This window comes from Neophocaena asiaeorientalis, unplaced genomic scaffold (assembly GCF_003031525.2).
Source record: "Neophocaena asiaeorientalis asiaeorientalis breed wild unplaced genomic scaffold, Neophocaena_asiaeorientalis_V1.1 scaffold317, whole genome shotgun sequence".
NCBI classification, from domain to species: Eukaryota; Metazoa; Chordata; class Mammalia; order Artiodactyla; family Phocoenidae; genus Neophocaena; species Neophocaena asiaeorientalis.
Window position 1 is genome coordinate 2,628,830 of NW_020173114.1, and position 67,383 is coordinate 2,696,212.

General features: G+C 38.0%; 1 protein-coding gene and 1 pseudogene across 4 annotated transcripts; one reads left to right on the top strand and one right to left on the bottom strand.

Moving 5' to 3' along the window:
* Window positions 1-19,128: 19,128 nt before the first annotated feature.
* LOC112398847 (THO complex subunit 5 homolog pseudogene) lies at window positions 19,129-24,354 on the bottom strand (annotated as a pseudogene).
* On the top strand, window positions 23,955-59,521 carry ZNF326 (zinc finger protein 326). Of its 4 annotated transcripts, none has more exons than XM_024743608.1 (12): window positions 23,955-24,368; window positions 26,297-26,341; window positions 33,730-33,765; window positions 33,861-33,972; window positions 36,116-36,521; window positions 38,874-39,072; window positions 44,987-45,098; window positions 47,279-47,426; window positions 48,560-48,659; window positions 52,491-52,621; window positions 53,961-54,056; window positions 58,322-59,521. In XM_024743608.1, exons 1-12 carry the CDS (start codon window positions 24,353-24,355, stop codon window positions 58,679-58,681), a joined length of 1,761 nt encoding a protein of 586 aa, XP_024599376.1. In that variant the 5' UTR covers window positions 23,955-24,352; the 3' UTR covers window positions 58,682-59,521. The 4 variants fall into 4 exon arrangements, with proteins under 4 accessions (XP_024599376.1, XP_024599378.1, XP_024599381.1 ...); XM_024743609.1 differs by lacking the exon at window positions 23,955-24,368 and having other exon boundaries at window positions 26,298-26,341; window positions 36,116-36,276; window positions 36,405-36,521; window positions 58,322-59,398; XM_024743610.1 differs by lacking the exon at window positions 36,116-36,521 and having other exon boundaries at window positions 24,216-24,368; window positions 58,322-59,399.
* The last annotated feature ends 7,862 nt before the right edge of the window (window positions 59,522-67,383 follow it).

The window sequence follows — 67,383 nt, forward strand, 5'->3', positions numbered from 1 at the left end:
GGGTCAGAAAGGTCACATATCTTAACTAAGGTAATCATTCGTTCAACAAGTGTTTACTGAACATCCAAACCCATACCTATGTATCAGGCAGAATAAAAGGTACTGGAGATATGTCAGTGAACCAAACTGACTCATGCCCTGCTCTCATAGGGCTAATAGTTTCGTGGGGAAAACAAATTTTAAACAGATAACCACACAAATAACTATATAAATTATAAATATGATAACTTATGAAGGAGCATAACATATTTATAGGAGAGCCAGATCAGTTTAATTCCATTCACTAAAATTTTACTGAGCACTTGTTATATGCCAGACATTGTGCTAAGTGCTTGGGAAATATCAGTAAATATGACGGATATGGACTTTATCCTCTTAGCACTTCCATGTCTAGTGGGAAAAGAAGGCATCAAAAAAGCCTTACAAATGAGAGAGAAAGATATTATGAGAGAAAACTTCAAGGTTACCTGGGAGCATTTAGCAAAAGCATAAGATTTAATATAAGAAATTAGGGTAAGCCTCTGGAGGAATTGCTATACTCACTGAGGCTTGAAGAATCAGGTAGCTGTCACCTGAGCAGAGGTATGCAAAGCTCTCTTCAGTCAGGCCATCTCCAGTTCAGATAATGCCTTCCTCCCTGTAAATTCTTTCTCTGAAGGCATATTTTCTCTGGTCATAAACAAATTGTTCAACTAGAACACTGGGCACTAACTGAAGAGCCATTTCCACACTGTCTTGTCTAGAATGGGACATTTACATCTGAGGGGACAAGCCTGGAAGCTTCCCATCTCAGTGGGTGACTTTAGGGCACTTCCTCTCCCCTGCTACTCTGTCTGTGGCAGACACTGGGAGTTGGCTTACCAAATGCCTTTTTCCTTACTGCCCTCTACTATACAAGCCAGAAAACCATGAAATGTATTTACCCAGACTCCCTTGCAGGAATGGTTTGTTGTGTGGCCGAGTTCTCGCCAATAAGCAGACAATACTGGGTGGGCTTCTGGAAGAACGTTTTTAAAGGGATAGATTATTTTATCCCCTTTCCCCACGCCTGACTTCTTCCTCCTTCTTGCCTTGAATCAAAACTAATGAACTGTAAGCACAGCAGCAATCTTGTGAGCACGGGGAGGAAAGCCACTTGTTAGGGATGCAGAATTGTAAAGAAAGGGCCTGTTCGTCTCACAGCTCATGTCAATCTGCCGTGTTGGCCCTGCTTGTGCCCTGACTTAACTGTTCTGAGAGGCTAGGGAATCTCTCACGTGAAGGTGTTTTAAGTGTTCCCTCCACCCCGTTATATTTATTTGCTGCTAACCACATGCCTGTGATGTGTTTAAGTTGTGATTCAAGCTGAATCATACTTGTTTAGACTATGGTACTCGGGGTTGCAGAGCCAGCTGCCTTTTTAAGTGCCTTGATTTAAACAGCTGGGGCTCTCGTGTTCTAGTGCTTCAGGTTAAAACAGGTAAAAAATATTCAGGGAGTGGCTCCGCCCCAAAGTCTGAACACAAGTAAATGATACAGATTAACTTTAAAAAAATTATAGCTGAAGGAAAAACAAACAAAAAACTAAAGAGGAAAAAAAGGCAAGAGTACAAAAATAAGTTTTAGGTAGTGTGTCAGATTATACTCCCTTTTGTAAAATCTTGATGAGTGGGAAACATATCCTCCTGAGGAAAGTCTTTCCTTAAGATAGAAAGTCCCTCCAGATATCTCCCTTTGTCCAAACATTATGTATTTTAGTTACAGGGAGGTATCTACAAAACAGATTCTCTAAGGTGATCACATTTCTCTGCAGTATAATTTCAAAAGTATTTTCTTACTGAAAAAATCTGCCCTTCTATTTGCCCCCTGGAACGCAATCCCAGAGTCTGTGAATCAAAGCTACATATTGACCTTATAGATTACTTTCTCTGATTTAGAAATGTTGATCTTTGTAAAGTTGATCTTCAAAGAACCATACTAGTCTGCATTCAGTGATGTGTTGTGCATGTTGTCTGCTTCACCAGCTGAACTGGAGAGACTGCAATGAACTGAGTTTATTGGCTTGGCCAGATCCTGGACTTGTGAGCAGAGGGGAAAGGAGATCAGCAGAAAACCCGGAAATAAGAACAGCCATCTTCTATAGTAGGATTTGAGAGACCTGCTTGCCCCGCCTCTCCTCCTTTTGGAAACATGACAGGGGCCACTGCTTTGGGATAAGTCAGCAAAGATCAGTGCAGGGTGCAAACTGGAAAGTCTCTCTTGATTTCAAGGAGCAGAGAAACACAGATGCCAACTTGGAAAGAGAGGATTTATCACGTATGTGAAACTGGGACCAGAAAGCTGATCAGGGGTCGAGGCAGTTGTAGGAACTGGCTGCTCTTTTTGTCTCTCTCATGGTCTGTACTATCCCTCTCTCATGATTTCTCTGCCTTTCTTCCAAAATATGTCTGCTCTATTTTCCTCTCTTTATTAACAGGCCAGTTCCTCAATCCAAATGCCAGAAAGAGCTAGTCCCAATGACTTTGCTCATTGACATGGCCCCTTTGGGTAGAGTTCTTTGCCAAAGGCATCGTCACGAGCCATTAGGCAGCTCATGGACAGGCTGCCTCAAGCCAGGTGCCTGCCTCGATCCACTCAGTGGTCACTGATGCACAGTCGCCAGCCTTATACAGCTTTCCTGATCCAGGGGGCTATGGACAGGGTAGTTTATACTAAAAGCGGTGTTAGGTTACACAGTCTCTGGGATTTGCATTTAGACTGAGTCCAATGCCATCACATTGTACTTTGCTTGACCAGCAGCACTCAGATTTCCTTATCTATCCATAGAAGGATAATAATGAAACTTATCTCACAGGGTTGTGGTGAGGCTTAACTAGGATAATGTATAGGTGAAAGGGCTTTGTAAACTGTTAAATATTATACTAATGATATTATTATGAGAAAGGGATAACCTCAAGCCATTTTGACCCATTTGCCTTCTCAGAAAGGCTAGCCGTTCATCTAAAAAGAGAACAGTGACAGGGAACAAGTAACAGGCGGGGAGTGCTGGGGGACAGGAATCTCCGGCTCCCCTGAGTGAAGGGGTGTCCAGTGTGGTTAGCCAGGAGTCCTACCCTCAGGATCTCCCAGGGCTCTGGGTGCTTGGTGTGTGTGTGTGTGTGTGTGTGTGTGTGTGTGTGTGTGTGTGTGTGTGTAAAGTGAGTAACAGAGAGCAGAGGAGCCCTCCTCTTCTATCTGTTCAGAGCCTCTCCTCCTCTCTACTGGTGGCCCCCTATTCACCACTAACCTCTTCACATTTCTTTAAAGACAAAGAGAAAAGTAGACAGGAAATTTTTTAAAAAGTCAGAGTTGAAAGACAGGTGGCAGTGAGTAGGCAGAAGTAATGAGTTATTGGGTATGAGTTCCGTAGAAGGGCCGGGCGGTTCAGCCCACAGAACTAAACTGCTGGGGAATTTCAGCTCGTAACTGAACATCCTGTAGCTGCGGGTAAATATCAGGCCCTTTGTGTGAAATGTGGCCCCAACCTTGGGCAGAGCTGCATGTGGGCACCCCTGGAACTCCCTGACATGCTGCAGAGGTAGCTGAATGAGGGCGGGGCACTGGGCCAAGGACTGTCGTTTGCCGTTGAGCTCACCAGGTGCCCAGGCGGAGAGAGGAAGAGTGGCTGCAGGGACACCTCTTTCCCAGGCTTTCTGTCCCAGATCAGACACGGGGGGCCCTATTTGAGTAGGCTCAGGTTGCTCACATGTAGGTTGTCAAGAAAAAATGTCCTGAAGCATACTGAAAAAATTTATAAGATATTCATAAAGTCAAAGTTTTCCAAAACACACTGCAAAGTGGAATGTCTTGATCCAGCAGAATTCTGTAGTATGTGCAAAGCCACATGGGGTAGGAAGATTATGCAGGGGAGCAGGAAAAGTAGAAGCAAAGTTTTGGTATGTTCTTTCGAGAAGAATACAAGAAGGGCAATCAAGGGGAGGTAGGGAAGAGAAGAAAGAGAGGAATCATTCTGCTCTCTGTTTGGCTACTTCTCTCATTGTCACGGGGGATGCGACCGGTGAATCGAAGTCCTGGGGTCCTGGCTTTCTTCTTCCAGGGCTTTTTGTTCTCTGTTAGTTAGGACATGGGAGAAACTGTCATGATAATTATGGTGTCTAGACTTGGGGAGCTATGGGGAGCAGTAAGAGTATCTTTAATTGCAGAGCTGAGAAGACACATGAAGACTGCAGGGTTTTGAAAGTCTCTTCTGAGAATAATGCTACACTGAGCTGTGTTTTTCGGGATTGCCCTGAAATTGTTTGTTATGTAAGTGGAATCTTGGGTGTTTTGTCTGAGCGTTTGGGGTTGTCAAAATGTTCATTTCCTCAAGAAGAGTCCAAGGATCTGAAGAGAAAGCTGTGCCGCAGTGCTCTGATCTTTATCAGTTTTACTCTCAGAGCAAGTCATCATGAAGCGTGGCAGAGGCAGTTGCTCTCAGAGTTTGGTGCCCAGACTAAAAGATACAGACTGATTCTCTTGGAGAGATAGGGCAAGTGATTAGGATGGAAACCTCCTACTTTGCCAAGTTTGGTCATCATATTTTCCCTCCCACAAATTCAGTGACATGTTTTCTTTAGCTTATTGGTGGAAGAACAGAGCAGAATGTTTTCCTTCCTAACATATAATAAACCCATGCTTATTGGTATCCAGTTAACTAGAAATCCCCATTAGGCAGCATCTCCTTACTTGGAGAGGACAAAATGATTGGTGTTCCTAAAGATGCCTGGAAGGTTCCAGACCATCTCCAAATGCCTTTTGCTTTTCCCAGTGGAAGTATCACTATTGTTTCTGCTGATTATACATGTAAAACGAGCTTACTATAAAGATTCAACATTGAAAAATGGGGAAATGGAAAATCTCTTTGTAAATGTCTCACCCCACAGTTACACCCCTACTTAAACACTCAGTAGGCTAGTGTAGATCCCTAGGAAATTTTCATGCATATAAATATACACATGTATATTGAATATATTTATGTAAATTAGATCATACTGTGCATACCATTAAGTAACCTACCTTTGCACTTTATATGTCATAAACATCCATATCAAAATATAGCATTGGGCTTCCCTAGTGGCATAGTGTTTAAGAATCTGCCTGCCAATGCAGGGGACACGGGTTCGAGCCCTGGTCCAGGAAGATCCCACATGCTGTGGAGCAGCTAAGCCCATGCGCCACAACTACTGAGCCAGCGTGCTGCAACTACTGAAGCCCACGCGCCTAGAGCCCGTGCTCCACAACAAGAGAAACCACCGCAATGAGAAGCCCGCACAACACAATGAAGAGTAGCCCCTGCTCACCGCAACTAGAGAAAGCCTGTGAGCAGCAACAAAGACCCAACACAGCCAAAAATAAATAAAATAAAATAATAAAATTTATAAAAAAAAATATAGCAATACCTCAATTTTTTTTTTTTTTTTTTTGCGGTACGTGGGCCTCTCACTGTTGTGGCCTCTCCCATTGTGGAGCACAGGCTCCGCAGCCATGGCCCACGGGCCCAGCCGCTCCGCGGCATGTGGGATCTTCCCAGGCCGGGGCATGAACCTGTGTCCCCTGCATCAGCAGGTGGACTCCCAACCACTGCGCCACCAGGGAAGCCCTACCTCAACTTTTTAAATGGTTGCACAGTGCTTTATAGTATAGTTTCATTATAACTGATTTTACTAAATGTCTGTTGATTAATGTTTAGTTTCTTCCTGTTCTTTGCGATTATAATTAATTCTGCAATGACATCTTAGCAGTTCTCTGAATATTTTTTAAAGATAAACTGTATTATTGCTTCTTTTTAAAATTAACTTTGAAATATAATTTGTATACAATAAACTGAACTCATTAAAAGTGTACAATTCAATGAATTTTGACAAAAGCATCCACCCATGTAACCAATACCACAATCAAGCTATAGAACATTTTCATCACCTCAAAAAACTTTCTCACGTTCCACCCCAACCCTGGCTACAGGCAATTGTTGTTCTGCTTTCTGTTGCTATAGATTAGGTTACATTTTATAGAACTTTATGTAAGTGGAATTATATACGATGTATTTTTTTGAGTCTGGCTTCTTTAATTTAGCATAATGTTTTTGAGAGTCATCCATGTAGTTGCCTGCATCGCGAGTTCTTTCTTTATATTGCTGAGTAGTATTTCATTGTATGGATATACCACCTTCTGCTTATCCATTCATTTGTTGATGAATAAGTGCTTCCAGTTTTTGGATGTTATGAATAAAGTTACTATGAACATTCATGTAGAAGTCCTAGTGTAGATATATGTTTTCATTTTTCTGGGGCATGAACTTTATAAGAAACTGCAAAGTGTTTTCCAAAGTCGTTATACCATTTTACATTCCTACCAGCAGTATGGTAGAGTTCCAGCTACCTATATTTTTGCCAATACTTTCTAATTTTAGCCATTCTACTGGAGGTGTAATAGGATAACATTGTGGCCTTGATTTGCATTTCCCTGGTAACTAATTGTGTTGAGTGTCTTTTCGTGGGCTTTTAGTCATTTGTAGATCTTATTTTATGATGCAACTTTTGAAATATGCTACCCATTTAAAATAATTAGGTTGTGTTCTTACTATTGCATTGTAAGAGTTATTTATATATTCTAGATACAAGTCCTTTGTCAGATGTGTACTTTGCAAATTTTTTCTCCCAGTCTGTGGTTTGCCTTTTTATTTCCTTAATGGTGTTTTCCAAAGAGCAAAAGTTTTTAACTATAAATAAAGTTCATGAATTATTTTTTTGTGTGTGGTACGCGGGCCTCTCACCGCTGTGGCCTGTCCTGTTGCGGAGCACAGGCTCTGGACGCACAGGCTCAGCAGCCATGGCTCACGGGCCCAGCCGCTCCGCGGCATGTGGGATCTTCCCGGACCGGGGCACGAACCCGTGTCCCCTGCATCGGCAGGCGGACTCTCAACCACTGCGCAACCAGGGAAGCCCATGAATTATTTTTTTTAAACATCCAAAGGAGAGAAAGAGAGAGAGAGAGAGAGAAATTAATTGGTTAGTGTAGGTTTTATACTGAGTGCATACAATATTTCAATTCCTTAGAAATTGTTAACTGTGTGTTGATTAGAGTATTGTATTAATCGAAACACCCCGTTTTCTTATTGCCTTGGATAACAGAATTTGCTATATTTATGTGCCCTTATGCAGTGACTCTGAAATTTAAATGCCATCTTAAACTCTTTTTTTTTTTTTTAAATGTGAGTTGGTAAATGCAGGGGAAAAGGAATACATCAGATCTCTGATGAACATTTATATCAGAATGATTTTTTTCCCTAAACGAGTAATCTACAAAAGTCTGTCAAGCGTAATAATAAAAACACCTACTGAGCGCTATGTCAGTCACTGTGCTAAATGGCTTATTTCATTTAACCCTCACAACCGTTACCCTGTAAATTGGTCACCACTGTTATCCCCACTTTATAAAGAAACGGTACAAATTCATTCAACTTACTGCAGAGCGCAGATCCAAACCCCAGATGATATTGCCTGTATGCTTTGACTACCACCCACACTTCACTCATTCTGTGAGTTTCCTTTGGCGCATTAAAAGAGATGTATTGTGGGCTTCCCTGGTGGCGCAGCGGTTGAGAGTCCGCCTGCCGATGCAGGGGACGCGGGTTCGTGCCCCGGTGCGGGAGGATCCCACATGCCGCGGAGCGGTTGGGCCCGTGAGCCATGGCCGTTGAGCCTGCGCGTCCGGGGCCTGTGCTTCGCAACGGGAGAGGCCACGGCGGTGAGAGGCCCGCGTACCGCAAAAAAAAAAAGAGATGTATTGTATGTCATCAATAACATTAACTTAACAGTGCATCTAAATTGTTGCACCCTAAGATTATTTACTGCCCAATCTATGTTCTGATTTCCCAACATGTCCCCCAATACTTTTTTTTTCCCCAATACTTTTAACACCAATATTTAACACATGGAACATTAATGTTCCATGCTATTTTAATAGGTCTATAATAACCAGCTATTGCTTCTCAACCATACAGTCTTTATTTTTAAATAGCTTTTATAAAACTGTCTCACTATCCTTATTTAGGTATTCATTGGTTTTGAGGGTAAACTGCTTTGAGATTTTCAAATATTTCGTTTCAGCCTCAAAAATATTTTTTTCAATGTAGAAATGTATTTTTTGAACTTACATTTGCCAATATTCTTAAGTAAAAAATTAGAAGATTCTAGTATTGAACCTTCTATCTCTCTGTCAAGGTATAGCTCAAAAGACAAAAATCTGGAAGGAAAGAGAAAAATTGACATGGGAGGTGAGGGCTGTCCCTCATAAATAAGAAATTGTGCTGAGTCACAGCTGTCCTTCATTTTCAGATAAATTAATGAGAATCAATGGAGGCATGCAGAGTGAGGTCTCAGCGCATCACAGAGCTGGCTCCTACTGAGGGGCAGTGCATTTTCAATGAGGGATTCAGAGGGATGGTGATAGCATATTAGTCCAAGTTTTTTTTTTTCTATAACTCCCTCAAATAGTGAATGATCTCTGTGGCATGCTTAGAACAGGGCCTGGCACTAAGTACTGCTCATTGTTACTGTTTGTGCTGTTATTATTGTCGCTAAAGCTGACATAGTACCACTAGACCGAGAACTGCAAACTCAAATACCTACAGGGGCCAGGTGGATCACACAGCTGAAACACTCAAATGCGGCAGTAAACTGGAGTCATTTAAAGGCAGCAACAGGTGGAGTGTGCCTGTAGGCTAAGGTTGACGAATCTGCCTGGTTTGCAAGAGGATTAAAGCATAAGAATTTGTATGTAGATTTTGATTGTTTAAGGTTGACGATGACTTTGAGTAAGTTTAAAACAGCCCAAAGTTTATTGGAGGTCCAAAGAAACCAATCTCTACAGGTAAATTAGCTTTTGAGTAGCTTGTTTGTGATTCCACTCTAGACCCTCAAACACGATCTGTCACTTAATTTTGAAATGACACTTTTATTATACAAAGAAGATCTTAGTTTTACTTTCTGCTCTCAATAACAGTGGGAGAATAGGCCCTTCATCTCTCTTGAGAAACCTCCTTTGCTTTGCTAATCTCAGCAATCCCCTCTAGCTAAATCACTCTAAAACTTTTGTCAAGATTCAGTTCTGCATTTCACTGGCCTATTCCCCATAATGTCATGGATCCAAAATAAAGTTCATTTTTCCTCAGATCTGCATCTTTTTTAAAAATTTAATTTAATTTATTTTTAATACATGAGGTTCTTATTAGTTATCTATTTTATACATATTAGTGTATACATGTCAATCCCAATCTCCCAATTCATCACACCACACCCCCACCCTGCTTTCCCCCCTTGGTGTTCATAACATTTGTTCTCTACATCTGTGTCTCAATTTCTGCCCTGCAAACCGGTTCATCTGTACCATTTTTCTAGGTTCCACATATATGCGTTAATATATGATATTTGTTTTTCTCTTTCTGACTGACTTCACTCTGTATGGCAGTCTCTAGGTCCATCCACGTCTCTACAAATGACCCAATTTCGTTCCTTTTTATGGCTAATATTCCATGGTATATATGTACCACATCTTCTTTACCCATTCATCTGTCAATGGGCATTTAGGTTGCTTCCATGACCTGGCTACTGTAAATAGTGCTGCAATGAACATTGGGGTGCATGTGTCTTTTTTGATTATGATTTTCTCTGGGTATATGCCCAGGAGTGAGATTGCTGGGTCATATGGTAATTCTATTTTCAGTTTTTTAAGGAACCTCCATACTGTTCTCCATAGTGGCTGTATGAATTTACATTCCCACCAACAGTGCAAGAGGGTTCCCTTTTCTCCACACCCTCTCCAGCATTTGTTGTTTGTAGATTTTCTGATGATGCCCATTCAAACTGGTGTGAGGTGATACTTCATTGTAGTTTTGATTTGCATTTCTCTAATAATTAGTGATGTTGAGCAGCTGTTCATGTGCTTCTTGGCCATCTGTGTATCTCCTTTGGAGAAATGTCTATTTAGGCCTTCTGCCCATTTTTTGATTGGGTTGTTTGTTTTTTTAATATTGAGCTGCATGAGCTGTTTATATATTTGGGAGATTAATCCTTTGTCCGTTGATTCATTTGCAAATATTTTCTCCCATTCTGACAGAAATGGGAGAAAGTCTTTTCATCTTGTTTATAGTTTCCTTAGGTGTGCAAAGCTTTTAAGTTTCATTAGGTCCCATTTGTTTATTTTTGTTTTTATTTCCATTGCTCTAGGAGGTGAGTCATAAAAGATCTTGGTGTGATTTATGTCAAAGAGTGTTCTTCCTGTGTTTTCCTCTAAGAGTTTTATAGTGTCTGGTCTTACATTTAGGTCTTTAATCCATTTTGAGTTTATTTTTGTGTATGGTGTTAGGGAGTGTTCTAAGTTCATTCTTTTACATGTAGCTGTCCAGTTTTCCCAACAACACTTATTGAAGAGACTGTCTTTGCTTCATTGTATATTAGGCCTCCTTTGTCATAGATTAGTTGACCATAGGTGCCTGGGTTTATCTCTGGGCTTTCTATCCTGTTTCATTGATCTATATTTCTGTTTTTGTGCCACTACCATGCTGTCTTGATTACTGTAGCTATGTAGTATAGTCTGAAGTCAGGGAGTCTGATTCCTCCAGCTCTGTTTTTTTCCCTCAAGATTGCTTTGGCTATTTGGGGTCTTTTGTGTCTCCATACAAAACTGGAGATTTTTTGTTCTTGTTCTGTAAAAAACGCCATTGGTAATTTGATAGGGATTGCACTGAATCTGTAGATTGCTTTGGCTTATATAGTCATTTTCACAATATTGATTCTTCCAATCCAAGTACATGGTATATCTCTCCATCTGTTTGTGTCATCTTTGATTTCTTTCATCAGTGTCTGATAGTTTTCTGAGATCACTGTTGTGGCCTCTCCTGTTGTGGAGCACAGGCTCCGGACGTGCAGGCTCAGTGGCCATGACTCACGGGCCCGGCCGCTCCGCAGAATGTGGGATCTTCCTGGACCGGGGCACAAACCCCTGTCCCCTGCATCGGCAGGCGGACTCTCAACCAGTGTGCCACCAGGGAAGCCCCTGTTGGAAGATTTTTAATCACAGTTTCAATTTCATTACTTGTGATTGGTCTGTTCATATTTTCTATTTCTTCCTGGTTCAGTCTTGGAAGGTTATACCTTTCTAAGAATTTGTCCATTTCTTCCAGGTTGTGCATTTTATTGGCATAGAGTTGCTTGTAGTTGTCTCTTATGATGCTTTGTATTTCTGCGGTGTCCTGTTGTAACTTCTCGTTTTTCCTTTCTAATTTTATTGATTCGAGTCCTTTCCCTCTTTTTCTTGATGAGTCTGGCTAATGGTTTATCAATTTTGTTTATCTTCTCAAAGAACCATCTTTTAGTTTTATTGATCTTTACTATTGTTTTCTTTGTTTCTATTTCATTTATTTCTGCTCTGATCTTTATGGTTTCTTTCCTCTGCTAACTTTGGGTTTTGTTTGTTTTTCTTTCTCTAGTTCCTTTAGGTGTAAGGTTAGATTGTTTATTTGAGATTTTTCTTGTTTCTTGAGGTAGGATTGTATTGCTATAAACTTCCCTCTTAGAACTGCTTTTGTTGAATCCCGTATGTTTTGGATCGTCATGTTTTCATTGTCATTTGTCTCTAGGTTTTTTTTTTTTTTTATTTCCTCTTTGATTTATTTAGTGATCTCCTGGTTATTGAGTTATGTATTGTTTAGCCTCCATGTGTTTGTGATTTTTACATTTTTTCCCCCTGTAATGTATTTCTAATCTCATAGCATTGTGATCAGAAAAGATGCTTGATATGATTTCAATTTTCTTAAATTTACTAAGGCTTGTTTTGTGACCCAAGATGTGATCTATCCTGGAGAATGTTCCGTGTGCACTTTGAGAAGAAAGTGTAATCTGCTGTTTTTGGATGGAATGTCCTATAAATATCAATTAAATATATCTGGTCTATTGTATCATTTAAAGCTTGTGTTTCCTTATTAATTTTCTTTTCGGATGATCTGTCCATTGGTGTAAGTGAGGTCTTAAAATCTCCCACTATTACTGTGTTACTGTCAATTTCTTCTTTTATAGCTGTTAGCATTTGCCTTATGTATTGAGGTGCTCCTATGTTGGGTGCATATATATTTATAATTGTTATTATCTTCTTCTTGGATTGATCCCTTAATCACTATGTAGTGTCCTTGTAACATTCTTTATTTTAAAGTCTATTTTATCTGATATGAGTATTGCTACTCCAACTTTCTTTTGATTTCCATTTGAATGGAATATCTTTTTTCTCCCCTCACTTTCGGTCTGTATGTGTCCCTAGGTCTGAAGTGAATCTCTTGTAGACAGCATATATATGGGTCGTGTTTTTATACCCCTTCAGTGAGCCTGTGTCTTTTTGTTGGAGCATTTAATCCATTTACATGCAAGGTGATTATCTTATTACCATTTTTTAACTTGTATTGGGTTTGTTTTTGTAGGTCCTTTTCTTCTCTTGTGTTTCCCACTTAGAGAAGTTCCTTTAGCATTTGTTGTAGAGCTGGTTGGGTGGTTCTGAATTCTCTTAGCTTTTGCTTGTCTGTAAAGCTTTTGATTTTTCCTCGAATCTGAATGAGATCCTTGCCAGGTAGAGTTATCTTGGTTGTAGGTTCTTCCCTTTCATCACTTTAAATATATCATGCCACTCCCTTCTGGCTTGTAGAGTTTCTGCTGAGAAATCAGCTGTTAACCTTATGGGAGTTCCCCTGTATGTTATTTTCCCTTGTTGCTTTTAATTATTTTTCTTTATCTTTAATTTTTGCCAGTTTGATTACTGTGTGTCTCAGCGTGTTTCTCCTTGGGTTTATCCTGTATGGGACTCTCTGCACTTCCTGGACTTGGGTGGCTATTTCCTTTCCCATGTTAGGGAAGTTTTCGACTATAATCTCTTCAAATGTTTTCCTGGGTCCTTTCTCTCTCTCTCTTCTCCTTCTGGGACCCCTATAATGTGAATGCTGGTGCATTTAATATTGTCTCAGAAGTCTCTTAGGCTGTCTTCATTTCTTTTCATTCTTTTTTCTTTATTCTGTTCCACTGCAATGAATTCCACCATTCTGTCTTCCAGGTCACTTATCCATTCTTCTGCCTCAGTTATTCTGCTATTGATTCCTTCTAGTGTATTTTTCATTTCAGTTATTGCATTGTTCATCTCTGTTTGTTTGTTCTTTAATTCTTCTAGGTCTTTGTTAAACTTTTCTTGCATCTTCTCGATCTTTGCCTCCATTCTTTTTCCGAGGTCCTGGATCATCTTCACTATCATTATTCTGAATTCTTTTTCCAGAAGGTTGCTTTTCTTCACGTCATTTAGTTGTTTTTCTGGGGTTTTATGTTGTTCCTTCATCTGGTGCATAGTCCTCTGCCTTTTCATTTTGTCTGTCTTTCTGTGAATGCAGTTTTCATTCCACAGACTGCAGGATTATAGTTCTTCTTGCTTCTTCTGTCTTCCCTCTGATGGATGAGGCTATCTAAGAAGCTTGTGCAAGCTTCCTGATGAGAGGGACTGGTCAGTGCCATGGCTTTTGATGGTCAAATATGACTTTGTTAATAGGGGCTCCAGTTCCATCCTCCAGATGTTTTCTAACAGTTGTCCTGAGGGAAAATGTCTGAGTAGAGTTATACAAGACAACCGTAGGACATGGAGTAAGACCGCTTTCTCATCACTTTGTGCTTTAAAAATTAAATAAACAGTCAAATGTACTATGAACATTTTTTTCTCCTCTTTAATTTCCTGAATCAAAAACAACAAAGAAATTAAAGGGTGTGAAAAAAATTCCTTTTGCCTCATATTAATTGCCAAACTAAATATCATAAAATTATGACCTTTCTTCCCTTAGTAATTCATATTGGCAAGAACATAGATGAAAAGAAAACTTTGGGGAGACTGGTGTACTATGTAAATAGGAACATCTGCTACCTCTTGTGAAAGTGATGATTAATTCCTAGGGCTAGGGCACATATTTTGTTAAAATAACTAGGGCCAGATCGTGCCATCTGTATTCTCCTTCTCCCAGGCAGTTTTGGGGTAAGGAAGGGAGTAGAGGGGGAAGGATATATCTCCAGAGTTAGTAAGTTTTGTTCACTGATCCCAGCCAGGGCAGGTAGATTTCTGGAAAAAAAGCAGGGACAGACCCCTTCCCAGCTGTAATCCTCTTCTCCTCCCACTACATCCCGCCCTTCTCTCTGTGCCCCTGTTTAGAATTCCGAAAAAGATGTGGTTGGAGGGGAGGAGATTGTAGAGAAGCACTTGGAAAACAGCTATTTAAGACTCAGGGTGAGGAGTGTGTCAGAAAGCTCCTTGGATTAGACTTACTCATTTTTTAGTCTTATTGCTTCTATTTATTAGCTGCGTGACCTTGGATAAGTACCTAAACTTCATTAGGCCTTCTTGTCCTCATCTGAAAAGTCAGGGGGTTGGGTTAGAGCTAGATGATCTCCAGTGCCTTTCAAGACTTGACAACTATGCGTCTCTTCTGTAATTCTTTGCCTCATCTAAGACAATGCATGGCAGTATGTGCTTTCTGTAGGGGTCTGCTAGAAAAGATACAGGCACCTTTCTTTTAAAATAACTCATTTTCCTACAATTATGCGTTTCTTTAAAAACAAATACAAGAGGATTGGATTGGTCATAGTAACGTGCTTCTAGAAATATCTTGTGGCAGGAAGACTACTTATTTCTCCTTAAGGACTGCATATTGGCCATACTCCACATGCTTTTCACTTCTTTGAGCCAGAACTCAGCTAGTATGCTCTTAGTAAGGACTGATGAAACTGTATGAAAAGTAAAGTAAGTTTCTCTTTTAAGACAGGAAAGTAAGCCTATAGGAACCTATTTCCCCCCATGACTCCACTGAAATAAAAGTAAACAAGTATCCCCCAAAAAGTATGTGATTGGAATGGGTAGAAGCCCATGGACTGGAGATTTCAACTAATTTCTAAAAGATAAAAAGTGAAAGGGGAGGATTAATGGTTGAATTGGCAGAAAATGCCACAGGCTAGAATACACAAGATAAAGTGACAGAATCTTGAGAAAAAACAAATTCAGAACAACAAAAGTTACAGACCACATATGAAGTAAACTGCAACTAGACATGAATATAAGCAGTTAATAGACTGTAAGAAAAAGTGATCCATTTGCCCTTGATGCTAGCAATAGCCACATTTGAGAGACGCGGGGGTTATAACATTGGGTCCATGGAAAATGTCATCCTAGCATATAACACTGAACAATGCTTATATTGATCATAATAAAATACATGCAGTATATTGGCTTGCTTCCATTGTTTATTATGTTGTAATAAACTTTATTTTTTAGAACAGTTTTAGATTTATAGAAAAATTATAAAGACGCTACAGAGTTCCCCTATTATTAACACCTTATAAGTATCATCCATTTGTTAACAATTAATGAACGAGTACTGATCCATTATCACTAACTAAAATCCATACTTTATGCAGATTTCTTTAGCTTTTATCTAATGTCTTCTTCTGTTCCAAGATCCCATCCAGGATACCACATTACATTTAGTCATCATGTCTCCTTAGGCTCCTCTTGGCTGTAATAGTTTGTTAGACTTTCCTTATTCTTGATGACCTTAATGAGTTTGAGGAGTACTAGTCAGGTATTTTATACAATGTCCCTTATTTGGGATTTGTGTGGTGTTTTTCTTATGATTAGACTGGTGTTACGGGTTTTGTAGAGAAGACCACAAAGGTCAAGTGCCGTTTTTGTCACATCAGATCAAGGGTACATACTATCAACGTGACTTATCACTCTTTCTGACCTTGATAACCTGGTTGAGGTAATGTTTGCCAGGTTTCTCCAGTGTAAATTTTCCCCTTGCTCCCACCTTTTCATACTGTCCCCTTGGGAAGGAAGTATATAGGTTATTAACTTCTAAAGTCAACCTATAGATAAAGTAGGAAAGAATTTTTCATGATAGCAGTACTGAATGTAAATATTAACAATTTTGTTAGTGGTTAAATGTTGCTGACAAAAAAAAAAGGGAAAGGAAAAGTGGAGGAACGGGAAGGGGGATCAATACCTTCATTTTATAGAGGAAATCCATAGATACACTAATAAAAAATAGAAATTTGAGTCCTTGTTCAAAAATGTAAACGTTTAGGACTTCCCCGGTGGTGCAACGGTTAAGAATCCACCTGCCAATGCAGAGGACACGGGTTCGATCTCTGGTCCGGGAAGATCCCACATGCAGCAGAGCAACTAAGCCAATGTGCCATAACTACTGAGCCTGTGCTCTAGAGCCTGCAAGCCACAACTACTGAGCCCGCGTGCCACAACTACTGAAGCCCACGCGCCTAGAGCCCATGCTCCGCAACAAGAGAAGCCACTGCAATGAGAAGCCCGCATGCTGCAATGAAGAGTAGCCCCTGCTCGCCGCAACTAGAGAAAGCCCACGTGCAGCAATGAAGACCCAACGCAGCCTAAAATAAATAAATTTATTTTAAAAAAATGTAAACGTTTAGTTCCAATGGAGGAAATAAAACACTATTACTGCTGTTAAACATTGGGAAGAGAAGAGTAGTATGAGATATTTTCTGATTTTCATACTGTGAATTGACTGACACTGAATAAAGTTGGTAATCCAAAAAGAGAGATATAGAATGCACTGGAAGTAAAGACTGAATGATCTCACTCCAGATAAAACCAGTTTTCCTCTGTAGAAGGGATTGGAGCTAACTAAGCACGGAAAAGAGGAAAGGCTCTAGCTTTTCCCTGGAAGTTCTTTTATACTACTTGATTTATTACCATGTGCACAAATCATTTGCTTTAAAGCCAAAGATGATGTGTAGGGTGGTGTCAGGACTACTACTGGACCACCCAGTATGACCCCTTTTGACTTCAGTGATCCAAGCAAACCCATCTGCCTAAACATCATTCACACCAAACCATACTACTATGTGGTGTTTTGTTGAGGCAGGAACCTCACTTCTGAGAGAATAAAGGGGTAATCTTCTTAGGTCTTTGATTTGTAGGAAAGGCATTTAAAAAAGAGAACTCTGTTTGTAGAAATAAAGATTAGAAGATTTCAGTTGCAAAAGAGAACCTGGCTGAAAGATGCATCAGCTGTCTCTGGTTGAGAAGTATTGGCAGTCAGTGAAATCCATTGTGTGTTTCCTGTGTTTAGCATTATACATGTTTCAGTTTAAAAGCCTTTACTGTCATTAGCTAATTACCTCCCAAGGATGCAGGGTAGTTAGAGGGAATATTGGAACCAAGCCAGATTTTAGAGCTGAAGGATGTATATGTGTCTGTACCAGCCCTGATTCAGGGTGTAGCTGTTATACCATTTCACACACAGGGATCGATCTGCTAATGTGTGGTTACTCAATCTATTAAGTTTTTTTTTCTAGATTCAACATCTCCTTGAGAAATACAAGTTACTGAAACAGAAGGGAACTTATTCCAATAGCATCTCTTATGAGTGTCTTGAAAATCAACATTGGTGACAGTTTTAGATTCATCATTAAATCAGAATCTCCAAAGTGAGGCCTGGATACTGGAAGTTACTAAAAGTGCCCAGTTGATTCTAGAGTAGAGACAGGCTTGAGGACCACTTACTTAAGTGGAAAATAGCTGCTCCTTTCCCTACCCCTAACAGTAACTGTATCTACTATGAAAATGAAATATAACATTTGGCTAAGGAGAAATTTTTATAAACACTAATTATTAATAAATATTACAACTTGTTTTATATAAACTATATATTTTACATTATAGAAGTGCTCAAGAAATTTGGAGACTATAGGAGAACAAATAGGTATGTCTCTGTGCATATAAAAAGTCATCACACAAAGAGTCACTGTTCATGTTTTGGGATTTTTCTTTCCATTTTATTTTCATACTTTGTCTTTTAAAAAAATTATTGACATTGCTCTTGTCAGATTCCATACACAATTTCATATCCTTCTTTTCAAATATACCATTATAATAAGCTTTTTCATCCTTTGATTCATCCTTTAAAAGTTATCTCTAAAAATGAAACCTAGTGAAATGAGGCAAACAGGGAAATTTATATCCACAATTAAACCAGAATAGAAATTCAGGTACATGTAGAGCACCAGCCCACAAGAATATTCTCTACCCTGTTTCTATTTGGAACACTCAGACCAGCAGTATCTAGAACATGTGCTCAATTTCTGCAGCCGAATTTTGACTATATTTGGTATGTGGTGCCCTCTACTGGCTTTCCCAGGATTGTGCCTTTTTTCTGTTTGTAAACTATGTGTTTTAGTAAGGACTCTAAAGAAGGGAGTTACATTGTATGTGTGCAAGTTTGAATTTTGCATGTCTGTATTTTTATTAATATGTGTAGCCTTAATGTAGAATTGAATCTATCTTAATACTGGATCTGACTGTGGGTCTGTTTCCTTCTTATTTATTCCACAAACATTTTAGAGTCTACCATGTGCCAGGGGTATTGTGCTAGGGGGCTGGAGACATAAAGATGAAATCTCCACCTTCAAGTGGCTCATTATCTATCCCAGGCAGGATAACCTACTTAACATGCCTTGGATGTTCCAACAGAAGAACCTGACTCCGTATAGATCCTTGTCCTCCTCTATCTAGGAAAATCATCGTCTTCAATGAAGCATGCCGCTTTGGGACAGACACATGTGGCAGAGCCAGGAAGAAAGAGGACACCTTTCCAGCAGGGCAAATCCACCAAATCAATTCTGGCCATCAGTGGGGTTGACAGATGTCACGGACAGCTTGCTCTCAATTTACTTAGGAAATTAAAATTTATGATGGACTATAACACATTAATAGATAAAATGAGTGGCAATAATTCAGAGGTTTAATTGAGCCCCTATAAGGGAATAAACCTCATTTTCTAGAAATGTAAACTTTATATAATATGTACCTAAGGAAGGGAGGTAATTATTACTTTTTTTATATGTATAACTGATTCATTTTGTTATAAAGCAGAAACTAACACACCATTGTAAAGCAACTATACTCCAATAAAGATGTAAAAAAAAAAAAAGAGCCACATGTGCGCCAGAGCAGAAAGCAGAGGCACAGCAGTTGGGTCTGGGGGGAAACAACAGTCCGAGTGGGAGGTCAGCGATGGCTGAAGAATCCTTGAGGATGGTTATATTTAAACGGCTTCATCCTGCTGGAGCCCCTGAAAAGCCGCAGACACATTTTTCTCCTGGGGAAATTCCTTGGGCCCCTCCACGCTGTCATCGTGGCCCTCCGTCTCCAGGTAGACGTCCAGCAGCACACACAGACGCTGCAGCTGGTTCGTCAAGAGCTGGTGGCGGGGCCGGGGGCCGCACAGCTCCTTGTAGCACACATTGACCTCACTCTCCATGGCCCGAATATTGTCGTCGTTGTTGTTGGTTTTCTCCCCTTTCCAGTTCAGACAGAGCTGGAAAATGGGTGGGATGGAGGAGTAGCCGGGGTTCAGCACCACGGCAGCCTGGAGCTTAGCTGTGCCCCTTTCCACAAGTGCCATATAGTAGAGATTGGTGTCCCCAGCCAGTCCCGCCTCCACGATGTCTTTGGTAAAATGCAGCTCCGTATAATCCTCATGGGCAATCGTCACCCACTTCACCAGGCGAGAGACAACCTTTGCAGGGAAGAGGTACTGGCAGTCATTGGTAACTGGCACAATGCCGTGTTCCAGGGAGGCAAACCACTTGTGGAGGGCCAGGCGGGACTGCACCCTGGTCTTCAGCGGTTTCATGGTTGTCTCCATGTGGCTGGTGCTCAGAGAGTGGTCAGCGATCACAGTGTGCTGGGGCTGCTCTTTGGGGAAGTGGAGGCCACCCAGCTTCTGCACCCACAAATAGGGATGCCCTAAGTCAAGTATGTAGTCCCTCAAAGTCAGGATGCCAACTTTATCAAACTGATACTGATTGGCTGGATTTGGAGTTTTCTTTCCATGATCCCCAGGATACAAACAGCTCAGGACTGAGTCAGGAGACAGCAAGTCACCTGTACCGATGGGGGTGATCAGTTCTGTGGCGGTTGTCACTTTGGCTTTTACCGTCATGAGGTTGAGGTTCATGAGGTAGTAGAAAGTCAGGTGCAGTACACTGTCATCTTTGCACCTCAGGTCCAGCATGACGGACAGCGGGTGCCTCTTCAGCATCTCCTTGCGCTTGTCTTGCCCATACGCAGTGGCCTGGACATAGAGGGGAGGAGGTAGGTGCCGGGCTGTCTCATACTGCTTGTGAGCTTGGTCGAAGGGCATAAACAGATACTCCTGCACTGGTAGGGAAGCCCGCATGATGCTGTTGAGACCCGGCTGGAGGCTACTCAGGTACTCCTTCTTTACTTCAGTCTCCTTAAGGATCTTCTCCTTGTTGGACAGGCACTCTTGGTACTTCTCCACCAGCCTTTTCCGCCGCTCCAGCTCCCAGTCCAGATGTGCAAGGGTTTGCTGGTGAGGGTCTCCCATGGTGACTTCCGCCTTGCTGATATCTGGAGGAGCCTCCTTATAAAACTCCTCTAAGCTGACCAGATCGATTTCTTCGTGATTTGACTTAAACTCCAGACATTTGGTGACCTCCTTCTGCAGGTGCATCACCTCATACAACAGGTTCTGGAGCTGCAGGTGATAGGCGTCCACTTGCTGCTCGGCCTCATGAGTCTGATCTCTTCCTTTCTTCAACCTGATGTGGGCTAATCGGTTAAGCTTTTTTTTTTTTTTTTTTTTATGGTACGCGGGCCTCTCACTGTTGTGGCCTCTCCCGTTGCGGAGCACAGGCTCCGGACGCGCAGGCTCAGCGGCCATGGCTCACGGGCCCAGCCACTCCGCAGCATGTGGGATCCTCCCAGACCGGGGCACGAACCTGTGTCCCCTGCATTGGCAGGCGGACTCTCAAACACTGCGCCACCAGGGAAGCCCTCTAAAGCCTTCTTGATCACTTCTTTTGGTATGCAGTTTCTTTTACCACATTATGTGCAATTATGCAAATGATAGCTTAGCAAACCCCTTTCCACGCCCCCTTTTTAACCTGAGGACCCTGATGATGATGCTGGGTCTACAAGGTTGAATCCATACACCAACAGACCCAAGCATGACTATATAATATTTATCCTGAATATGAAACCAGTTTATATAATATTGTACATCAACTATACCTCAAAAAAAATTTTTTTTAAATATGGAACCAGCAATTACTCGTTATGTGTTCTTGGATGAGTAACTTTCTTTTTAATTTGTCTTACACACCCTGTTCTCTTTTATTTTCCAAGGGACTCTGCCAGTCTGGCGTTTACCAACCTTCTACCTCTTGCGAAATATGTGGAGGATGAAATGATATAAGACTTTTTACAAAACATTGGCCCCTCAGGGTAAAAATCTGAGCCTAGCAAAGTACAGACCCTGGGAGGAAGGAAAGAGACAACAGTGAAGAAAAGGATGTTTGGCACATAGTTGGTGCTTATCCAATATTTGTTCCATAAGTGAATTAGGGGATGATGTGATAGTCTCTCAAGTATTATGGGGTGTCTCAGGCACTGCCACCTGCCTCTTCAAGAACACTTCCTATTTGGGAAGGAGGAAGGAAGGAGGGAAGAGACACATGTATTCTGGCTCTCCAGGCGTTTGTGCTGAGGTCAGGTTTCTTCTGGAGTTAGGAGTTCCTTGTCTGGCACTTTTCTCTTTCAGGGGAGTAAGGTAGGGGTGTGTGTGTGTATGTGTGTGTGTGTGTGTGTGTGTGTGTGTGAGCATGTACATATGCGTGTGTGCACATGATACACAAATATAAAGTGACCCAATGTTTATTTCCTTTCACTTACGCCAAGACCTGAAGACCTCAGATTATAAAATCATTCCTTTGCCTTGATAACAAGAAAAAAAGTTAAAAACCTCAGGGAGAGCTCAGTTTTAATTGTTAAACTTACGTGCTTGGCACTTAGGATACAAGAAGACTTAGGTCTAATCTCAAAAGACTTTTAACGTGGAGAGACATAAAGCCAAACAGTATCTGATGCAAGGAAGATAGTGCTGGAGCAGAGGTTGGTCCAGGGAACTCAGAGGAGGGGCTTTTAATAGAGCCCAGGGCCCAGGGCCTTGCTATTCCAAGTCTAGTTTGACTGCCAGCAGCAACATCTCTTGGAAACTTGTGAGAAATGCAGACTCTCCGACTCCAACCCAGACTGACTGAATGTGAATCATATGCTCATTAATATTTGAGAAGTACTGGTCTAGGGGGTGGGGCTGGGATGTGGGAGCGTTTTTTTAAAGGAAATAAATTCTGAACTGTGTTTTGAGGATGAGAGGGTTAACCAGGGAGTGTTCCAAACAGAGAGCAAAACCTAAGCAAAAGTTCAGTGACATGAAAAAGCATTGGGGGTTTCCCTGGTGGCGCAGTGGTTGAGAGTCCGCCTGCCGATGCAGGAGACACCGGTTCGTGCCCCGGTCCGGGAAGATCCCACATGCCGCGGAGCGGCTGGGCCCGTGAGCCATGGCCGCTGAGCCTGCGCGTCCGGAGCCTGTGCTCCGCAACGGAAAAGGTCACAACAGTGAGAGGCCCGCGTACCGCAAAAAAAAAAAAAAAAAAAAAAAAGCATTGGGGTGTTTTGGGAACTGCAAGTAGCTTAAAATTGCCAATCAAAACGGAAAGAGTAGGGGAGAGAGGAGGAGGGAGAAATGTAGGAAGATGGCAGGTCAGGCAGTGGCTAGATCCTGCTGGATGTGCTCTATGTTAAGGAGCTTTGCCTTCACCTAATCCATGATAGAGACGCATGATATGTTCAGATTTGCCTTTAGATCACCGTGGCCCTGAGGAGCCTGAGAAGGTCAAGGTGGAAAGGCAGAGAAATTACTTAGGAAGCTATGGCAATAGTTTGGGAGAGAGATAATGAGAGTCTAACTCAGGTAGTGCAGTGAGTTGGAGAGCAGGGGGCAAATTTAAGACATTTTAGGAGGTAGTAAGCAGATGAGAGAGTTCAGTACGGATTGAGGATGGGAGAAGGGGAGTAGCCTGGATGAGTCGCAGGCTTCTGGCTGGGATTAGTAGTGGGTGGTTGCTCATGACGCCACTAACACAGATGAAAGAATAAAGGAGGATGAACAGGTTTGAGGAAGGAAATCATGACTTCAGTTTTCAACATGTTCTACTCCGGTGAATAGAAAACATGTATAGGAGGAAAAAAAAAAAAGAAGAAAACAATAAAAGGGTGGAGAACTGGGTGAATCAATCAGGGTGGAGAAGGAAAGTGATGAGGAAGAAACAGTGCCCTGCCCAGATTTGGGGCTACAGTAATGCAACATAGTATACCTGTGAGTTTTTCCTTCAGTCCTGTTTCTAGGGGCTGCTTTCTCGGAACTTGGTTCCCGCAATTGCTTGGACCCCAAAGAAGGGCAAAGGGCTTGATTCATGATTTCCTATCCTGCGATCAACTCATTGTTAACACCATTTGCGCTATGAAAAAAATGTTTTCTAACCTGGAGTTCAAGCTGCTCCAGGGTTAGAATGATCTAACAGTTGTCTTCTTCCACATTGCCTTGTGGGTGAGTGAATGACTTTGCCCACTGTCCCCAACACTATTTCCAAAGTGACAATAATACAATGTTAATAAGTATGTGTGTTTGCCCGTTGTTGTTCTTCCAGTTCTGGATGACTCCTGCCACAAATCTTCCCTGTCTGTTAACTTTTACTTTTATTTTGCACCTTGAAACTCAGAACTTGATCATGGCCTGTCTTGGATCATACTCATAATTGTTTCCTATTTAGCAATCTGTTCTCCTCTGCTCACAGAGTTCTAAAAACGTCCTGGACTTCTGCGTCTCCACGACAGAAACTCCATAAGGATTTTAACATTTTCCATCAGTCACCACCAGCCAATAAAAAGCAAAATGTCGGCACGTGGTATAATATATTAGTTCGGGCTGGAGGAAGGTATTCCAACCAGATCCTTTCGCTCTTGCCAGAATCAAACATGGCGGGCCGCAGCCAGACCTTCCAGAACACCCAGCTCTCTTTCCCACGACCCCGGCCAGTCTGTGGGGCTCCTTTTTTTTCCACCTTCCTTACCCCTCGTCCGCTCCTAGAGGGTCAGCACCTGGGAGCGTGACAGCAGACCTGCTTCCCGCCCCCACTCCAGGGCCCGCCCACCAGCACGCGCCAGCCAATCGCAGGCCGCGCTGCGACGGCCGGCAGCGACGGCCGGCCCCGCCTCCCAGCCTCGCTGTGGCCTGCGGCTCCCGGGCCGGTAGCGCCGCTCTTGGTCGCGTTTACTGGCTGTGTGAAACCGCGGGTCACGGGCGCTCGCCTTCCGCCACAGCTCAGCCCAGCGCCGCCGAGGCCGTCGGCCCCGAGCCTCCGCCATGGACTTCGAGGACGGTAAGCGCGGCCTCTGGCTCGTCGCCGCGGCGGCGGGAGGCGGGGTGGCCTGCCCCGGGGGTCTGTTTACCGTCTCAAGATGGCCGTGTGGGCTTTGTTCTGTGGGCCCGGAGGCCGCCCGCTCGCCGCGGGCCCGGTGCCCGGAGTCGGCCTCTGTGGGGACCCGCGCGCCCGATCTTCCGGCCCGGCGCCCGCTGTGGCCCGCGACCCTGGAGTTCCGCGCCGGCCTCGGTGTGGGTAAGGACGCGCCTAAAGCGCCGCGGCCTCCGGACTCGGCCCCAGACTGGTCCCCGCCCCGCTGCGTGGAAATTGCCCGGACGCTTCCAACTTCCCGGTCTCGGGCTAAGCGGCAAGCGGGCCTCCCTTGCCGCGGCTCGCACTCGCGACGTGGGCAGCGACCCAGATCGTCCTTTTAGTCAATCCCCAAACCCAGGTTACTTCTCGCCAGATAGGATTTTCAGAGGCTTGTTCACGGTCGTGTGCCTGGTTGTCTTAGTTTAAGATGAGTTTAAAGGGCATCTGTAAGTGATAAGTATAAGTAGATCTCTATCCAGAATGGAAAGTAAGGTATTTCTGGTTAGCAAACTGGGATATTTATCCACCAACAAACATTGCCCGGGCCTTAATCCATAATTTGAAATATGTCTGTGAACCAAAGCATTTTTCTCTGGACGGTGTATGGATGGGACTTAAGTTAGTCAGAATTCTGGCACAGTATCACATGCCCTTCAAATTCAGACCTGTGCACAACCGCCTGTGTTGGACTTGCTGTTTAAATAAACCGTATTTTAGCAGTACCTTTCAGTCGTCTCTCAGGCCAGTTCTTTAAAGCATTTTCATAGGCTCACGAAGTAAAATTAATTTGGTTTTCAACTTGTCTTCAAATCTTGGCCAGCTTTATAGGAACGGGTGTCAAGGTAAAATGAGCACGTAATGACAGCTTTAGGGAGACATGAGAAGGGGTGTGAATAAACTGAATTTAGTCCTGAGTAGCCAGGCATTTCTAAATAAAATCAGTTCACTACCTAGTTCTAAGCCTCTAACCCAACCCCCAGAATTATCTTTGAATGTGCTGTGAGTCCGACTAAATGATCTTTTGATCTTTGATTTGATTTCATGCCACAAAGAGTTAAAGATATCAAATCTAAGTATATGAAAGGGGATTGGAATAACCTTTTTGTGGATAGTTTTAAGTTACTTTGAAACAGGAAGTTTAGGTATTAACAGTAGCACACTCTGGTGTTTTTTTTTTTGTTTTAGTTGGACTTTGACTAATCCTGTGTAGTGTAGTTGGATTCTGTTGTATCCAAATGACCACTCTGTTAAATTCTTTTCTTTCAGTATTTATTAGTAAAATTAATTAAAGGATTTAACAATTGCCGAATTCACTTTGACAGAGAAATTATCAATATGATTTTTTGGTGATGATACCACATCCTGGGTAGATATAGCACCACATATATATACATATATGTATATACATTTCTCAGATAAGATCTTGAAATCTTTAGAGAGCAAATTAAGTGCTAAAAGAGATATTAACTTGGAAAAAATTATATATTACATAGAATCAATTCTCAGATGTCCCTGCTTTTTGCATTATTTGATACATATTTGCCTTCCTTTTTGTTACTCCATATAAATCCGTACTGGATCCCCTTTTTTGGATGTTATTATATATTAGGTTTTATAAACTAATTTTTACATTACCATGATTTGGATGATAAACTTACCATTTGGGGAGATAGTGAAAAGAAAGGGATATGTATTTTCCCATATGAAATATTTATAATTATTTACACCCTATTTTGCAGATAATTGCATTAATGGCATTTTAAAAATTGTGTTTGTTTTTAGTAGATGGGTATATAATTTCAGATTTTTGCTAATATTGAACTAATTCCTTTCTGTTAAATGTGTCTTCATAGATTACACTCACTCTGCTTGCAGAAATACTTATCAGAGCTTTAATGGTGAGTATCCTCTTTCATTTGCTCTGAAATAAGTTAAGGGAATGCATTTCAGTTTTTCTTTTCATCCATATAAAGTACCAGTGTAAAAAGGGAATTGTGCCTTGTTTCAGGCATTGTTTGGTCTCTTCATGTATCAGCGTTAATGTTGTTATACTATATATATTATTTGAGTTAGATAATTTGGGATCAGAAAAACTTAGGGCTATTGAGATTAATTTGACTCTGTTTTATTTGAATTATGAATCCTTTAATTTATTCCAAAATCCTGACTGCACTGAGTGAGGACTTAACAAGCAGCTAGCTGAGTTATTTTTGTTGAATTAGAGGTTTTGGTATTGAGTAAAGTAGATTAAGTGGATTATTGGCTTTGTTTTATACTGCTTCTTTTGTAACATTTTGACCTTGTTTTTGAGGTCATTTGCTTTAATGTGTCCAAATGTGTTAGTATATAAAGAACTGTCTAGGGGAGCACATAAAGAAGCCTGATTGTTTATTGACATAAGAGTTGTGACTACAGAGCTAGGTAAAATCATAAGAGGTATGCAGCATACAATTGGGGTGGGGTTTTGATAGTTATTAGAGTTAAGGCTTTACAAGTCAGGATAATAACACAAAAAGAACATGGAACAATTCAAAGAGGTTATTAAAAAGCATTATATGAATGACACCAGGGAGTGGAATTAAATATCCTAATTGCCAGAGAAATGCAAAATTCAACTGTTGTACAGGATGTAATATATTCACTAAATAAAACTGAAGTAAATGTACTACTATGTAAAGAAGACCATGTCATTTTATGGAAATAATTAACATTCAGTTAATTTCTATTTATCGTCTCTAAGAATTTAGAGAAACTTTGAATTTGATGTTGACTAAAAAGGTTAAACATACAGGAAGTAGTCAATGTATATTGAGTGCTGAAAAATATATTTTCGAGCAGCAGAGTGATATAATAAAATTACCAGAAGAAGTTTAATTTGCATCCACATGTAGGTTAGATTGAAAACTAGAAAATTATCAAGAAGGCTGTTTCGTAAATTCAGGTGTAAGGATTTTAGACCTTGAACTTGGGAGGTGATGATAGTAATTTAAAAAATATTAAGCTATTTCTTGAGAAAATTAGCAGAACTTTCAAGCTGCCTAGTAGTGAGTAGAAAATTGAGAAGGATGAATAAAAATGAATCCAGGATTTTAAACTGGAGTCAGTAGGACTAGTACTTTCACCAAAGAGGCTTGGAATAATAGAAGGCCATGATCTCCAGTAGGATGTAAGAGAGAGTTGAATTTAATGCCTAAATATAGGGCTTTGAGATGCAGAATCATAGAGGGCCAGAAGTTTATTTTCTTAATGTACAGTGTTGCAAAAAGAGTTTCAGAAATTTGTCACTACTGTTATGACCTTCTTTTTAAAACATGCACTTTATTTTTAATTGAAGTGTAATTGACGTATAACATTATATTTCAGGTGTACAACATCATGATCCCATATTTGTATACATTGTGAAATGATCACAATAAGTCTAGTTACCATCTATCACCACACGTAGTTTTCCTGTAATGAGAACTTTTAAGATTTACTTTCTTAGCAACTGTCAAATATGCAATACACTATTACTAACTGTAGTCACTGTGCTATACATTACATCCCCATGACTTGTTTATTTTATAACTGGAAGTTTGTACCTTCTGACTCCCTTCACCCATTTCACCCACTCCTATACCTACCCCCCTTCTCTGGCAACCACCAATCTGTTATATCCACGAGCTTGGCTTTTTTGTTTGTTTTGATTTGATTTGGTTTTTTTAGATTCTACATATAAGTGAAATCATACAATATTTATCTTTCTTTGTCTGATTTATTTCACTTAGCATATGCCCTCAAGGTCTATCCATGTTGCAAATGGCAAGATTCCATTCTTTTTCATGGCTAAGTAATATTTCATGCATATACATACATATATATCACATCACATTATCTTATCCATTAATCTATAGATGGGCACTTGGGTTATTCCATATCTTAGCTATTGTAAATAATGCTGCAGTGAAAATGGGGGTGCATATATCTTTTCAAATTAGTTTTTTACTAATGTTATGACTTATTTTTCTCTTAATTTAGTTCCAACAGTGGTTCTCATTTAAGGGTGATTGTTAGACTTCCCTGTGGAGCTGTTTCAAAGTGTATCTGTTTAGGTCATACTCTAGTCCCCTTGAATCTTAATTTTTAGGGTAAATGGTCCCAACTATGTAAGTTTTAAAGAACTACTTTGAATGATTTTGGAATGCACCTTTAGGTAAACACCACTGCTTGACACCACTTTGAGGTCTGAGTTATCTACATTTTATAAATGAGGAACTTAATTTCAGGGATGTAATTTGACTTCAACAGATATTTATTGAGTGCTATGTATCAGATATTGTTCTTGGAGCTATCAGTATAGCAGTGAACAAAATGGACAAATATTCCTGCCTTTGTGAAGTGTACAGTCTAGTGGGGTGAAATAGACAGTAAACAAGAAGTAATATATATTGTACTATTGCAATTGTTAGGAGAATAATAACACAGGGCAGGGTGTGTGTGTGTGTGTGTGTGTGTGTGTGTGTGTGTGTGTGCGCCCGCGCGCACGCACGCCCATGTGTTACAATTTTAAAGAGATTAGCTAGGGAAAGCCTCACTAAAAGGGTAACTTTTGAGCATAGATTTGAGGGAGATGAGGATGCGAGCCATGAAGCTGCCTAGGGGAAGAATGCTGTAGACTTCAGGAAATAAAAGGTGTGTAGTAGTTACCAGTTGAAGCCAACAATGCATTGATTGTTAGTGTTGTATTTTCCAGCGACTGAAATGAAGTAGAAGACACTGGAAACATGTCAAGCTACAAATTTCTTGGAAGGAAGTTGTATTTCCAGTGTCTTCATATTTCCTTCTTGCTTTAAAATAATTCTTCTTATATAAATAGCAGACAAAAAAAGGGAAAGCATTTTGGGTAGAGGGAAAGCAGGAACAAAGGTAGGGCTGAGTACACTGTGCTTCAGAGAGACTTAAGAAGATGAGCTTGACTACAGCAGATGATTTTTGCTGAGTAATCTTAAAACAAGGTAAGAATAGTGAGGTGTAGCCAGAAGGCATTGAAAGTCAAAGACAATTTGCTTATATCTAGGAAGCAATAGAAAGTGAAGACCTGAAAGAGTTGAGGGTGTGAGCAACACAGATACAGAAGAAGAGCATTCCAGGCAGAGGGAATAGCAGGTGCAAAAATGGATATATGCCTGTTGTAGTCTAGGAACAGCAAGGGACCTAGTATAGCTAGAGTGGCGTAAGGGGAGACCATAGATGATGAAATTAAGAGGCAATGGGGTAGATAAAGTTAAGAGGTAATGGGCAGGATTTCTCAACTTTGGCACTGTTGACATTTTGGACTAGATAATTTTTCGTTGTTGGGGGAATGTGCTGTGCATTGTGGAATGTTTTAGCAGCATCCTTGGCCTGTGTCATTTGATGCAGGTAGCACCCACTACCCATTTAGGTAACAGCCAAAAATGTTTTCAGACATTACCAAATGTCCTCTGGGGGGCAAAATTGCCCGTGAGTAAGGGCCACTGGTGTAGGGCCTTATAGATTATCTTAAGGCTTTAGCTTTTACTTGGAGTAAGATGGGAAGCCATTGGAAAGTACTGAGCATTGAACAATTTAACTTACATTTTAACAGAATTCTTCTAGCTATTTTCTTCACAATAAACAGAAAGGGAGCAAAAGTGGAAGCAGGAAAACCAGTTGGGAGGCTGTTGCAATAATGTAGGTGAGAGATGCTGGTGGCCTGCATCATGATGCTAGTGTGGAGGTGGTAAAAAGTGGTCTCATTCATGACTTAGTGTCATACAACTTGTTAGTTATTTTGATCATAAGTCAGTTGTTTTTTCATACTACTCCACAGCTTTTATCTTTTGATTTAATTATACATGAGTTTTAACATTTGTTGAGCTTATCATTTATATGATAGCATAATCAAAGCAATAGAACAGATTTGATTTAAAATGTGTCCGTTTAATTTTTGAGTGAGTTACTTTCATTTAATATATTTTTTTATTCAGAAATAGTTGATGGAATACTATATGTTTCAGGTGTATAACATAGTGATTCACAATTTTTAAAGGTTACATTCCATTTATAGTTATTGTAAAATACTGGCTGTATTCCCTGTGTTGTACAGTATATCCTTGTTCTCATTTAATATTAATAGTAAAGTTATGTTATAGTCTTACAACTTTATTTTTAAAGTGATTTTTAAATTCCTTTGGTAACCTGGAAGAGTATCGTTTATATATAAATGGTCATCGTATAGAATCTATATCCCTATAATCACACTGATTATATGCAATACGTGTAAAGACTTTTCCTCTTTTCCTTTTTAATTAACTGAATAGTAACAGTAGTATGAACAGTAAGCCCAAGTCATTGCTATATAAGGATAGCTCTATTAATTTTTGTGTACTCCACAGTGCCTGGCACAAGGTGAGTGTTCAATAAATGTTAGTAATTTATGACTCTGTAGTGAAATAAAAACACACAGAATCAAAAAACTGAAAGATTTAGTATCCAAAGGCAGCCTCTGCTGACTCAAAATAGAAATGAGCAGAAATAACAAAATACAAGTTTTTTTGTTTTGTGTACCTAACTGAACCTAACTCTAAAATTACATTTTAATATGAGGCCTTCAGAGGAAAGCTTTTTATTTTGAAAACTTTATTTTAATGTTGAAATTGTCCCCTATATGAGATGTGAGCAAATTATATTGTATAATTACCAACTCTAAAGACAGATAACTATTTTATCAGTCTAGAACTGTGTTATCTGATATGGTAGACACTAACCACGTATGACTATTGAGCACTTGCAGTGTGGAGAGTCTGAATTGAGGTATGCTGTCTTAGTCTTAGTGTGAACTTGACTTGAAGTCTTAGTATGAACAAAAAACAATGTAAAATATCTCAGTACTTTCTGTATATTGATAAACTTTTTGTTATATTAAAATGCATTTGTATGCCTTGCACTTTGAATGGATCTTTTTACGATTTATGATCCTGTAATATCAGGCATTAGTTATTTGAAAAGTACTGGTTTATTGAGTTATTCAGATTTTCCAAATACTGACAGATTTTATTGTACAATGTAAAAAGTCATATTCAGTAATACTAGTATCAACTTTATCAGAAAAACCTTTAAGTATTGGGAAGTTGTCAAGCTCAAGTTTTATAAAATTCTAATTTTCACGTGAGAGCTTGAATTTCATCTTTGGCAACAAATATTGTTACCTGTTTTCTTTGAAGTGAGTTTCACTTCATTTTTGAGAAAGCGTCTGCCAGATGCTCAAGTGTGAAAGCCATAGTTTTTGAATGTCAGTCTTTCCTTTTAGTAAAAATAGTATTCCTTGTAAAAAGTGGCTAATTCAGTGGCTTTTCCTGGAGAGAGCTATGGCACTTAATGGAACTTTATGCACTGATATGCAGCAAAATTGCTTTACATATACTTTCCATTTTACTGCGCAGAATATCATAGAGTGTACTCAAAGGTCATGATTTAATAAAATTAATAACTCTTACTGCTTCATCAAGGACATTCTTTAAGCAATGATGGCATTTTTATTACTTTTACTGCAAGTGTGCAGTACAACTACTAGTGTGGTCTGGTGTCACTGCCTTGATTTGTGCTATAGCACCATCAGTTTTATACACCAGTGCTTTTGCATCTTCAGTGCAAAAAAGTTTTCAACACTGTGAAAAAAGGCAGATAATATCTTAGTACTATTTATAAAAATAGTTTGACCTTGTGTACCCTCTGAAGGGGTCCTGGCAACTCTTAGTAGTCAATAGGCTATTGAAAACTGCTGTCCTAGGGTGCATAAAAAATTTGTGAAAAATCAGACCCTAACCACAAGTCTAGTGTACATTTAAAATGCGGCCACAGGACTTCCCTGGCAGTCCAGTGGTTAAGACTTCACGCTTCCAGGGGACACAGGTTCCATCCCTGGTTGGGGAACTAAGCTCTCCATATGCTGTGTGGCGCAGCCAAAAAAAAAAAAAAAATGAGGCCACAAATAGTAGAATACTGTATAAGGCAGAGTATCATAAATACCATGTAAGAGCTACAGAGTTTTGTAGACATTCAAAAGAAAGATGATAATCAACTGAGACAACATCAGTAAAAATGTTCTTGAAAGGATTAGTATTTGAAATGGACTTTAAAAGATTAGAAAATTTCAACAAGCTAATATTTGGGGTGGTAGAAGAGAGTGTTTCATGTAGAAGCGACAGCACGAAACTAGAGGGGTGGTTATTTATGAGACTTTGGGAAAATCATTTCATCTCTTTGGACTTTTTAGTTCCATAATCTATAAAATGAAATGATTAAATTTGATCATTTAGGTTGCTTGCAGGTTTAAAGTTGCAAGATTTTGTTATTAGGACCTGAAATCATATTTATGTGATTATAATTAAAATTTAGCATTTTTAAAAAATAAAAATTAATGTATTTGCTCCGTGTATATTCTTACATTTATTAGTGCATAAAACTTGGAGAGGATGATAAATGGAGGATCTTAAAGGACTTTATAGGAAACACATTCTGAATGGTTTTTAAAGTTTTTCAATTTTATAATCATAGTAAATTCATTTTATTACCTCTTTTGTTGTATTTGTTTTTCATGTCAGAGGTTGGGATGTAAGTGGAATTACAGTGTAATAAAATATACTTAAGTGCCTCGATTGTATCATAATTTTTTTAGTGTCTGCATTGCTAGAATTCACATTCATTCCCTTTATTCAAAGTATTTGAGGATTTAAATATTTATAGGCACAGTACCACAGATTGGCCCTACTCTGATTTTACTTTTTAAAGATACCTATTTCAGTTACTGTATGAACTAATTTCAATTGGGCTAATTTAAAATGTGGCTGCTTCTGAGTTTTCAGACATTTTGAGAGGAGTTAGATGTAGAAGACTATACTTGTAACAAAAATTTTTCCTTTTGTTGTTATTAAATACTGACTTTTCTTAAGAATAGGAATTATTAATTATGTACCATGTAGCACCTAACACAGGGCCTTATGGTAGTACCCTAGTCAAATAAACATTGGCTATATTGAAGATAATTTTAATATAGAACTTTTTAGTTGATAATGTTTTTCTTTGAAAAATTAGGTTTCATTAGCAAACCTGATTTTTCAGTAGATTATAATCTGTTTGTTTTTTCCTTCAGTGTCTATTGTGACTTTAGCTTAAACGTTAATGATGAATTATCATCTCAGATGATTGATATGAATATCTTGTGTTTTATGCAAAGATTCCTGAAGAGAATGGTATCTTACTGACCTTTTGCTATTGACTCTTTTAGGAATGGATCGTGATTATGGCCCCGGATCTTATGGAGGTCTGACATTCAAGGATATTTATCTAAAAATTCTTCTTTTGAGTGCCAGTAAAGGTGAGCGTCATTTAATTTTTTTCTTTTTAAACTCTTTGTAGGGATGGATCGTGACTATGGCCATGGATCCTGTGGGGGTCAAAGATCCATGGACTCCTACCTAAACCAGTCATATGGCATGGACAGTCACAGTGGTGGTGGTGGGGGTAGCAGGTAAATTGCTTCATCACTTGGCCAAATACTTAGATGACTGTAAGATTCTGGATATTCTAATTTCCTATTCCTTAGGCATGTGACGCTACTTGAACTTTGCTATTTAGAATCACCTTAAATGTTGAAAGGTGTTAATGGTTCTAAAAATTATCTCAGCATCACTGGCAGACATTAGGAAAATCTCAGGAAAACCTTTATCATTTCATTATAATAGAGTAAGATTTTCTGTCTTTAGCAGTGAGCATTTTTTTTCCTTCTTTTACCTTTAACTGCTTATCAATCAGAATGTCCTGAACAAATGATATAAAAATGTTATTGGAAATATTATTTGTGAAGCTTTTTCTTATGAATTTCCAAAAATCTTTACTACTGTGGGGTACTCTATAAAGCAGCAAAGCAGTCTTTGACTAGAATGGGTTTAACTGAACCAGTCTAGCAACATTCAGTTTCTAAGAAACATTTAAAATAGTTATTCTTTTAATTTTAATTTTAAAGTAAGGTACAAGAGCATATTGTAATAATAAAAGTGTTCTTTAAATCATGTCTAGATTATTTATTGGCAGGTACTGCTTATACCAGAAACACTTGTGCTCTAGACTAGGAACATTATATTAAAGCCATGAGTATGATACCTTTTCTTATTTTAATGCAGTAGAATTTAGGTTGTACTTATGTTTCACTGTCAGTGCTGTGTAAAGCTTAAACCTAGTTGAACTCCTACAGGCTTTAGGGTTGACCACATTTCAGGTCAAGGGGGGTCTACTTTTTGAGGCACAAAGATTCCTACTAGATACAAGTAAAACTAGTTAGGAAACATTTGAAAGTATTGTCCTTCTTCATAAATTGAAGGATCTGGATTCCTTAAGGATGGACTGAATGATGCTTACTTTTCTTTTTTCTGCTTCAAGTGTGCCATTATGGTTTATAGTAGAGAAAAATCAATAAAATAGTTACAACAATTTTGCTTACGTGATAGATGTTTTGAAAAATGTAGTTGAAAAGAGGAATATTTTTATATGGTTACTAGGATTCAGAAGTAAATATTACCTTCTATTTAGTGATCTGTAAATAATTGAAGTAATGTAACACATTTAAATGTTTTACCATATCTCTTCCTGCCCTATTACATTGTAAATGTAATGTGCGTAAACTATGTAGATGTTATCATTTATCTCGTGTAATTGTGGGCCTTTATAAAACTGTTGTAAGATAAGCGACTTCTGTAATCCATGCTTTGGTGAGAAGTAAGATGATTTGTTTCTTCTGTTGACTCTATTAAAACCTTGAGGAGACTGTACACTCCCTTTTTTAGAGTAGCTTTATGTGATAATTTTATGTGATACTAGGGAATAATTTTTTGATAATAGGGAATAATTTTTCAAACAATTGAAGACCTTATAAAATGTATTCTTTCTAATCTGCCTTGAAAATTCATATGCAGAGGGTATATGTTGGTGGTCTTTTACTTTTATGTTCTATTTTATGTGCTTATCCTTCTAGATTTGTTAGATTTATTAGTCTACAAGTAAAAAGTGACTGAGGATTGATTATTGACCTTAACCAAAGTTTGGCAGGTTGCCAAACTTTATAACCAGATAACTCTCCCAATTTTGACTGCTGTAGACACAATGAAGCAGTTTTGTCATATAGATTATTGGGGGTGCAAATGGATCTCTTCTGTGTCACAAGTAGCCTACATCTGTGTAGTCTTCAATTTGTGTCCCCATTGAAAGCCAAAATGTTGTAAATACTTTGTATTTTCCAGTATTAGGGATGGATTCAAAGAAAGTTTGAGTAGTTTGTGAACTTTAACAAATGACTTTTCCCAAGACTAGGGCTGGGCTTAAATAATGACAGACAAATCTTTTCTTTCTAATAAAATAGAAAGCTGCCAAAAAGCAGATTTTTAAGCTAAGGTTTACTTAACTCAATTCATATTTAAACACTGACTCAGATAGCTTTCTATCTGGTCTCATGTTGAACTGCCCAGCCCTAATCAGGTGTGAACAAAAGTAGAACTGTGCAAACCAGTATGGTATAAATGAATTTTAGTTGATAAATGTCATCTGATAATTTGTCTTTTGAATTGTCTAACATTAGTAAGCTTACTTTTGTTTTTTCCCTCACTGTGCAACTCTTCCAGGTTTGGACCTTATGAGTCTTACGACTCCAGGTCTTCTCTGGGTGGGCGAGATCTGTACAGATCTGGCTATGGTTTTAATGAACCCGAACAAAGCCGCTTCGGAGGTAGTTATGGTGGTCGATTTGAGAGCTCCTACCGGAATAGCCTTGACTCTTTCGGAGGTAGAAACCAGGGCGGGTCTAGCTGGGAAGCACCTTACTCCCGTTCAAAATTGAGGCCTGGGTTTATGGAGGACAGAGGAAGAGAGAATTACTCTTCCTACAGCAGTTTTTCTTCACCCCATATGAAGCCTGCACCTGTAGGCTCTCGGGGGAGAGGAACGCCTGCTTATCCTGAAAGTACGTTTGGAAGCAGAAACTATGATGCTTTTGGAGGACCATCAACAGGCAGAGGCCGAGGCCGAGGAGTAAGTACAACAGAATCTTTTCAGATTCTTTTCACTAGTCACTCTTTTAAACCCTTTCAAGACCATGGTTTTCAACTAGAATAAACACTGTTCATCCCAGTGTATTTTGAAGAAAAGCTGAGTCCTAAGCATAATTTTTAGGTTGCCTATAAAAGTTTTTCCACCTCAGAAAATACGTGGCAGTGTGAGATGACTGTTCATAAAGTTTTGCCAAATCTCCCTTTATTAAAAAGGTGAGGATATTAGGTTTGGTCTAAAAGGGGTTAAAAGGAGTTGCATTTTTCCTTGTAAACACTAGCAATTTTGCTAGTGGGACAGTTCTTGGATTATGTAAAGGTAATGAACCCTTCTGGAGTTTTTGAGTAGGTTAAAGGTGCAATGTATGATAAAATGTGTATACTTTGCTGCTAAACTCTAGCACGTAGAATTTCTTCAAAGCTTCATATTTCACATTAAACACGAGACTAAAAGTCGGTGATAGTTGAGGGTAGCTTAGCCATGTTTACATGGTGAAGAAGTTGATATGTATAATAGGTTGTAGATGATTTGTGGTCAGTATAATTTTGCTAACTTACTCTCTTACAGTATGTCCTATTGCTGGGTGTTCTGTTTTACCTGTGTCACTAGTTTTACTATTGAGAAATAATTTCCTCCCTGTATAAACATGTCTACGGCTTCTTCCTAGGAAGTAATATTTTGTAAATTACTGCTTAAATGAGTAAATATACTAGTCTTCAAGTATTTAATTTCAGGATATATAGTATAAAGATTATGCCTTACATTCTCAGGTAACTTGACTGACATGAAATTTTACCTAGTAAGGATATGTAGATTGTGGAGTTACTATGCACTTTGATCCTATAAAGAATATTGTATTTTTGCTATAACATGAGGAGTGTTTTATTTTTTTTAAGTCAGTTGCTCTTAATATTCTGTTTGCAGAGGAAAGTACTTCTGATAAAAAATGCTGTAGGGCACATATTTTTAACTGCTCACTAGCCTTTGGTACATCAGTGTAGTTTGTCATACTTGTGTAGAAATTTTGCATTTATAACAGTTACTCTTTACTTATGTAAAATGCATTGCACCTTTAATGGATAATTGATGAAGATTTTTCTGATGTGACTATGTAAATTGCCTGGAAACACTAATTTATTCAAGTCTACTAGGTTAGATAGGTATTCCTAAGCATAATATACAAATGTAAGCAACTGATATGTTGCTATTCTACCATGCTTCATGATTGTAGATTAACTGAAAATAGTTGGGATAATAGGCTTTGGGTTTTGAAATTGAAAATCTATTCCAGTTGGAAAATTTGGAAAACTCTTAACGTTTTCCATTAGGCAAATGATTTTTTTCTCAATGAGACTTCAAATATCAATTTTGTTTTCATGATAGAAAAACAGGTATTCCTGTTCTTTGTTTCCACCATTCTAGTCGGAATGGACTTTTCTTTCTTTCTTCCTGTTAATGACATAGATGAACCAATAGGGCTTTCTTTTTTAATCTTCACTTGTACAATTCCCATTGGATCCTTCTCTTCAGATTACTCCTCAATCTTTATCTTCTAAAAGTAGGGTTAGTAGAGTAAATTTCTATGAACATGTGGCCTTTTGGTGTAGTGGATTTTGTTAACGACAGGAGAAGAGGAAGGGACACAAAGAGTCGTTTGGTTGCATGACTCTTCGTCTGTAAACTTTTGCTTCTTGGGCTTCTGGGTCAGAATATGTTTCTCTAGGTAAGAATGTGAATGGAACGTCAGATGCAATTCTTTATCTGAAGTGTGTCTTGGAAGTTGATGCATGGTTATGCTTTAACTCTCCTATTTCATACTAATGTTCCATCTCGCCTTCTCATCCCTTTTTCAACAGGGAGAAATCCTAAATCATTTCTGGATCTTTTTTTACTTCAAACTTCAAATATGGTCTTCTTTGTGTATCTTAGTTTTAAGCCAGGTTTTAGTAAAATAAAGATTTCTTTTAAGGTCTTTTCATGGGAAAACATCGATTAGGAACTCTGAAGAGGAGTTGTCAGAGAGTTGTACAAGTGGTAATATTCTGACAGGCACATATGTTGTTTATGATCTCAAGTAATTTTGAATTGTAAGAATCAAAAAACAGGAAATATTCATATTTGTTCTTCTGGAAATAAAATACTAATTCAATGGATTTGAGCTCATGTAATAATTTACAAAGTTTTTCAGTGTATTCAGAGTGGACTTGTAAAATTTAGTTACATTCTGAGGAATTTTCAGGTGAAAAATTTTAGATAGGTAACATAAATTATATATGAATTCATACGTTATCATTGGATATTGTGCTAATATTTCTTGATTTCACAAATTTGCAGCATATGAGTGATTTTGGAAGCATTCATAGACCTGGAATTGTTGTTGACTATCAAAACAAACCCACCAATGTGACAGTTACTGCTGCAAGAGGAATAAAGAGAAAAATGATGCAACCATTTAATAAGCCTGGTGGAACCTTTATCAAGAAACCCAAGCTAGCAAAACCTGTGGAGAAGATGAGCCTCAGCAAATCACCCAGTAAGTAAGAAAACATAACCTTGCTATGGTTCAAGGTACTTTTTATTTTTTTTAACTCAGTGCATTTAGATAATTTTTCACGTTTATATAGAGAAACAGTATAATAATTACAGTTGTAGAAATCAGATCTGCAGATGCCCTAATCAGTCATGGATATCAAAATTACCGAAAGATACTTTTTAAATTCACATGCCCTGGTTCACCCCTCTTCGCTAAATCTTGATTTAGGGTGGAGCCAGAATGTCTATATTTTTAAAAAGACCTCACACATAATTTTGATTCAGACTCCTTTCTTGGGTGTTATATTTATTGTTGGATATATTATTGAAGAAGTGGTATGTTACATTACATAGAATCCCCTTCATAAGGTCAAAGGCAAGAAATTTTTCATGGTCCTTGGTACCAGGAAAAGCTGTGCATTCTTCTAGAAAATTAATTTGTTTTTTATCTTCTGGACATGATTATTCTTAGAGGTAATCATATTTCCATTTTTACAGTGTTAAAAATTGAGAGCCAGTCTGAAAATGAAATTAAGAAAACAATTTAATTCAGTTAGCATCAAGAAGAATTGAATACTCAGAAATAAATTTAACAAAAGAAGTGCAGGGCTTCCCTTGTGGTGCAGTGGTTAAGAATCCGCCTGCCAATGCAGGGGACACGGGTTCGAGCCCTGGTCCAGGAAGATCACACATGCCGTGGAGTAACTAAGCCCGTACGCCACAACTACTGAGCCTGCGCTCCAGAGCCCGTGAGCCACGACTACTGAGCCCGCATGCCACAACTACTGAAGCCTGCGCACCTAGAGCCTGTGCTCCACAGCAAGAGAAGCCACCACAATGAGAAGCCCACACACTGCAATGAAGAGTAGCCCCCTCTCGCTGCAACTAGAGAAAGCCCATGTGCAGCAATGAAGACCCGACACAACCAAAAATAAATAAATAAAATAAATAAATTTAAAAAACCCGCAAAACTTATACTTTGAAAACTATAAAACATTGTTGAAAGAAATTAAGGATCTAAATAAATGGAATACTAAATAAATGTCCATAGATCAGAAGACTTAACATTATTAAGATCGTAATACTCTCCAAACTGATCTACTGATTCAGCCCAATCCCTATCAGAATGCCACCTAACTTCTTTGCAAAAATTGACAAGTTGATTCTAAAATTCATAGGGAATAGCAAGGGACCTAAAATAGCCAAAACAATCCTAAAAAAAGAAGAACAAAATAGAAAGACTCATTACTTCATGATTTCAAAACTTACTACAAAGCCACAGTAATCAAGACAGAGTGGTACTGGCACAAGGCCAGACATATAGATCAGTGGAAGAGAATTGAGAGTCCAGAAATGAACTCATAAATCTGTGGTCAAATTTATTTTAGCAAAAATGCTAAAATTATTCAATGAGGAGAGAATAGTCTTTTCAACAAATGGTGCTGGAACCAACTGGATTGCCACATGCACAAGCTAAAATGCAACACCTAAATGCAAGGACTGAAACTATAAAACTCTCAGAAGAAAACAGGGGTAAGTCTTCATGGCTTTGGATTTGGCAAGGAATTCTTAGATATGACACTAAAAGAATGAACAACCAAATAAAAAATAGGTAAATTGGACTTTATCAAAATTAAAAACTTCTGTGCTTCAAAGGACACCATCAAGAGAGTGAAAAGACAGCTCACAGAGTAGGAGAAAATATTTGCAAATTACATATCTGATAAGGGACTTGGCATCTAGAATATATAGAATTTTTTAACTCAATAAAAAGACAAATAGCCCAATTGAAAAAAGTGAGCAGAGCATCTGAACAGACATTTTCCCCAAAAAGATATACAGATAGCCAATAAGCACATGAAAAAGTGCCCAACAATTAGTTAGCAGGGAAATTTAAATCAGGACCACGATGAGATACCACTTCATACTCACCTGGATGGCTAGAATCAAAAAGTTAGTAACAAGTCTTAGCAAGGATGAGGAGAAATCAGAACCTTCTTACACCACTGGTGGGAATGTAAAATGGTCCAGGCACTTTGGAAAACAGTTCCTCAAATTGTTAAACTACCATATGATCCAGCAGTTCCACTCCCAGGTATATACCAAGAAAAATGAAAACATATGTCTGCACAGAAATTTGTGTACGGATACATATAACATCATTGTTCATAGTAGCCAAAAGGTAGAAACAACCCAAATGCTCATCAATGGATAAATGGATAAACAAAATGTGGTACGTCCATACAGAATAGAATGGTAGAATATTTTCCAGCCATAAAAATGGAGTGAAGTACTGATACATGCTACAACTTGGATGAACTTTGAAAAGATTAATGAAGTGAAAGAAGCCAGTCACAAAAGTCCACATAATATGATTCTTTTCATTTGAAAGTGTAGAATACAGAAGTCTATAGGGATAGAAAGTAGATTAGTGGTTGCTTTGGACTGTGGGGTGTGTAGGGAGTAATACCAGGGTACCAGATTTCTTTGTAAGGTGATGAAAATGTTCTAGAATTGATTATAGTAATGTTTGCACATACCTGTGAATGTTCTAAAAAACATTGGATTACATACTTTAAATGGGTGGATCGTATGGTTTATACTGAATTATATCTCAATAAATCTTTAAAAAAAAGTTCAGAGCCAGATTACTCTGTTTCTTTTCTCCGTCATTGTATTTTACTTAACTTTGTAATGTATCTCTAAATGAAATCAAGTACATTTGACCAAATTAGATTGTCAAGAGGATACATAAATAATATACAACAGATACTTTGCCTGTTTTTGACTGTACACTGAATTATTTTTTGGTTTTTTATATTTATTTTACTTTTGCCTTGATGACTGAAAAGCATTTTATCTTTCCAAGTTAGGTGATATCGCAAGGGGGCAAAAATTACTCTCTTCCTTAGAATTAATATTTGATTGCCTAATCTTGTTGGGACTGGAGGAGGTTAAGATCATTGTAATGAATGAATATTCCAAATTTTTCTGGTCTAGTTTTTCAAATTTTTTACATCCAGTTTTAAAAATAAGATATATATGTATATATATATATTAGTAGGAGGTGGGTTAGAAAGGATCTTGCTGTGATTTATGTCATAGAGTGTTCTGCCTATGTTTTCCTCTGAGAGTTTGATAGTGTCTTTTTTAATCTAATTACAACATTACAGACATTTTAATGTATCATATTTGAAAAAAATAATTGATATTGCAAATGTTGGATTTTTTTCCTTAAAATTATAAGTTATAATACAAGACTCAGGAACGGTTTAAATACTATTCTTAAATCTACTTTCCTGCCATGCTTTGCGTGGGACATCTGTATTATTTAGTAAAAAATAGCAATATTCTGGAATTCAGGAAACCTGCTAATAGGTAGAGTATGTGTTAGTAAGGATAACTTTTATACTGTGTTAGTTGATAGATTGCTGTTTACTGAATTGTGTACTCTAAATATTTCTAGACTAGGCAATTCAGTTGATCCTCTTGGGATAGATTTCAAAGATATATTTTGCAAGTAGAGTTAAATAAATATTGCAAAGTTTGAATCAGAAACTGATTTGCCACTAAAGCAGCTATATGTGACCCAACTTTTTTTTTTCTTTTTAGCAAAACTTGAGAGAGCAGTGTAGTATAACTAACAATGAAGCCAAAATCCTGTAGTCAAATCAGGCTTTCACTCTTAGGCATGAGGTGGGCATTCTGAAAGATGTCTGCTGAATATTTAGGAATAAGAAGTCTTGCTACACTGTAGTATATAGACTATATGATTTTTTGAAAAGCAGTAGGAAAGGAACCGTACTCAGTCATTTGGATAGAGAGAGGTACAACATATATCATAGTTTTAGCACATGAAGGGAAATGGAACTGCTTCTAGTTTAACGTCATGTACAAGTGGATTTTATACAGAGAGGATTTGAGGGGAACTGAAGGAGGATATTGAAAATGGTTAATAAAATAATAATGTACATTTAAGCTCTTATAAAATGATGAAAAATAGGGCTTCCCTGGTGGCGCAGTGGTTGAGAGTCCACCTGCTGATGCAGGGGACGTGGGTTCGTGCCCCGGTCCAGGAAGATCCCACATGCCGCGGAGCGGCTGGGCCCATGAACCATGGCCGCTGAGCCTGCGCGTCCGGAACCTGTGCTCCGCAACGGGAGAGGCCACAACAGTGAGAGGCCCGCGTACCACAAAAAAAAACACAAAAAAAGATGAAAAATAATCTAGATATTGAATTTTAAGGTATTTTATATAGTTTTGAAACATCCCACTGTATGCATAGCAAGTACTTAATATTTGTTTACTGTTAAGTTTATGAAATCCCCAGGTGTTCATTATTTCGTATTAGATATTTTTCCAAAGGTAATCCAAAAGGATAAACAATGTATAAAACGAAAAGTTTGAGGGCAGATGAGGTTTTTTTTTTTAAGTCTAAAGTTAATTGTATCATAAGAAAGAACCTTTTTCTTTTAATACAATGAGATATCACTTCACACCATGTGAAGTCGATGGTCTTAAAAATAAAAAAAGGAGGGCTTCCCTGGTGGCGCAGTGATTGAGAGTCCGCCTGCCGATGCAGGGGACACCGGTTTGTGCCCTGGTCCGGGAAGATCCCACATGCCACGGAGCGGCTAGGCCTGTGAGCCATGGCCTCTGAGCCTGAGCGTCCGGAGCCTGTGCTCCGCAACGGGAGAGGGCATAGCAGTGAGAGGCCCGTGTACCGCAAAAAAAATGTAAAAAAAAGGAAAATAACAAGTATTGACGAGGATGTGGAGAAATTAGAACCCTCACACAGTACTGGTGGGAATGTAAAGTGGTGCAGCTGCCGTGGGGAACAATTTGATGGTTCCTCAAATGATTAAACATAGACTGACCATATGAACCAACAATTCCACTCCTAGATACATACTTCAAAGAATTGAAAAGAAGTATTCAATCAAAAACTTGTATATAAATGTTCATAGCAACATCATTCACAAGTGTTAAAAGGTGGAAACAATCCAAATGTTCATCAGCAGATGAAAGGATGAAAAAAAATATGGTGTATTCGCACAATGGAAAATTATTCAGCCATAAAAAGGAAGGAGGTACTGATACATGGTACAACACATGGGTGAACCTTGAAAACATTATGCTAAATAAAAGAAGCCAGACAAAAAAATGCCACGTATTGTATCCTTTGTTTATATAAAATATCCAGAATAGGAGAATCTGTAGAGACAGAAAGCAGATTGGTAGTTTTACCAGGTGCTTTAGTGACTGCTTAATGGGTATGGGGTTTCTCTTTGGAGTGATTAAAAAGTTCTGGAACTAAATAGTGGTGATGGTTGCACAACATTGTGATGCACTTAAAGCCACTAAATGGTACACTTTGAAATGGTTAAAATAGTGCATTTTGTACTGTGTATTCGCATTAAGGCATGTTTGGAGAAAAAGAGGAAGAATCTGCTTTTGTTTTAGAGTTTATACATTTTAAGAAATTTTGGGAGAGCTGCTATAATAAATGAGTTTTTGTATCCAAGGCTCTCTCTCTAGTGCTCATTGTTTTTCCACATTCATGCAAGGTCAGGTTATTTCCGTGTTTCCCAGAGTGTGGTATTCAAAATTATTTTAGGTGATATGGATATTATTGCTTAAAATGAGGATAAGAAAAAATGAGCAGATCTACAGAAAAATATGTAGCAGATAATAACATAGGTGAGAAGTAAATAGGCAAAGTTCATGATGATGTTATTCACATGAATGAAGTTTCAGAAATGCTGGGTAATCTCAAATTCTGATTTTCGTGGTGAGTTCAATTTAGATAATGACCGTCAAGTAAATCTTGTATGTCTATAGTTTATAAACTGGGGACTGGAAAAGGAGAATGGAAAAATGATTTTTATTTTTAACTCTTTTGTCTGATCCCCTAGCAAAAACAGATCCTAAAAATGAAGAAGAAGAAAAGCGACGAATTGAGGCTCGGCGAGAGAAACAAAGGCGCAGAAGAGAAAAAAACAGTGAGAAATACGGAGATGGATACAGGTTTGTGCTTAGTAGAGTCTGAAAATTGGACTCATAAAAACACTGTTTCCGGGGTTTGGGGGTTGAAAAATTGAGTAGATGGCCAAAAGGGTCAAACTTCCAATTATAAGATAAATAAGTTCTGGGGATATATTGTATAGCATGGTGACTATTGTTAACAATACTGTATATATATTTGAAGTTGCTAAGAGAGTAGATCTTCAAAGTTCTCAGCACAAGAAAAAAATATAACTAGTGAAGTGTTGGACATAACTAAACTCATTGTGCTCATCATTTCACAATAGATACATGTATCAAATAATTATGTTGTGCATCTTAAACTTACACAATGTTACATGTCAATCTCAATAAAACTGGAAAAAAGTAAAATAAGAAAAGATATTTTTTAAAAAGCTGCTATTATTGGTGTCTTAAGCTGGTGCTGTAGTTGTGTAGAGTTAGCCTATGTTTGATTCCTGTCTCAAGGATATTGACATATTCAGTTTGCTACTCTCCACCTCTCCCATAGCTATTTGGTTGTCAGGGTCTAAAAGAATGCTGTATAATTGTCCTTGGGACTTTCAAGCCACTGACAATCACTCTACAGATTTTAAAACTGGAATTCCTGATTTTTTACGTGCACAAGCAATAATCTATCTGGCCAAAAGAGATTGTGATATGTCATTAGTTTTATGATACAGACTGATTTCCGAGATGCAATAAGGAAAAATATGTCTTAGAATCGATAAAGTATTGTGTTTAAGCAAACAAAGACAAAAACCTGTTTCCTTGAAAAAGCAGATACATCAATTCGGATGTGAAAAAATTCCCGAGAGTCAAATGAAAAGGTTTGATCAAAGATATATAGGAATGGGACTTCCCTGGTGGCGCAGTGGTTAAGAATCCACCTGCCAGTGTGGGGGACACAGGTTCGAACCCTGGTCCGGGAAGATCTCTCATGGCGTGGGACAACTAGGCCTGTGCGCCACAACTACTGAGCCTGTGCTCTAGAGCCCCTGTGCCACAACTACTGAGCCCGTGTGCCACAACTACTGAGCCCGTGTGCCACAACTACTGAAGCCCGCACGCCTAGAGCCCTGTGCTCTGCAACAAGAGAAGCCACCACAATGAGAAGCCCACGCACTGCAATGAAGAGTAGTAGCCCCTGCTCACCGCAACTAGAGAAAGCATGCACGCAGCAACAAAGACACAGTAGAGCCAAAAAAAACAAAAGATATATAGGAATGATTTTGATTTTTTAATATTTACAGTCATCACACAGTGGATTGATTCTAGGACCACCACCCCTCCTACCCGACCCCCACCCGACCCTCAAATACCAAAATCTGAGGATGCTCAAACACCTCTATGAGGGTTTTCATCTTACTAAGATAAGAAAACCAAGGCCCAGATAAGTTAAGTTGCCTGAGGTCACATAAGGGTGCTAGGAAATAAACCCAGCAGTAGATATCAGATCCTATACTCTTACCCAGGAAAATAAATATAATAGTACTGTAAGGAATTAGTTGGAAAATGGAGACTAGAGGCAAAGAAACCAATTAGGAAACTAGTGTCGTAATTCGAGGAAAAGGTAGTAACAAGAATATATGAGGTAGGAATAATTAAATGGCAGAAAAAGGGAAAATTCATTCTGGAGTGGCTCCTGAGCTTCTAAATGAGTGCATTTGTCCAGTCCAGGCTGATTAGTCATCCTGAAGTGATTTTTACAGGGCAGGACTTTTGATCATCCAAGAGCTCTAACAGAGAGAATTATGGTTGTCTGATGTTCCACCTGGCTTTGTTGTCACTACTTTAGTGGTTTGGAAGCTTGAGGATGGAACAGAGTGTAAAATAAGTAGTAGAACTTTGGAACTTGATACTGCTTGAAGTTTGCTCTGGCTTTCTAACTGATCTAGACTTGAAGTGGATAGTTTAGGATTAGATTAAGTAGGTTCATTGATCCATCTTTCATACCCAGAAGCTCCAGTGTGGGCCAGCGATGCCAATTGGTATAATAACAGTGTCCAGACAGGTACTTAGATACTATCTTTTTCTGACTTAAGCTAAATTTAAATCAACCATTAAATGGAAGAGAGGAAATCATTTATGCTGGGAAAATTAATTTCATTGGTATAGTCTTATGAACTCTTTCTAAGTAAATAAGGTAATATTTAAAGAAAAACTTTTTTTTTCCCTTACAGAATGGCATTCACATGTTCATTTTGTAAATTTCGAACGTTTGAAGAAAAAGATATTGAACTACATCTGGAAAGTTCTTCACACCAGGAAACATTAGATCATATTCAAAAACAAACCAAATTCGATAAAGTAGTTATGGAATTTTTGCATGTAAGTAGCTGTTTTTGAAGTGAGAAGCACTTTATCTGACATTTGAATTTCTTATATTTTCATAGTTTCCCATCTTTCTCCCATTTTATGTTTCTAAGAATTTAATTTACTATTCACTTAAAGAAAGAGTTGTTTTAAAATTAGCTCAGAAGTATATGTGAATTCCTCTTTCATAGATTTTAGATTTGTTATTTGAGAGTACATTTTTCACAGTAGTTTCTGGCAGAGGTGTCAGGAAAAAATTCCTTTAACAGCTGTTTATTGATACAGAATCAGCTATCATCTATTAACAGTCTTCTGTGTACCTGGTGTTGTGCTGGGTACTTTTCTTCATATTTCATTTCAGCCTTATGCTAACTCCTCTTTATTCTAAAAGATCATGCTCAGAGCAGTTCAGTGACTTTCAATAAATGGAAGTCTGAATTCAGAGCCAGAGAGCCTGGTGTTTGATTAGTGTCCTTTATATTATCAGAATGTGGTCATCAGTTCAACAGTTTTTCTTGAATACTTACGGAAGGTGCTGTTCAGGCACTGAAGACAAAGACACTCCCCTCAGTGAACTAACAATAATTGGAAATTGAACACACTCACACTTAAACAGATGACACTGTTGAGTGGAAGGCCCCAGCGTGATGGTGTAGGCAGAAGTGGCTTGGAGAAGGGGTGGATAGTTGGGTCCAAGGCTGGATCTGGACTGCTAACTGTATATACAATTAGTTTGGGCAAAAGAGATGGAGTTGTTAGAAGGTTAGAAGTACAGGGATCATTTACTCCTCTATATCCTTGCAGAATTGTATACCTTAATTAAAATTTCTTTCTGTAATTTTGTTTAACTGGTTCCTAACTGTTATTTAGGACTTTCATATTCACCTGTCCTGAGACGATCTCTTGCCTATCAGCTGTCTTCGATCTCTCTCTCTCTATGTACCTAAAATACATCTTGAACAGTAAATACTTTTTGTAGTTTCCTGGTACTTTATATTAGTCTTTCCAACTAAATTGTAAGCTCCTTGAGAACATTTACTAGTTCTTATATAACAGATATTGTTATCTTCCATAGGCCAAGCATGGTGCTAGGCCTATACTATGTGCTCAGTGAAAACTTTTTGGATTCTTTCTATTTTGTTTTCTAGGAATGTATGGTAAATAAATTCAAGAAAACATCTATTCGTAAGCAACAGACAAATAATCAAACAGAAGTAGTCAAAATAATTGAAAAAGATGTTATGGAAGGTAAGTATTTAAACAAATTAATTTAGAAATTACTTATATATTTTACATACCATAACCTATTTCAGTGTAAATGATGCCCATTAGAGCAGGGATCCCCAGCCCCTGGGCCATGGACCAGTACTGGTCTGTGTCCTGTTAGGAACCAGGTTGCATAGCAGGAGGTGAGCGGCGGGCAAGTGAGCAAAGTTTCATCTGTATTTACAGCCATTCCCCATCGCTTGTGTTATCGCTTGAGCTCCTCCTCCTGTTAGATCAGCAGCGGCATTAGATTCTCATAGGAGCTCGAACCCTACAGTGAGCTACGCATGCGAGGGATCTAGGTTGCACGCTCCTTGTGAGAATCTAATGCCTGATGATCTGAGGGGGAGCTGAGGTGGTGATGCTAGTGCTGGGGAGCAACTGCAAATACTGATTATCATTAGCAGAGAGGTTTGCACAGAGACCATAATAAATCAATTGCTTACAGACATATCAAAACCCTATCAGTGAGTGACAAGCAAAAACAAGCTCAGGGCTCCCACTGTTTCTGCATTATGGTGAGTTATATAATTTCATTATATATTACAATGTAATAGTAATAGAAATAAAGTGTACAATAAATGTATTACATGAAACATCCCAAAACCATCCCCCCCTCCACCCCGTCCATGGAAAAATTGCCTTCCATAAAACCGGTCCCTGGTGCCAAAAAGGTTGGGGACCGCTGCAATAGAGTGATATAGTACATAGTCATATGTGGTAGGCCTGATTGGGTTATCAGAAATGGAATCCTTTGATTCCTGTTCTCATGCTTACAAATTTATCACTACCTGCCCTTACGTCTTTCACTTCATTTCCTTCATAGAGGAAAACAGCTTTGCCTCCACATGGAAGATACAGTTGTCCCTAGGTTCCAAGAGAGATTGGTTTCAGGACCTGCTTCGGGTACCAAAATCTGCAGATGCTCAAGTCCCATAGTTGGCTCTCCAGTGTCCATGGATGCAAAAGCCATGGATACAGAGGGCCACCTGTACTTCTGTATGTCCTCTGTCTCTCTTATCCCTTCTCATAAGCCCCAAAGGAGAAGAAAAAAACATAGACACTAGTTCCTCTAAAACCTGCCTTTCTGTTTAAACAACCACACTTCTTTAAGCATAGTCCACACTGGTCTCTCTTTTTTCATTCTCATTTATTACTTTACTCACAGCAGACAAGTTTCTGCTACCATTAGTCTACTGAAACTGCTATGACAGAGGTTACCAACACCAACTTCAGTATGTTCTTTTGAATCATTATCTTTCTTCTGCAACATTTTCCACTGATAACTGTATTCTTTGTGAATCTGTTTCCTCCCTTGGTTTCTGTGGTATCTCAGTGCCCTGATGTTTTCTTTATTCCCTTGTCATTTTTTTTTTTGTTTGTTTTTGTTTTGCGGTACGGGCCTCTCACTGTTGTGGCCTCTCCCGTTGTGGAGCACAGGCTCCGGACGTGCAGGCTCAGCGGCCATGGCTCACGGGTCCAGCTGCTCTGCGGCATGTGGGATCTTCCCGGACCGGGGCACGAACCCGTGTCCCCTGCATCGGCAGGCGGACTCTCAACCACTGCGCCACCAGGGAAGTCCCCCTTGTCATTTTTATTCTTTGTGCTTTTCTTTCTCTACTGAGCTTTTGGAAGTTGGTATTTTTCAGTATTGTCAGTCCCATTATCATCTCTCTTTATATATCTTCCTGATGAATTAATTTACATACAGAGTTTAAATCAACATCTATATGTTGATTATTTATAGACCTATATCTTAAGCACAGTTCTCTTCTAACTCTAATCTCCTACATGTAACTGCCTACTGATATCTCTCTTTAGCAGTCTCACAAAATGAACATATCCAAACAATTTATCCTCCCCTTGAGCGTCCTCCACCCCCAAAAGAAAGCAAAACAAAAACTTAACAAATATCTCCTCATTTATCTTGGAAAGTGGCCCCATCATCAAAACCAGAACTTTGAAGTTAATCTTAGTACTCACCTTTACTATGTCTGTAGCATTGTGTTCTGTCGGTTCTATCTTTTAAATATGTACCAAGTCTGTTTCTTTATTTCCTCTTTAAATATTGAATTTGTTCAAAGCTTTATCTGTTCTTTTGGCAGTTTCAGTATCCTTCTAACCAGTTTCCTTACTTTTAGTCTTTCTTATCTTTAATTTTACTGCATGATTTTATTCCTTCAGGAATTTTCAGTGGCTTCCCCATCCTCCACAGAATAAAGTTCAGATTCCTAGACATGGCACACAAAGCTGTTCATGATCTAGGCCCTGCTGTTTTTCCCTGTCATCCCTTCTTTATAGTCTGTGCCCCAGCCATATTGAATTACTTGTAATTCCTGCAAAGTGCCATTTTCTCTTATATCCTTCCCTTGCATAGACAGTTGTCTTTATGTATCTGACAGAGATTGGTTCTAGGACTTCCCTGCAGATAACAAAGTCCATCATGCTCAAGTCCCTTATATAAAATGAGTGTAGTATTTGCATATAAACTATACATGTCCTCTTATATACTTTAAATCATCTCTGGATTACTTATGATACTTAATACAATATAAATGCTGTGTAAATAATTGTCAGCATGGAATTCTGCTTTATGCAACTTTCTGGAATTTTTTTTTTAATATTTTCTACCTTTTTATTTTTAAATATATATTTTAACATCTTTATTGGCGTATTAAATATTTTCTATTTTAAAAATTCAGCCATGGGGCTTCCCTGGTGGCGCAGTGGTTGAGAGTCCGCCTGCCAATGCAGGGGACACGGGTTCGTGCCCTGGTCCTGGAAGATCCCACATGCCGCGGAGCCTGCGCGTCCGGAGCCTGTGCTCCGCAATGGGAGAGGCCACAACAGTGAGAGGCCCGCATATCGCAAAAAAAAAAAAAAAAATTCAGCCATGGTTGGTTGAATCTGCAGATGTGCAACCAGCAGATACAGATGGTCACAGTAACTAGTACCTTAAAATGTTACTTCAAGAATGAAATATAAGATCATGGGGATCTTTTTATTGAATTGAAGCTACATGTTGTCTACTGTTTTCTTAATCGAATGACATGATAAGTTCAGTTGCCCAAAGGAAGAGCCAAGTCAATTTTTTCAACTTAAAAAAATACATGGTTCTTTAAAAGTGATATAATTCCAAGGAGACTGGTGTGTTCCCAACAGTTTTTCATGTGCAGCGTTTAAAGAAAATTCCTGTGAATATACATATAACTTATTAATTTAACATATTTACTGAGGTCCTATTATGTGTCAGGCACTGTTGCTAAGAGCCAAACATGCAGTGATAAGCCAGGTAGCCAAAGCTGCTACTCTCTATTGGGATGTGCAGAAATCAACAAAATAGGTGTTAAAAGCATATAAAGTAGCCTTCACCTGTAATACACCTCAGTCACCATTTTTAAGATCTAACATATGTTTTTGTTCCTTATGAATACAATTTTGACATATTTTTACGATCCCTACCCACCCACATTCATAAGCATGGAAATTCTTATTTTACTAGAAAATCAGCTTTTTTTTTTATATATTATATTTTTGGGGGTTGAACTTATAGACCTCAGAGCATCAGTGTATATAACATGATTAGGAAATATAATGTAATTATACTTTATAATTTTAATCTTTTATCCATATAGTTTTCAATCTATATATGCAGATGAATGAGATATGGCAAAAGAACTCTACCCATATACTCTGATCCTTTTTTTGGAATAAGGGGCATAAATAATCATGGAAATGAAATAGTGAAAACTTGATTTGTCAGAAGTATGTGAATCATTACTTTTCTTATTAATAGTTGTATTTCTTTTGTAGGTGTTACTGCAGATGATCACATGATGAAAGTAGAGACTGTTCACTGCAGTGCTTGCAGTGTGTATATCCCTGCTTTACATAGCTCAGTTCAGCAGCACTTAAAATCTCCTGATCATATCAAAGGGAAACAGGCAAGTTTTAATTTGTCTTATTGAAGTCATTGAATTGTTCATTAATCCCTTATTGCTGTTTAAAGGCTGTTGTTTCACACCTACCTACTTGTGTACAATCCAGTTACTCTCATGAGTGAATTACTGTAAAGGTACTTAGTGTGATATAGTGGTTAAGTGTAGTATTGTGGGCTCTGGAGCAAGACTTCTCTGAATCCTGGTTCAGCACATACATGTGTTAAGCAAGTAATAAACTTTTCTTTGTCTAAGTTTCCTTATCTATAAAATGAGGATGGATAATCTCTCTTCTCTTATGTGACTGATTAAGGATTAGGTTAATTAAAATATAAAAGGCACTTAAAGTAGTGCCTGGCACATAGTAAGTATTCAGGAAATCATAGCTGTTGAACGTTTTTTTTTTTTGTTAACATTTTTTTAACGTGGTACAAAATGATTTTATGAGTGTGTGTTTGTGTATTTTAGAACAAAAAAGAAAGACTTGATTATAGCATACATTTTGATGACTGGGAAAAATAAATTTAAAAAGTAGGATTACCAGTTACTATGTATTGTTATGTTTTTAGTAGAATTTACTCAAAAATTCTAGGAAAAATTTACTATTTTCTTCTTGATTAGTATATTTCTGCTTCTGTGTTGGTTTTATTTAGTCAAATTTATTTCAAATAAAAATATTTACTTTGTGAGAAATTAGTTTATTTGAAAAGCAAATTTAAAAATTCAAATATTAAAGACTTAAGTTTTAAATAGAGCATTCCTGAGTCTTAAATTCATATTTTGTATTGACGTGAACCTCATTTAACTCAGATTTTTTTAGCCACTTTGAGCATGTACAATCTTTTTTTAAATCTTTGTCCTTTCTCTTTTTTGATATTCCCTTGACACCTTTCTGGCAATTAGACATTCCATTTTATTACCTTTCCTCCTTTGTATAATACATTCTTGTACTATTTACAGCCCAGAGAAAGACTAATTACTCTAGCAGTATGAAAAATTAGTCTTTCTTTTTTTTGATAGCATGAAAATGAATAGTTGGAGTAGCTGGGGCTGGGGGAGTTGGATGTAGAGTGAAAAGGAGAGAAAGCAACTGTTTAGTAGACCCAGACTTAGAGTGTTTAGTGACTAAGTGTTTTTTGCTGAAGTTGATTGGCTTTTTGAATCTTCATTGTTTTAATTCATAGATGATTTAGATTGTGGTCACAGTAGCTGTTGTTGCTTTATAGCTTAATTTGCCAGAAAATAAGTTATTTAATACTAAGGATTCGAGCATGCAGTCATTTTAATTAAGGAAATATTTTTCATGGCATGGCTTTCAAGTATCTCTGTGTTCTGTTTTTCATAGGCTTATAAGGAACAAATAAAAAGAGAGAGTGTCTTGACTGCTACAAGCATTTTAAATAATCCAATAGTGAAGGCGCGATATGAACGTTTTATTAAGGTAAGATTTTAGTGCAAAAACTTTAGGTTATATTGTAGTATTGTAATAGTTAAATGATGATATGGTAACTCTTTGTGATGTTTAATATAGTACAAAATGAGGAGAATTTTACTTAATATTGTACATATAGGTAAAAAAATACCTTTTTTCCTAATTATTGGGATTTATTGGGGGAGGGAGCAGTAAGCCATTCCTTTCTCATCGCCTTTCTAGCTCTGGGTCATTTGAGAGATACACAGGAGTCTGATAGAAGACCCAAATGTCAGACCCAATATTATCCTTGATTTTTAAAAAAAAGAGTGATTTGGTGGATATGTCTTAGATAGTCTAGTATTTCACTCTTAGACAGACTCACCTTCCCCCAACTTCTGTTACTGGTTCAGCTGGACAGCAACAGGGTTCTCCTAGTCTATCACATGGCATAGAACAGAGTAGAATGTACCCTTTCTGTTGCTAAGAAGACGCAAAAGAGGGTCTTGATGCCCAACTCAATCCCTTCTTTCCCCTCTTTTGGGTCTTCCGAGCAAAGAGAAATTCCAAAGAGGAATGATGTATCCAATTTGTATTTCTTTTTCTAAGCATACCAATTAGATAAGTCATTCCTCTTCCTTGTGTTCTGTTTTTCATAGGAAGATCAGATATGTTGCTTCAGAAAAAAGCTCCCTCATAGAATCAGGAGGCCAGGAGGAAAGAGGTTTGCTTCTCATGTTAGGAAACTCAGAGGTGAACAGTTAGGTATACCTGGCCTACTGCATCTCAGGATTTTTGACATATATTATTCCAGTAATCCTTCTTTATATATTATGAGTACTTATTGTATAAATAAGAAACTTATTATTCAGGAAATTAATAGAAATTTTTAAAGGTTAGTTTTTGAGTCTTTATAAAATAATACCTCATTTAAAATCATCCTGCACTGAAGTGAGCCTGTTATGTTGAAGATTTACAAAAGTGTTATTTACATTAGTAACTAAATATTTTATAAATTAGAGAAGTTTTATTTTGGCTCTTGTGATTAATAGGTACTATTTGATGATCATTAAATTGTTATATATGTGTATCTAATATAAATATATATATTTAGTGATCATTAAATTATTCCTCAACCAGATGACTTCCAGGCTGAATAAATCTCAATTCTTTCAGCTTGTTCGTGAGGGCCCTGTTTTCTGATTTGTCCAATTTGGCACTGTTTACTGCACTCCTGACACCACTTTTAAAAGGTGAATGCAGCCCTAATTGAAATCCAATTTTGTGGGAGATATGGCATCAGAAAGATTAAAGCACCATAGCTAAATTAGGAAATATTAAATTTTTTATCCTTGCTGTATCATAAACTTTTGAGAAGTTAATGGTTTCTATTGATGTATGAAAGTAATTTTTAATGAGAGAAGAATACAAATTAGAATTTCTATGTAGGGTTTTCAGGCTACACTTTAGAGTCACTTCATGGAATGGGAGACATCATTAAGTGGGAGTGTCTTGCTCATGTGCATCTTGTGGAGAAAGTACCTGAACTGAGGAGAACTCTTCTAGAACCTTGTTACTCCATATGATCTAAGGATCCAGCAGTATTGACATCACCTGGGAGCTCATTAGAAGTACAGTTCCAGTTCATATCCGGGCCTGTTGAATAAGAATCTTCATTTTAACAAGATCCCAGTTGATTTATATACATGTTAAAATTCAAGACGCACTGGTGTCACATGACTCAGTGATGTCCTTTGTCCAGCATTTTTTGTCCAGCATTCCTGTCTGCTCTGTTCCCTGCTGTCTGCTCTGTTTCTAGCTGTTCTAGATGTCTGCAGAAATCCTCTGCTCATAATCATCTCTGGTCATGGCTTTAAAACACTTTCATCTGTAAGTGCTCTCAGAATGACAAAATACCTTTTTTAATCTGCCCCGTGAAATAATCAGTTCATCAATTTCTCCCACTTCTCCAGCTATATCATCTTATTCTGCCTTCACTCCCTGGCCTGGACACTCATGGTGAGCCCTTACGACAATGCAGTGCTGCCATTCTAAAATTCTTTACTTAATTGTTCTACCACTTACCAGTTCTAACTCTGCCATTTATGGTTAGCTTTACTGTCTTTCTTGCTAAAAATATCATGGAATTATGCCAGTACTATGTTTGCCAGATTTTCACTGCAATTCACAATAATTTTACTTATTATCAGTCAATGTAACATGCTTCCCGTAGTGACTATTTCAAACTTTCCACTCTTCACATATCCGGATTTCATTCTTACTCCCTTCACTTACCATATTCTTATCTCTTCTCTTGCTTTAGGGAGGTTGGACCGTTAGATGTGAACTCTATAACTTTTCTCCTTTTTACTTTAGAATTATGTATCTTTTTTCTCACCCTTACTGTTGTCTGTGAAGGAAAACACTCTTTTTTTGCCCTTCATCTGTGTTGTTGTTTCATCAGTTATCTCTCTCCTTGCTTTCATCTAATTTTTTTTCCTGTGTATTATCTTACTATTCTTCCCCAAAGAGACATGCTTCTGAGTTCCCTAAACTAAAAGTGACTTGACTTTTCCTAGACTCTAGCCCTTCTTATCTTATCTCTTTTCTTACTATCATATTTGAAAAGGTAATTAACCTGCATTATGCTCTTTGCTTCCTATATATTATTCACTCTTTAATATTTCCCAATTGAAGATGTGTGATTAGAATTCCCTGTGAAGCTAAAATCAAATAAAAAAGCTACCCAGGCCCCTTATAAAAGACCTACTGAATTAGGGTTTCTCAAACTTCTCCGATAAAGATCTCCCTAAGTCTTTCTTAAATATGCAGATTACCAGACTTCTTTCCTGGACACTTTGATTCAGAAAGTTTAGGTCTGAAACTAATTCAGGAATTTGTGCTTTTAGCAAGAACTCCAGTACTTGATTAAATTAAAATATTGGAGTATGGGGTCTGGGCCTGTATGTTTTGAGAGCTTAGGAGGAAATTGTGCAGATTCATTCTTGGGCAGTCATTGCTGTCCAACTTCCATTTACATCATACTTTTGAAACTCTTCTTTCTAAGATTACTAGTGACTTAATTTTCAAATAAAAAATTTTAACATTTTATTGTTTATTATTTTAAACATACAAAAGTAAAGGGAATAGTATAATAAATCCTTTAAGTACCCTTACTCAGTTTAATATTTATCAGCTTTAGTGAACTTTTTCAGTTCTTTTCTGTTACCTGTTTGAATCATTTGACACTGTTGATCTGTTGACTTACTCTTGAAACTTTGTTTTGCCAGATATTTTACTATCCTGGGTTTCTTCCTGCATTGAGTATTCCTTTTCTAACTTCTGTCCCCATGTACAAGCCTTTTCCATAGGTTTTATTCTCAGCCCTTTTTTTCTACTTACTTCCTCAGCCCTACCCTGGGCTTTCCTATATAAGACCTGGCTTCACTATTCACTCTGTTCAGGCAATTCACGAATCTAAATATCTTATTTTGAAGTCTCTTCTCTTTTTTAGTTGCAGATTTATCGTTGCTTATTGGACATTTAGACATCATAAATTCCAATTATATATAGCATATACCTGCTTCTCTTTCCCCATCTTAATTTATCCATTCTGGTAATAGTGTCACTACATCTTTTACCCTTTCCTTTCCTGGGCTATTAGAGTAGCCCCCTCACTAGTATTTCTTCTCTTGCTACTTCCATTCATCCTGCATCTTCCTACCTGGGATATCTTAAAGTGTAGTACCATCTTATACTTTCCTGCTTTAAAAACCTTCATTGCCTCTTCATTTCTTACATCATTAATATAGCCTTCTAATATGTTCCAATTTATGAGACATCATCCAGACACATAATTTAAGTATTTAAATAAATTAAAATATTAAAATTGTATCTGTGAACATTTAGTGAATTAAAGATGTCTGGTTTTTTTTAAAAAGTAAGGCATGATACCTAATACGTTTCTGATTTTCATTTGAGTTTTTAAAAGTGCTTGATTTTCATTTGAATTTTGTAAAGAGAACTTGTAACAGTAGTGCATTGAATATTGATGTAATTAAGTAGAACATAAATCTTCATCTGCTTTGTTTTATGGAGTATAAAGTAATGACTTCAGGAATTTATATACCCACATTGGTATGAAATAAGTACTCAACAAATATTAAATGAATTTGTTATAAGTTGAAATTAAAAGTTTAAAATATTGTTTATTTTTAATGGTATAGCAAATAAAAATCTCACTGATAAAAAATGAATGTGCTGACTTTAAAAGCTATTGTTTTTCATGTTTTTAGGGTGAGAATCCCTTTGAAATTCAAGATCATTCTCAAGATCAGCAAATAGAAGGAGATGAGGAGGAGGAGGAAAAGATTGATGAACCTATTGAAGAAGAGGAAGAGGAAGAGGAGGAAGAAGAAGAGGAAGTGGGGGAAGTAGAGGAAGTAGAAGAAGTGGAGGAAGTAGAGGAAGTGGGAGAAGGTGGAGGAGTAGAAGGAGTGGGGGACACAGAGGAAGGAGGGGACGTAGAGGGAGAGGGGGAAGTAGGGGCAGTGGAGGAAGGAGAGGGAGAAGGAGAGGGAGTAGGGGAAGTAGAGGAAGAAGAAGCAAAGGAAGAGCCTGTCAGCTTCCCCGTTGACCAACCAGAAGAAAATTAAATATAAGGTATTAGTCAGTTTTAAAAGAAGCTTTAAATTTCTGTCCCAATGAGGAAAAGGGTAAGAATATCAGTAGTTTAAAATGAGAGTTAACACCCATGTTGCATGCATTCCACAGATTACAATTCGTTTTATATAATTTCTAAATGTTTGGCATTTGTTTAATAAAATGAAGGTAAGACTATTTTAGTTTAGTTTTTATAGCTACCTAACATAGATTCAGTAAATTGTTTGTATAATTTTTAAGCTTAATTTTTATTACTTTATTGGTGTTGAGGATAACAGATGTGTATTGTTAGTGTATCTATTCTAATCATTTGAACTTAAATGCTGCTCTTGGGAGTGTATATTCAAGTATGCATTAATGTTTTGAATACTTACCCTAGAAGAGATAAATTGGGCAAGTATTTTGTGCTCTGTGTATTTTTTTACTGCATTGGACATTGAATATAGTAATTTGCGTTAAGATACGCTTGAAGCCTTTTTGTGACCATGTTTCCCTTTGTAGCAATAAAATGTTTTTTACAAAAACTCTCTCCCTGGATTAGCAATTTAAAATGAAACAGAATTCATCAATTAAATGAATATATAAAATCAGGGTTTGCCTTAATGTATGAGTTCAGCTTATAAGTGTTTTAAGATAATTGGAAGACTTGAATTAAAAAAATGTACTTCACTTTTTTTTAAGTATGATTAAAATATTTTAAAACATGTTTCAAATAGAAGTCAGTCTGTAACTGACCTTTCTATATTTGTTTTAATTCATTCCTTTTCTCTGTGCCTGTGTCAGATCTTGAAATCTTCTTGGAAATACATTTGAATACAAATAATTTTTCATAGCTTTATTAGTTCTTTTGTCATGCCTGTTTTTGGCTGAAGAAACAAGAAGCAAGCTATCACTTTTTAAAAAAGAATTACTTCTCTCTTGAATCTATCTCTCCTTTTTATAGCTTGTATGCTTCATACTTAAAAGAGAAAATAAGATTGATAGATTATTTTCAAATGACCATCTATGTCACTAAAAAAAGTAGTGCTCTTATTTGAATCTTTACTCTGGTCTCTTTTGAGAGGGGGACTCTTCCAGTGAAATTATCTTCTCAAAATTTTAAGGCATTGAATGGATGAACGTATGGTTATATCAAGTAATTTTAAGGCATTAAGGGGATGAATGTATGGGCATTTGTAGAATTTCACAGATAATTTCTCTTTTGCCTACAACAAAGCTTTTAAAAATAGATTTTTGAGGTCAATTTGGGTTTATTGTTGTGGGCTAGATTTGCTTATCTTTAAGCTGGGAAAATCCAGTAGACGTTTATATCCACTTGTAGGGATTTGGAGCCAAGTAAGAGAAGTTTAGTTGAAAACGGGAGAAATTTGGATCCTATCTAGGAGTCTGTATTTACTTAAATAGGCTGCAGAGAACCTTTGTGCTCAGGAGTTCAGATTTTAAAGCTAATAGGATTTGGTGGACCTTCCTGTTTCTCTTTTATTTTAAAATTTGGAGGAAGGGCTAAGGTAAAAGGAGAATAGATCCCTTTGAGATTAGAATTGCAGGCAGCCCTCTGTATTCCCAGGTTTCACATCCCCAGATTCAACCAACTGCAGATCGAAAATATTCGGGAAAAAAGAATTTCAGAAACTTCCTAAAAGCAAAACTTGAATTTGCCAAGCACTGGCAAAAATTTACATAGCACTTACATTTTATATAGCACTCACATTGTAATTAGGCATTAAAGTAATCTAGAGATGATTTAAAGTGTAGGGAAGGATGTGCGTAGGTTATATGCAAATACTATGTCCATTTTATATAACGGACTTGAGCATCTGTGGATTTTGGTATCTGTGTGGGTCATAGAACCAGTTTTGGAACTAGTAGAGTGCTTTAAAAAAAAAAAAAGTGTCCCAAGTAATTTGATTGATATGTGAAACTTTTGGAATTCTGCATAACAAGAATCTGTGTAACAGCTTCTAAGTAAATGTTTTAGAATGAGAGATGAAGAATATCTAAGTATTAATTTTTTTTTTTATTTTTTAGCAGGCGGACTCTCAACCACTGCGCCACCAGGGAAGCCCCTAAGTATTAATTTTTGTCGGAAATGTAAAAACCTTTATTCAGACTAGCTTATTTGCAGGGTATTAATAAAGTATTTTGTTATTGTACTTTATTCAGAGATTTAAATTTTATATATCATCAGATAATTCGTAGATGGGCAGTTTAGTTTGCTGGCAGACTAATTTTTGTGATCCTTAGTGTTTATATTTTCAATATTTTTGTGATAAGGATTTATGTAATATCTGTAAAACCCTTTCAACTTCTCTTACCCAAGTATTATTTGTTTTCTTTATGAAAAGGCTAAGCATGTAGTTCTAATAACCAAAGAAATTTATATACAACACACACAGTTGTTTAAGCCAGAAGCCTAGGGACTATCCTGTAGTCTTCTCTTTTTATCACTACCTCCAATCTATAAGAAAGTCTATGTTTTCTACTTCCAAAATTTATCTGCCCACTCTTCTACCTCTGCTGCTACCAACCCCAGTTCAATTCACCATCATCTCTTTCCTGAACTATTGAAATAGCTTATTAACTAATCTTGCTTCCACTCTTACCCTGCTAGGATTCAGTTTTCCACACAGAAGTATAGTCTTTTAAAAATGTTAATTCAGATAATGTTAGTCTCCTGAGGTTTTTTTTTTTTTTTTTTTTTTCCTGGGGTTTTTTTTTTTTTTTTTCCTGAGGTTTTTTTTTTTTTGGTTCCCGTACAGTCAGTCCAAACTCCTTATCATGGCATTCAGGCCTGGTTTAGCTTTCCGACTTAATATCATGTCATTTTCCCCACTAGGTACGATGACTTTTTGTTGGTTTTTAATGAAACTCTTGCCTATCTCCAGACCTTTGCATTTTCTGTAACCTATACCTGTCAGCTTTCTTTAGCAGACACTTCATCCTTTCTAACATTTATGGGTACCGTAAATGTTAGAAAAGGCTTTTCTGAGGAAAGAAGGATATTAGTTCTTAGATTTTTGTAAAAGAGTTTGGGACCATCTGTGTTCCAGATGTACTAGATCATATTCTTTGGTGATGATATGTTTTTAACAAATATCCCAGGTGATTCTGATGATAGTGGTCAGTGATTGCATTTGAGAATATTTATAGTGCCTTCAAACAAATTTAAGTGCCTGCAACTCTCATATCAAAGCAGGAGCTTTTGTCCTTTAATAAGCTGATATAAGTTTGGGAGAGACTCCATTATATTTTGCAAAAGCATTGGAATGACCTGTTATAGACTTCTGAGGCGTCAGAAAAGGGCCTTGTTTTTGTTCTTTCCCCTCTTACTGGATTATTTAATTCTTACAAGCATTTTGTAGTCATAGGAATAGTAGTTCTTCCATATAACAAGCTTTCTCTTGTTTCATTCTCCTACTTGAAATCCTTCATTGGCTTTCATTACCAGCTAGTATAATATTCACATCCTTTTAGTGTGGCATCCGTGTTTTGTTTTGTTCCTTGTCTGCTTCTCTGGCCTTATATATCAGCCTTAACATATTTATATTAACTGCCTGTTCCCATAAACATTTTAATTTATGATCCTACTTCAGGAGACAGGAGTGGTTCTTAGAGTTGCCAAGACTATATTATAACATCTAGATATTATATTTGTATTTTATAATACCACACTATTATAAAATATGCTCATTTATATCTTATATTTTATAGTAGTATAATATATAATTATATAATATCCTTTCTAAGAATGAGATTGAGATAAAAATAACTGAAAATATCTACAGAAATTTGTATCCTAAAAGTCACAGACATATGTATAGATAAAAGAACTAAAAAGGCAGTATTGGTAGTATTACATGTTAAAACATACTTGAGAATTCTATTTTTATTGACAAGATTGTTTTTACTATAGAGATAGATAGTATCAAGTTATCATGTTATTAGACTTAAATTCTTTAACATTTGCTTCACCTACCAAATTGTCCTTGTTTTGAATACAGACTTTTTTCTCTATATATGTAAAATATACATACCATAAAATTTACCACTTTAACCATTTTTGAGTGTACAATTCAGGGGCATTAACGACAAGCAAACTTTTTATTACAGTTTGCTATCCATTGTCGTTATGCTGATGGACAGAAAATGGAGTAGTCATGCTGGCAGAAGTGTTTGGACTTACAGTTCATGTTATAAATTAATAATTTGACTTTATTTGATAGTTATAGTTCCTACCCTGATAGCTGGATCTCTACTTGGCGTGCAAACAAAATCAGGGAGCCTGCAAGGCTGGGGGCAGATTTTTGGCTGTGGTGAATTCAGTCTGCGCTGCCACCATTTGAGGGCTCCTTGGAAGCAGTCATGCTAGTCTCTTCCCACTTTTCTCTCTTGATTTTCCTAGTTATTGTTCATCTGTTTCCGTTAAAAAAAATTTTTTTAAGTTAGTATATTGGGGTAGAGGTGAGGCGGTGTTAATGGAGATGGGAGATGGTCTCCCTGGTGACTGGGAATATGGAAGGGAACTACAAGTAGCTTCGTTATTAGATGAATATAAAGTATGAATTTGGGTAGAGTTCCAGATCAAAATGCATACTGGATTTAAGTTACTGTCTTCTAAAGTTCTATTAAAATTACTGAAGATATACAATGATAAAAAATTATAATAAGAAATCCATAACCACACTGGAAACACAACTAGGGTGCTGTGAGGCATTTCTAGAAGATATAAGGAACCAGATTTTGGTGAAAAGAAGAGAGCTACAGCCACATACAGATGACAGTTAAGGAATTACCTTTATTTTTAGAGGCAGCTGTGAGAGTGGGTGGCTATAGTATGACATTTTTTTTTAAAAAACATCTTTATTGGAGTATAATTGCTCTACAATGGTGTGTTAGTTTCTGCTTTATAACAAACTGAATCAGTTATACATATGTTCCCAAGCTTTGTCAGATGCTTCATTTGCAAGTATTTATTCCCATTCTGAGGATTGTCTTTTTGTTTTGTTTATGGTTTCCTTTGCTGTACAAAAAGCTTTTAAATTTCATTAGGTCCCATTTTTAAATTTTTGTTTTTATTTCCATTTCTCTAAGAGGTGGGTCAAAAAGGATCTTGCTGTGATTTATGTCATAGAGTGTTCTAATTGGATAGTAGAGTTATTTTCACAATGTTGATTCTTCCAATCCAAGAACATGGTATATCTCTCCATCTATTTGTATCTTTAATTTGTTTCATCAGTGTCTTATAATTTTCTGCATACTGGGATAAACGCCCCCCCACCCCCGATCATGGCTTATGATTGTTTTAATGTGCTGTTGGATTCTGTCTGTTAGTGTTTTGTTGAGGATTTTTGCATCTGCGTCCATCAGTGATGTTGGCCTGTAGTTTTCTTTCTTTGTGACATCTTTGTCTGGTTTTGGTATCAGGGTGATGGTGCCTTCGTAGAATGAGTTTACAGATTGTGCATTTCTAAGAATTTGTCCATTCCTTCCAGGTTGTCCATTTTATTGGCATAGACTCGCTTGTCGTAATCTCTCATGATCCTTTGTATTTCTGCAGTGTCAGTTGTTACTTCTCCTTTTTCATTCTATTGATTTCAGTCGTCTTCCTTTTTTTCTTGATGAGTCCTGCTAATGGTTTATCAATTTTATTTATCTTCTCAAAAAAACAGCTTTTAGTTTTATTGATCTTTCCTATCATTTCCTTCATTTCTTTTACATTTATTTCTGATCCGATCTTTATGATTTCTTTCCTTCTGCTAACTTTGGGCGTTTTTTTGTTCTTATGGGTCTTGGTTTTGTATCTTCAGCCAGTCTGTGTCTTTTGGTGGGAGCATTTATTTAATCCATTTACATTTAAGGTAATTATTGATATGTATGTTATAGATTTTGGATCTTTACTATCATTATTCTGAATTGTTTTTTAGGTAGAGTGCCTATTTCCTCTTCATTTGTTAGGCCTGGTGGGTTTTTACCTTGCTCCTTCACCTGCTGTGTGTTTTTCTGTCTTTTCATTTTGCTTATATTACTGTTTGGGGTCTCCTTTTCGCATACTGCAGGTTCATAGTTCCCGTTGTTTTTTGTGTCTGTCCCCAGTGGCTAAGGTTGGTTCAGTGGGTTTTGTCGGTTTCCTGGTGGAGGGGACTAGTGCCTGTGTTCTGGTGGATGAGGGTGGATCTTGTCTTTCTGGTGGGCAGGTCCACGTCTGGTGGTGTGTTTTGGGGTGTCTGTGGCCTTATGATTTTAGGCAGCCTCTCTGCTAATGGATGGGGTTGTGTTCCTGTCTTGCTAGTTGTTTGGCATAGGGTGTCCAGCACTGTAGCTTGCTGGTCGTTGAGTGAAGCTGGGTCTTGGTGTTGAGATGGAGATCTCTGGGAGATTTTCATGTTTGATAGTACGTGGAGCTGGAGGTCTATTGTGGACCAGTGTCCTGAAGTTGGCTCTCCCACGTCAGAGGCACAGCCCTGACTCCTGGCTGAAGCACCAAGAGCCTTTCATCCACATGGCTCAGAATGAAAGGGAGAAAAAATAGAAAGAGAAAGAAGTTAAAATAAATTTATTAAAATAAAAAATAATTATTTAGAAAAAACAATTTTTAAGTAAAAAAAGAAAATACGGACAGACAGAACCCTAGGACAAATGGTAAATGTAAAGCTATACAGACAAAATCACACAGAGATGCATACACATACACACTAACAAAAAGAGAAAAGGGGGGAAAAAATATATCTTTGCTCCCAAAGTCCACCTCCTCAATTTGGGATGATTTGTTGTCTGTTCAGGTATTCCACCGATGCAGGGTACATCAAGTTGAGTGTGGAGATTTAATCCGCTGCTCCTGAGGCTGCTGGGAGAGATTTCCCTTTCTCTTCTTTGTTCTCACAGCTCCCGGGGCTCAGCTTTGGATTTGGCCCCGCCCCCGCGTGTTGGTCGCCGGAGGGCGTCTGTTCTTCGCTCAGACAGGACGGGGTTAAAGGAGCCACTGCTTCGGGGACTCTGGCTCACTCAGGCGGGGGGGGGCGAGAGGGGTACGGATGCGGGGCAAGCCTGCGGCGGCAGAGGCCAGTGTGACGCTGCACCAGCATGAGGCATGCCGTGTGTTCTTCCGGGGAAGTTGTCCCTGGGTCACGGGACTCTGGCAGTGACAGGCTGCACAGACTCCTGGGAGGGGAGGTGTGGAGAGTGACCTGTGCTTGCGCACAGGTTTTTTGGTCGCGGCAGCAGCAGCCTTAGCGTCCCATGCCCATCTCTGGGATCTGCACTGATAGCCGCGGCTCGCACCCGACAAGACAGATTTTTAAAGGACAATAGTTACACTAGTCTCTGGCTCAGAGCTGTTGGTTCATAGAATCCCTCCAAGTGAAAGCCAAACTCAGCTTGCTGTTTGCCAAATGGAGTGAGGCTTCTGATACAGGAGACTCCCAGAGGATATATCTAGGGGCCATCAAAGTGTGGCAGTGCCCTATGTGTTTTGTGGGTACCACAAGGAGCTTTGATTCCTCATTCTTAGAAAACACGCAAACAAAAACCTGGTGGCTGTCCATTTCCCATTTTCCCTACTGACTTCCTCCCCTCTTCCTTGACAATTAGAATGCTAGGTTCCCTGTAATAAAAAACTGCCAGGGAATTGCACTCAGACTGAGAAAATAAACTTCAGGTAACAATAGTGAAAAATCTAGTAGTTGGCAAGACTCCCACTGCCTGTTTTCATATGAATTTTACATTTTTAAAGGGTTGTAGAAAACGAAAACAAAGCATAAATGACAGATACCTAATGTGTCCCTCAAAGCCTAAAATACTTTGCTAACTGGCCCTTTACAGAAAAGGTTTGCTGGTCCCTAGGCTCTCTATATTAGACAACAACCTAGAAGCAAAAAACATTGAAGGAAAAGAGCAAAATGAAAGATAGGCAGGAACCTTAACAAGCAGAAATAATTCCTAGGGAAATAATGCAGGGGAGACAGAACTTTGAGTAAGCATAATTAGTATTATATGTAATAATAATTAGTAATTATAATAATTAGTTTTATATGTTATTCTTGGAAAGTGTTATATATGATAATCTTCAAAGAGATTTGAGAGATTGCACTAATTTAAAAAATGCAAACTTGTGAAGAAGTATCTTGAAAATAAAAAATAGTTGCTAAAGTAAAAATCTCTGTTTTAGGCCAAGTAATTGAATAAACATGACTGAAAATCAAATTACTGACCTAGAATTTTGAGCTAAGGAGTACTTCCAGAATCTTATGAGAAGAGATCAAATAGGTGGAAATAATGAGAAAAGTTAAGAGACATAGAAGCTCCAGGTAAATACCATCCATTTAAAATAAAACTTGGTGAGTTTAGGAGCCATAGAGAGAATTCACCATTGACTATCCAGCATACATCACAGTGCCAGGCGCGTGGTAAGTGATCAGTATTTTCAAGTGAATGAATGAATGCATGTATGTGTGTATGAGTTCCAGAAGGTGAGAACAGAAAAAGCTGAAGAAAAGAAATAATAGGAAAAAAATTCTGATGAAGGACTGATCTCATATTAAAAAGCCTAAGTACTGAGAAAAAATAATGGAAAAGGAGACATTTGAAAAATAACTCCTGACAAAATTTATGTAATGCCAGGATAAAAGATAATCTCAAAATATCTAAAGAGAAACAATTAAAAAAAAAAAAAAAAAAAAAAAAAAAATTTACCCAAAAG

What these genes read in the sequence shown, in the direction of transcription:
- ZNF326 (XM_024743608.1), top strand. An exon ending in ATCATATCAAAGGGAAACAG is followed by an intron (nt 52,622 to 53,960) that starts GCAAGTTTTAAT and finishes TGTTTTTCATAG; the next exon opens with GCTTATAAGGAACAAATAAA. An exon ending in GATATGAACGTTTTATTAAG is followed by an intron (nt 54,057 to 58,321) that starts GTAAGATTTTAG and finishes TCATGTTTTTAG; the next exon opens with GGTGAGAATCCCTTTGAAAT.